Source organism: Pollicipes pollicipes, unplaced genomic scaffold (assembly GCF_011947565.3).
Source record: "Pollicipes pollicipes isolate AB1234 unplaced genomic scaffold, Ppol_2.1 Scaffold_3087;HRSCAF=3621_pilon_pilon_pilon, whole genome shotgun sequence".
Classification (NCBI taxonomy): Eukaryota; Metazoa; Arthropoda; class Thecostraca; order Pollicipedomorpha; family Pollicipedidae; genus Pollicipes; species Pollicipes pollicipes.
Genome location: NW_023596225.1, coordinates 17690467 through 17741026, shown reverse-complemented (window position 1 = coordinate 17741026; position 50560 = coordinate 17690467). Strand labels below are relative to the sequence as shown.

Below are 50560 nucleotides of genomic sequence, written 5' to 3'. Positions count from 1 at the left end.
GGGGGGGGGGGAGGAGGGCGGACCGGCCGGGGGGCGGTCCGGGGAATGTAGTCGGATGACATCACAGCAGTGGTGCACTGATACTGGAGAACGGCAGCTCGCCTGTCGCTTCCGGCGCCGGCTCCAGAGACACCCGGAAATGGGCCTCTAGCGCCCGAGGCGGTAGTGGCGCGTTTCCGACGGCCCGCCGCGATCTGGGCTGTGTTTGAGGATGCCGTCATGTTCACCGTCGGCGCTTAAGAGAATCTGCGGCCCGGGCTTTATGTAGATGGGGCTGCATAGCGTGGGAAGGTACACACCGGCACACTTGTCAGACAAAAACAGATGCAAAGAAAAATTCCGATTTGAAACCACTTTGTCGCATGCCTTGAGGCCTCCTTCACTCTGTCCTTAAGCGTATCCACATATGCATGTATGCAAGATACATACATATGCATATACATAAATGATATATATATATATATATATATATATATATTGTCTCTATATCTTTTATTATAACACCTTTTTCTTTATTTCATTTGTGTCACTACACAACTTCAATCACTCCCACTATTGACCTCCCCTCTTCTCTATTCTTCAGTGTGCCTAAACTTCTCACTTTTCCCCGTCTCGAACAAAACACCTCTCCAACAATTTATCTCCTCCCTCCCTCTCTTCGTCCACCCCCGCCTTTCCGGCCCGGCGGGACACTTGGTCGCTGACTCGCAGCCGTGACCCACAAATCATTGCATCATCGCAAGGCGGTATGCCGCTCACGAGCGCCCGGGGTGGGCGGCAGCGGCGGCGCGCCAGGCGGACACACAGGTGGCGTGTCATCCGCGCCAGCCCCGAGCCGGCTAATGACGGTGGTTCGGCCGCTCACAGCTGCCCTCCGGGCCGTGCTCGGCACCGAGCTGCGCATCAGCAGGCTCAGGAGTCGGGCCAGGCTGATGTGTTTGTTTGGGGACGGATTGATTCGGAGGTTCGCGCTCTTTGGCAGGCAGAGGTGGGAATATGAGGCCTGAGGCGTTCGCAGGCGTTTCTCTTGCTGTGGCGTTATGGTCATAAGAGCAAAACCAATTCAATTCATTCACCTTGCGCGAAATATAAAATCCAGTGCTGTTTTCATCCGCACCAAAAGAAGCGCGGCAGATTGTGAAAGCCGACATGGAGATAGAGCAAAACCAGTTTGCATGCGTTCACTTTGGGTTTAATCCCAGCTCCTGGCTAGGTGGTTGGTCGTTCTGCGGTGATTAGTGTGTGGAGTATAGATGACAAAAAGCCAAAGGGGACTGAATGCATGCTTAAAACTTAGAAGACACGTTGGAAAAACAAATACTTAAACACCATTTGTTTGGTAGACGGAGGACGGGAGCGGAACGGCCCGTTACGACCAGACCGCATCAGCGACGGAGCACGTCGATCGTGAGCGGCCGTCGTTCCCTACGTCCCCCCCCCCTCCCCGCGCTCCCCGCGCCACTCACCTCCGCCGTCCTGCTGTACCAGGTACGGGAAGCGCCACACGTTGCCCAGGCCGACGGAGAGCGACACGCAGCTCATCAGAACTGCCACTTGCTGCCCCAGGCAGCGCGCTCCGGCTGCGCCTTCACGTCCACGTCACCGTTGTCCTCGACGTTGAGCGGCGCAAACTCCACCTCGTGGTCCTCCATGGCGAAGGTGGTCTCTGAGCTCTTCTCCGGGCATGGCTGCAGCGGTTGAGCACCCGGGCGCAGGGCGACGAGCGGGCGCCTCTGGCAGCGGCGCGTTCGAAACTGGAGGACGCTCGGCACCGGCGGCCGCCGCGCAGGCGCCGTCCGTCGGCGCTGTCTTGGTAAAAAGGACACCAACCCCCTCCCCTCCCCCTACGCCCCCCAGCAGGCGCGGCGGCGGCACGCGCCTTGCGCTGAGATGAGGTGGGTGTTGTACGCCCGGGACGCGGCTGAATGGTGTCATTTAGTAGACAAGTGACTCCATTGGGCGCGTTGTAACACACGCCCCACGACATGAAGGGGTGAGATTGATATAAGGTTAAGTAGTGGTCTGTGTGTATAAGGGTATGCGTTCCAAGTGGGAGGTGTTGATCAGAGTATCAATGTTACATCAGCACGCATTCATTCTTTCATCGTCTCTTGTAATGTCTTATGTTCATGAACGTGGCCTGCTCCATATCCGGATTTTAATGGGCCGTCAGGACCGGGCCAGTAGGTCAGCCTAGACCGACCATGCAGTTTTCAGATCTAGTTCAAGGTCATACGGATCGCATGTCGTGTGACAGTAACCCGGCCAGAGTAGGTGCAGCGGCGCCGCCACCAATTTTTGATCCTATGGGTGGGAGGACGAAGCCGCAAATTCATCCCGACACTTATTTAAGAAATGAATGGAATCATCCGCATAATAGCTGACGTTTTCGTGAACGACCACTGCTATGCAAATTCCTCATGTGTCTTGCGCTGCACCATGGTAAGGAATCGCGGTGCGGAAACGGGGGGGGGGGGAGGGGGAGGGAAAGGCTGATTCCCACACCTCCTTGAGAATTTAACATGAGCTGTCATCTCCTCGCTCTCTCAACGTAGAAGGACGTCTGGCGCCCCGTACCGGCGAGAAAACCTTCTGTAGGATTTGCAGGGTGATATTTCAAGTATTTTTGTACGGCAGCTACACTATGGCTTGGACGCCCGGTTCCAGAGTGATTTGTTCGCTTGTGGAAAACTCAAAATAAAAGAGTAAACCTGGTCACATACTGTGGTGGCAATGAAAGCATTCCAACGACACACTGCTTGAAGATCAGAGTTCCTGTACGCCTTCCAGATCTGTACCACCGCTGGTTATGATGCGGTCCTAAGCGCACATGAGTTCTCTGTTCTCTGACATGATGCGTTTAGACTGGCAGGAGCGATCGCGGCATGACCTAGATCTATACGATCCAGGTGAAGGAGAGCACGTAACACACTGCTGCTGCGTTAATCCTCCTAAGCCTTGCCATTTATTAAAGGAACTGCTCCACATTTAAAGATATTAAAGTAATCATCAAGTATTATACAATAGGCTCACTTATTGGGATCCTTTCTACCTTTTGTACACTTTTAAATGGAAAGGAATGCTCAAGAAAAATTTCTCGTTTTAGTAAATATGCTCCTCAATACGTCATTGATCGCATCATGGCGCCTTACACAGCATTGATTGAGAACCAATTGACTGACGTTTTATCTGGAAATTGTGCTCACGAACTCCAGATAGGAACAACTCGGCAATTATATCTTTTTTGGTCTTGATTGCAGCTCGGACAATGGAATGGTGAATTCTAAATGATGTTTTTATAGTATAATGGATGCCTGGGTTGCCTGGGAACAGTCTCTCCAAAATAATCTCCACATCTTCGCGGACGTGTAGCTCAGAGACAGCGTGGCTTAAGTCTTAAGAAGGGCCAGAGCTGTGAACCGCACTGAATGGTCTTCAAGACGACTTTTTCAGTTCAATGCCCTATATGAATGTGAAGCACTCCCTTTAATACTCGCCTTCGCATTCCCTCTTAACTATTCCATCGTTAACTTCGGGTCTTGTTTTGTTTTCGCATGTGCTGTTTCTAAAACCTTTAGCTTTATTTCTAAGTTAAATCGCCTATAACTTTTGTACAGTCGTACGCTTCATTACAAATCATGCTCATGCAAGAGGCTCAGTTTGCTGATGTGATTCGAAGACGTCTCGTCTTTTGCAAATTTCCGTGAACAGAGTGAAGAAGTGGAAGAAGCATCAAGTGGTGATAACGTTTGTAATATTGACTGACGAGGAAGAAGACGTCGGTTGATTCTGAGCTTGGCGCTCTCCAACTAGCGCAAACCATCTCGTGCAGACCTTTTCAGGGTCACCCCGGCACGCGTGACGCAACGGAAACGTTATATGAACATTACCACCCACACTGGACACATAGTTCTCAACGCCATAGCGGGTATTAACATCGAGCCATTCGGACTTCAGCTGGCTGTGGGCCAAGGTGATGCGTTTCATGCAAGTTTGAGCACAAGTTACGTTTTATGCTTTATAGGATAGGAGCATTGATACGAGTTCTGACTGAAATAACGCTGCAATCGAATAAGTTAGGAATAACGCTATAACCGAGTATGTGAACGCAAGTGAACAATATAAAACCACGGACACAGGAACACCCACGAGAAAGGGCCAAAACTCGCGCGTAGAACGATATTTCATATCTTCAGTGTATCGATTAACACGACCGTCTTTCGACAATTTGAAGTACTATAAGTGAGTCCGTCCACCATGGTAGCGATTTCGCACGACCAGTCTGGCAGTCACTCTGACGTAAATAGATGTTCCATAACGCAATCAACGATGACGTATTGAGGGACATATTACTAAATAGTGATATTATGTGGTCTAAGGCAGCCTTTTACACTTAAGACCATGGAACTGATCTTAATTGCAATTATATACAAATGGTTACAACTGAGACATTCATCTTATCTGATGTTTGCCTCAGTATCTTCAATTGTGTGTAATATTCACCTTAAGGGAAGCAAGTTTTCAGTTCCTGTTGGGCGCTGACAGCGCATTCAGCTATGGCTCAAGTGGCAGACAGAGTCATGAAAAGACGACTGTAAGTTTGACAACTTCAGGGATGGGTATCCACACAGACGGGGGAAGCTTTATTCCCAAATGGCGAAGGCAAATGGCGCCTTCTTTTCCCTCTGATGGCGTTGCCCCGGACTTCTCCGCAGGGTTGGTATACGTAGCTTTTGCGTGACCTGGAATGGAATGTCAAAGTCAGAAAAGAGGGACGAAATTTAAGGTTATATAAGTAATGTGTTACGACGCAATGGGCTTTAAAACAAAACACATTTTAAGTCGTTTGCTTTCGTTTCAAGTATAGGTACCCGTACCCGACTGGTGGGGGACATTTGTGACTCCCACACAAATTTTCCAGCACACCATAGCAATGCAACAACACATTCTCATAAAATTTTTGGCTCTATTACCTAAGGCACGCGACCAAAATCTTTCTCACATTGGCCAAATGTCAAATTCCTTTCAAAACCCTGCGAATTTGAAATAAATTTCTGGGACATCACCAAGAACATCGCGTAAGCCATCTGGCTTGGGCGACATGCTCCCCTTGATCCCATTCTTGGCTACAGCCCAAAATTTCCTTGAATCTTTTTGCACACTGTTTGCAGTTGTAAACGTTATAGTACGCCATTTCATTGATGTAGGTTAAGTTAAGCGATAAAACTTAGAAATTAATAACTTGTTGCTTTCTTATTGAAATAACAGCTCATATTTGAGAAATACTTTGTAGTTAACTACTGAAATGGATAGTGGTCAAGTGTTTTGGGAACTGAAAGGTATAAAGCGTATGAAAAATGTATACGGTTGGCAATGATGCAGAGAACACATGCCCACGCACTCAAGAACAATCAAGTTGGTAGTTGCCAGTTAGGCAAACCACCGCCAAAATACTCTCTGAAAGCTATTCCATTACAAGCTGAAGATCAAAGAACACTCAATTATTTAACGCTATCAGTAAATGCACGTGTAATACAAAACGGGAACACTTGAGCAATTTTCACAAAGTCAGTCCATACCTTAACAGATTATAAACGTTCAAATTTTTAAACATTAACCTCAGACTAGCCTCGGCCGGTGCAGTGACCTGCTTGGAACTGCAAAATTGCCGTCGGGTACGAAATTGATGCATATCCGCCATTTGTTTGTGGTAAGCCTCTGAACCATTAGGGGACAGACTTCTGTCCCCGGCCGATCCCGGTTGAGACCGTGTTTTCATTTCAAATGAAAGCTTAACCACACAAGCTGCTGGAAGATGATAATTTAAAAACGTAACGATACTGGATTAAAACATAGTTATGACCGAAAACTGCAGCGAAATTGTCCTATAAATTGTCAGTCCTGGAGCAAAGTAATGGGTAAAAAAGGCATAAAGGCGCTTTCACGCAAGGCACCTATATGCACAATGTTTCAATGCACACAATGAATAGCAGAGATACGCAAAATTGCAGTCGTACTTGGGGAGCTGAGGATAGCCTGTTGAAGTAAGTATGCTGCAATTCGATATTAGTTTTCGCCTTTACCTCAAAAACTTAAACTTTCCATAGGATGCAAGCGAATGATGATTCAATTACTAGGTGAGAACAGCCAATCACTTAAATACAATTAGCTGTTTCCACAAATGATTATTGGGTTTAAAGAGCTTTGAAAAGCTTTTGTATGTTTTTGGGTAGTTTTGGTATAAACGTAGCACGTTGACAAGAAAATCGTTGTGTCCATGCAATATCTTTGACATCTGATATCTTCAACACATTTACCGCGCTCAGAATAAGTTAAAACTGTGAAACAAACCTCTTGACAACATTTGTTTGTTCAGCCCATACCAAAGGCTCGCTCAAATTCTAAGATAGAACCGGGCCTGGCAAAGATTGTGAATCGCTCGAATGTGTTGCAAACTGTCCGTTTCATTTTTGTTTACATTGCTGTCGTGTGGAGTTAAAACGAGCTTTGAACACCATTTTAGTCAAGGATCATTTATCGTGAACCATGGCGAGACAAGTAAGCTCTGTAAGTGCTGTTTGCCTATTTACAGGAACGCAACCACGATATAGGTGTCTATAGGTCGCGTCTGCGTTTGACATGACGTCTCTGAATCTTTTGAAAAAGTTTCGGAAATGTTCGGTGGGGGGGGAGCATTTGGAACCATGATTGCCCTTGCAAGGATGATCTTGCTTATAGTATCAAACCACAATTTTATCAGCAGAGACGTATTAACAGGCATGTTTGCGATATCTGCAAGACATTTCTAGCCGAGCCTGCGAGTTTTTTATTTCAAGCCTACAAGTTGTGGCATTAAGTTGTGGAGTCGATTTCACTGTTTATCTCTCGGTACATTAACCAGTGTGCCCATGAAAGACGCACAAAGCACATGAATATAGTCTCAGGCATATCTGAGGCACATATTTACCAAGTTCTTTAATGCATATCAAGAACTGACACAACCGCCAAGATAAACCCATTCATCGCACGCAGGTGCGTTGGCGAGCATGCTTGTCAAAACAGCATGTCAAGGCAAATGCTGTGCAGTATGTCGGAAACCTTGTGAGTGTTCGATGTCGAGCGCACGTCTGCTCACCCCAGTATGTACCAGCAGTGCGCTGGCCGGTAGCCAATCAAACACAGATATTCGGTGGGCCCCAATCACTTTACCTGTAAGCCCACGGCCCAAGACTGGAGAGGTTGACAACGTAAAAATTTATATTGTGCGCCTAAATACTTCAGTCTACGGCGATTTCACTCGGCTGTAAACATACATTTGCATGGAGATGCGTGAGTGATTAGTCGCATGATGAGATCCCATAGGATATATAAAAATAATTCGTCGAGAAAGTTTGCTGAACAAATATTCTGGCCACGTGGGAATCAAAACAAGGTTGGTTTTGTGAAAAATAAGTCTCTAGTATGGAGCAGGGACCATGCATGTTCAATTGCACAAAAACTGTGGTTTAAAATACAAATCGTGATGTTATAAGCAGGTCTGCCCGATCTACCAAGCTTGTCAATCATGCAATCCATTACGCAATTCATTTTGAGAACGCATTGAAGATAGTTATGCTTGCATTTCCAATCAACGCATCTTATCTGGACATCCACGTGCATAGTTAAATTAAACACATCACATAGCATGCTTTTTGAGCAGCATCGCTGATGGATCATTATGATCAACCAACGACTAGCAAAACTTAAGACCATCGGGTCGCACACAAATCACCTCAACAACGGCGAGTTAACAAGGAGGTCTTTAAGCCCGCACTTGAACCTGGCAGGTCGCTCGGGAAGCGTGCCTGGCGGATCACTTTAGAGCCGCGGGGTGTGGAGATGATTATTTTTGGCGCCGCCCCGGGAGACGGGCGGCCGGCGGTGCATTGCTGGGACGGGCCGGTGCCAGCGCCGCCCGGCGCCAGCGCTGGCCGGCGGCCGAAGCGTCGGCGGTGCCATGTGCCCCCGGCCGGCCGGGGGCGCTGCGGACGCCCGCCCGCCCACCCAGACCGGCTCGCGTCCCGCTCTGACGCGGGCGGCGCCGTCGGCATCGACTCGCCACGAGACGCCGGGCGTGGGGCAGGATTGTAAGGCTTGCTAGGAGCCGCTGCAGTCCCGGCCATAACGACAATCACAAGGTGATAGAACACACGCAGAGACAGTTCCAGATGAATACTTTTTAGTTACATCACTACTCAGCAAGGGCGCTTTGCTGCCACCAACATTCAAGATGACGAGCGCTGCAAACGAGCCAGATAAGTTTTACGGCGCAAAATGGAAAGATATAAAAACCTCAAATACAGTTCATAGGTTGGGCTATTCAAAGCTCAGCACACCTTTCCCACAACCTCACACCGACTAACTCTGCTGGCTCTTGGTTTGTGCTAAGGCCTTGCCGTGCTCCAAGACGTTACGCACGTGTGTCATGCAGGCTAGTCGCCCAATTTCCGCGCCTGGGTGCGCCCCTTATGGCCCCTTGTTTTGCGCGCCTGGGAGCGCCGTTGAGCACCTATGACAATTCGCAGCAGCAGGGCGAGATCGATATGCACAGGCGGCATGTGCTAATTGGTGCCCACTGCCGAGCTCTGCGATCAGGTCTGAGCGCCGCCTGAACTGGCGCGCCGGTCGCAGCGCAGTGCAACGCCCCGAAATCGCGCGAAGGGTGCCGTCTGACTCGGGCCGATTTCTGTCAAGAGAACGCCCACGGACCCTACCCTAAATGAAGAGGTGCTGGTGGCAGGAAACGCATGACTTCCCACAGGTGTGGAAAGTTCCGTCAGAGTGTGGCCGTTTGGGTCCCCCGGCTGGCTGAGCTAAGGTCGGCTGTTACGACGCCAGGCTGTTCGGACAGGCTGGGACGTCGGCCGCTTACGACGCCAGACTTTTCGGACAGGCTGGACGTGGACCGTTGCAACCCCAGGCTGTTTGGACAGCCTGTACGTCGGTCGTTACGACGTCAGGCTGTTCGGACAGGCTGGACGTCGGCCGTTACGACGCCAGGCTGTTTTGACAGGCTGGACGTGTACCGTTACAACCCCAGGCTGTTTGGAACAGTCTGCACGTCGGTCGTTACGACGTCGGGCTGTTCGGACAGGCTGGACGTTGGCCGTTACGACGCCAGACTTTTCGGACAGGCTGGACGTGGACCGTTACAACCCCAGGCTGTTTGGACGGTCTGTACGTCGGTCGTTACGACGTCGGGCTGTTCGGACAGGCTGGACGTCGGCCGTTACGACGCCAGGCTGTTTGGACAGGCCGGACGTGGACCGTTACAACTCCAGGCTGTTTGGACAGTCTGGACGTCGGTCGTTACGACGTCGGGCTGTTCGGACAGGCTGGAGGTCGGCCGTTACGACGCCAGACTCTTCGGACAGGCTGGACGTCGGCCGTTACGGCGCCAGGCTGTTCGGACAGGTTGGACTGTCACTGGGTGCACGACTCGGTGCAGATGTGCCACTATCCGGCATGAGTATCAACACTGCTGCCTGTCGGACGCGGATGGACCGGTCAGCGTGACTTTGGAGCTTACCGCTGCCATCGTTCTCGGCAGTGCACGGGTCAGTTCTTAGACTCCGCGGTATGGCTCCGCTGATGCGATACTTGCCTGAATTTTCCAAGCATGAGCCATCCAGTGAAAACCATCTTAAAGGTCTGAACCGCTGTCCACTTGAGCAGGCTGGAGCAGTCTGTGTCTGATCCGTTGCCCGCTGGAGCCGTTCGGAGCAGGCTGTGTCTAATGCGTTGTCCGCTGGGGCCGGTCGGAGCAGGCTGTGTCTAATCCGTTATCCGCTGGGGCAGGTTGGAGCAGTCTGTGCCTGATCCGTTATCCGCTGGGGCGGGTTGGAACAAGCTGTTTCTGACCATCGTTGGGTTGCTGAAGTACGTTGGTGGTGGGGTCGGCCCGACGTCTGACTCCCCCCGCCCAGCCCTGGCGACCTGACCCAACGTCTGACTCCTCTCGCCCAGCCCTGGCGACCCGACCCGACGTCTGACTCCTCTCGCCCAGCCCAGGCGACCCGACCGGACGTCTGACTCCTCCGCCCAGCCCTGGCGACCTCGCCATCGGTCGTCGCGGCGTCCACGTCGTTGTCGACCCTATTTCTGCCGTCGACGCCAACGCGGCCGGGCCCGCGTGACGGCGACGGCGGCGCCACGGCTGGCCGCGTGCTATGGGGTCGGCGCGGCACGTGGCGTCGTCGGCGTGTGACGCTGGTGGCGCCACCGGCCGCGGCCCCGTGCCAGGCGGGCGGGGCGGGGGAGGGGTCAGAGGCGTCGTTACCGCTGGCTCGCGGAGCCGAGGCGGCCGCGCCGCCGCCACGTCAGTGTTGTGGCTGGAGCTCACACAACTGCCGGCTGGTAACCGCGCAGCCAGGGGTGCAGTGGGCGCGTACCGGCAAATCATGAAAGAAAACGCCCTCTGTTGGAGGTTAAATTATATTAAATTTGGACTGTTCCGTCTTTACTGATACCTGGGGGCGACAAAATTGACAGTTCCCTTAGCTTTTGATTTAACCTTACCAAGCATGCAGCCTGCGAGCCTCATGCAATCCACGTATGGTCAAGAAAATAACGGACATTGGGTTGCTAAAGGGAGATCATGGCTCATCTAACATTATCTGCACTAAAGGCTAAACGCTGTTTTCAGGGACATGTTTGGCGCATGGATGCTGGTGACAGCTAGGTCAACTTAAAGAATTAATTTAAATAAGCTAGGTGAACGTAAATATCGTCTTCCCTGCAGACTGAATTGCTCAGTTTTGCAAGCACAAATTGGTGTTTACATCATGCCTCCCGGTTCATGCTTATGCTTGTGCTATAATAATGGTTGTTTGCCCAAACAAGTTGAGTCGCGTAGGTCATCGCGATAATAAAACATTCCTGCCTTTTCTGCTATATTAGCTCTTTCTCATGCAGTGGAAATGGGCGACTATTTTTCGCGTTTGGCAGATCTGCAGGCCTGACAGATTTATATGTTGCGCTGCGCCTGGCAGGCCGCACCACTCGCGCGCTCGGACAACTGCACCCATGTACCCCAGCTGAGCCACGTGACCCCGACCTGGTCTCGACGAGGCCCGACCATCCCTGGGGAGAGTATGAGGCAGACCAACTGCCTGTAAACCCGACGTCATCCAAATCGGAGCGTAGTGTTGCCAAGTGACCGGCATCTGGGGCGTGGCGTCCCTGTCCTAGCATGTGTTGGCAGCATGTATCCCGGCCAGCCACCGCCGGTCCTTGACCTAACAGTGTTAAGATTCCGGGAGCACATGGCCTCCAGTTATAACGTGAATCTCGTTTCTAATGTTTTCGCCAGGTTTTGTTTGGCATTGCGACCTATTCTGCATGATGGCGTTTGCATAGGCCGACTTCATATCAATAGTGCCCGAGGTCCATCCCCATTACATACCGTACGTTTCCACCCTAGTGGCTGCGAATATGAAATGTTATGCACAGGGCAAAGGATCAGCCCCACCATGCAAGTATCATCCAGCTGTATTTTGTGATAAGCGAGGAGGTGTCTGATCCACTGAATCGGCTTTTCATCCGCCGCCAACGCAGATCAGTGTCATGCTGCGCAGCGCGAGCGCCCGACTCACCTCGCCCGAACACTGCGTCACGAATGGTGGCCGCGGAGCCGTGTCCACGGTACGCGTGCGCCCGGTGTCAGCACGTACAAAGTCAGACGGACGGCGACGCCACAGATGGGTTAAGGTGGCAGGATCGAGCGAATGAAAGCGGGAGTCTGCCGTGAAAGTTAGGAAATGACGCTTATTATGCACGCGTAACTAGAAAAGCGGCGTGCGTGATCCCTTTCGTGCCGTTCTGCGTGCGTAGGTATGAAACACAATGGAGTGTTGTCCAATGTGCCTCCGATTGGTCTCATATCTCATGTTAATGATAACGCCGATCAACTTGTAAATCACCTATAATAATAACGGGCAAATGACATAATTATGATACTAATCACACTAACGGTTTACTCATGCCAAGATGCCCCGCAGCGACTGAAGGGACAGTAGGCAGCGACCCTGCTCTTCGACCTCCGCCTTTGTCCGCGCCAATCCGGGCTCATATCCTCCAGATTCGGCGCCGCGCTGATGGCCTGTCCCGCCGGGCGCCAGCGGTGTCAATGCGCCGTTGGCTGCAGCTGCAGCGGACCGCTGCGCCTCGCCGGGTGGCGGTCACCGGGGCGCGGCGCAGCGCGCGGATGGAGCGCAGCGTGCCGCGAGCCCGGGGGGCGAGGCGCATTATTCGCGTGCCGGGCGTCAGGCTGTGGCGGCAGACGACAGTCTTCAGAGAAGCAGCCGTAGGTCTCCGGCGCTGACGAGCTCCATGTGACCATTGCGGTGCGAACGCTGCCGATTAAGGCCACCAGCCGTGCGTGAAGTCGGCGGCGCGGCCGGGGAGACGCCCCATTTCTCCGGCCGGGGATCTCGCTGGGATGAGTTGCTAACTCACAACCCGACATAACTCAGCGAGAATCGCCATAATGTCACTGTCGGTTGGTTCTGCTCCCTGCCATGTGGTCGACATTTGAGATCCGCGTGTTGCTTAGTGAAGTCATCGCCATTTTAGCAGGGCATTTATAACCGGCGCATTTTGTGGCGTGCTTCGTGCTGCCGTGGCGACGCTATGCGTGAGACGGATTCCATGGTTCGAGGTGAGTCAGTATTAAGATCTTCCGGAAAGCTTGAACCAATAACCCACAAGCCGAAAATAGGTGCAATAATGGAACCACACCCGCGAGGCACGCAGCATATCGATCCCTATGCCACAACTCCTTTCTCACTTCGTGAACAGGAAGCGGCCACACGCGATGCGCAGCATAGGTCTAAAAGCATTGTTGGTCATGCCGTACGCGATCCCGAAAGCCAGTTGTGGAACTGCCGTTCACAACAAGCTTGAAGACACACCTAATTGGAAACTGGATCATACATAAGTGCGTAGTGCATCTTTTGTTTCGTCCCGTGTCCTCTGAGTGATGACATGGCCAGTTCGTGAAAGATGTTGCGTGTTCTTGTTCCTTCTGAGAAAACCAACCAGCATTTTCAAGTGGAAGACCAAGTGTTTATTTTTCGTTCCCTATTGCGAAATGGTGCTGGGTCGCGTGCAATGTGCTCGGGAAGTGGACGTCATGAAATATGAGGACACTGGAGATAACCTTCGGTGCAAGCTTCATCTGTATTTCACATCCCTGCATGTGCTTCGGGGATTTGCGGCATTGAACGGTCGTAGAGAAGCGCTTTGGGCGTCAACAAAAACGCATCCTTATGCGTGAATTCCAGCATGAAACATTACACTCCCAACGATTCCTAAAACTGCATAGGTATATTGAGAAGATTGAAAAAATGTCGAGCTGAATTTGGAAAACTTGATCGGGCCACCATGTCAGTTACAGTCCATGCAGCCAGGCCTCACGAATTCCCTGGCCGCGTGGAGCACACTTGGCCAGAGGTATATGTCGCAGTGCCACAATGCGTTTAGGTGACTACCATGAGATGTGACGTGTGATCATATGACCACCAGCCACACAGCTACAAATGGAACCTCCAAAGAACCTCGCATTCTTTTTCCGTTTGCTTCGTTAATGATCAGCTTGGCTACCGCTCCTGGCAGGCACACGTTTGTCGGGTAAAAATAGACACTGTGATATATATGGAAGCTGAGATATGGCACCCTTCCCGTGCTGTTCGAACAAACCCACAAACGCCTTTTCCCTTGTGTATTGGCGTCACATTTGTCAAAATCATCTGTACGTTGTCAGACACATTTCTACAAAACATTTAGTCCGATACAGCTCGCGAACAGGGAACGCGGCGTGTGGGTTTTAGTCGCATCGGCGGCGCGGGCACCAAAACTACCAGGGGCTTTGTTTACTGGTGTCAGCTGCATCAAGCCAATGTGTTTTCACAGGGCACACGAGTACTCACTACGCAGTAGCTACGCTCAAACGAAACAAGCTTCTGGAGGTGAAATACGCTCCAGCACTCTTAAAACTTGACGGCTTTCTGTGCACATACGCATTGTGCGCGCATTGCACATTGAGCCCGGTGAATGTGGTGGCCAAAATATATTTGCGGTTTACACGTTGCTTTAAAAAACCAAATGTTGTCAGGCTGTTTGGAAGCAATAATACGGACCAGTAGTGCGGGATCCCCACGCCATGTCTTTCGCCATCGTGGCTGGTAGTTGCACACGTCATTTTTGGTTCAGCTGGCGCCAGCAAGTATTTACGAAGACCATCTCTGCAATGCATTTGTTGAGATCACGCGATCACCACAACTGGTATTGACATCTCTTGGCCTAAAATTACGAAATAATTTCAGCAGCATGCTAGTGCCTAAATGCTATGACGCGGACAGCCAGGAAAAAATCGGGAAGCATACTACCAGTTGCGTGGATGAAACGTCCTGCAGTATAATACTTTTGACAACAAGCATTTCAAAATATACTACAAAGACAAACTACCACAGAGGTTGGTCACATAAATGTCGGTGCGCAATAAAGAACCCACCACTTGTTAAGCAGCTACGCGCCTTAAAAATCAACAACAAAAAGGAGAATATTCATATAAATAGTACAACATGATCAACAAAGCTCTGAACGCATTTTAAAAATGCTCACACGACTGAACATGCTGATCACTTGGGCCATGAATTAATATACGTTCATGCAATGTACCTAACCTATGCACTTTACATGCACCATGACGTGATTCTAGAATTAAAAACTTTCAGACGTACAGACGACAAACGTCCAAGTAATATACGTCATAACAAGCTTAGCTAAGGAAACTCCTTGATTTCACACTCAGAAACTCCTTGGTTTCAGCTGCTCTCAGAATTTCATGTTCTTATCCGCGAAGGATGTGAGTTTGTGACCAAGTCATGCACACAGCCATACCAAAGCGGTGGCTCTAGGCCACAGGGGCGGGCTTGCTCTTAACGAGACCAGCGAGGGCATGTTGCAAAACATATATCTAGCTCTACGACGAAATGGAAGTCACTATATTTAACACCATTCGCCCATGTACCACATAGAAAATTCAGGATACAAAAGCTCCGAGCACTTAGTAGAGCCTACATTTCGACGAGGACTGTTTCCCATGGGGTTTAATACGTGCCCAACCAACAAACACAAAACGGGACGTAAACGAGCAAACTCATATTGCTATCAATATCTTCTCACTCAGCAAAGAGTCATACTGCTGTCATTTTGTTTGGGTACTGATCATGGACTGACAAAGAAGATTCCGATGGTGCCTGAAAGATAAACGCCATTTAAATGTTGAATATCCTACAAACAAGACAAGTTTTGTCAGTGGTACCAAATGAATATAAAAACGTGTAGACTCATCGAGGAAGCTCCCTTTTGCATCGACGGGCCCTGACAGTGTTCAGTTTCTAATACCACCCCAAAGCCTTTAATCGGAACGACCTGAGGCATTTCAGGGTGGAAATGCTTGGTACGCCATTTCCAAATTAATATTAAAAGCACGTTCGTAAAATAAAAGAATGTAATGAAGACAGATCATCAGATGTGATGAAGACACCCAGATCTTCAGGTTTTGCGAAGTTTTTCGAACGCGAGCAAGATATCATTTTTGGGTCTAACTGACTGATAAGCAATGCTTAAGCTCCTGGTCATCTTTCTAGCCGGTTGACTCGCGTACCGCTCGAGCAGCTGTACGTTTAAACGAACAATAGAAGCGGGAAACAAACAATTCTCATGACATGAGCTTGCGGAGATTTCCCGAAGAATGCCGGCGGGCGCCTCCGTAGATGCCCAGCCCACAGATATCACAACCGCTGACTAGAATCAGCGACCGTGCCGCCACAGAGCATCGGGTACATGCACAGTACACACAGTTCTATCACAGCTCACGCACCAGTACGAGAACAGAACGCACCTACAACCGGAACAGGTCGCCAGCGAGTCCACCGCAGCGACACCCGCGCGTGTGGCGTGTGCTTCCGGCGCCGCGGCCCTCCGGGGGAAAATAGGACTACGAGCTCGGCGCTAGTTGGTCTGCTGCTTTGGCAGCAGCTGTCAGTCGTCGGCCAGTTCAAAGTGGAATTTGGCCCTCAGAGGCTGAGTGAGTTCGAGCTGCGACACGGAGGTCACAGTGTTCAGATTGCTGTAGCCAGACTCCTCGATCGTCTCCAGGTCGTTCTGCAAAACAGGAGCGGTTATTAGCAGCACATCTGGAGTATAAATTGTCTGCACCTGCTAGGTAGCGGGAAGCGACGGTGCCGAACAGGCTCGTGACCGGAATGAGTGCAGGGTGTGTCCGGAATGGGTGTAGGGTGTGAGGAGGAATTTAGGTTTTGCATGAAAGGCAAGTGAGATCTCGAAATTTGTGGACAGGTCTTTGAATGGGGAAAGTCAGACTCCCCTGTCTTCCCGCCAGACATATGGTGGACCGAGGCGACATTTGTGAGCCGTACGCTTAAGTTCTTATGCGCTGATATCTCCCATGACAGCCGCAATCATCAATAGTTAGACATGATGCACTGAACATCCAACAGGGTCAGTCAATTCGGAAACAGATGGCCAACGTCTTTTACCGCACCATCTGTGCTGCAATGTATGTTGGTAGCCCCGACACCTATGCCGTGACGTAATCTTTCGCAGGACATGCACGGGTGGGCATTATGTGATCAAGCATGAGATGGTCAAGTTACAGATTCAGCAGTTGCCAAAATGAGTAGGTCAATAAGTTAATTCAGATTAGACTTTTCTAATGTTCCATACTTCATCATTTGCTCACGGCAACTTCCAAAAATATCCTTGCTCGTAAACCTGATCGACTGAATTCCTTTAAACGGTAGGAAATTGCTCGAAATGACACTAAACGTCACGGTGCGAACTGACTCTGTTAACCGCTGTCGATGCCCAGTGCCTCTACCAGCCAGCTGTGACGGTCCCTGGGTGACGATCCGTAACCAGCTCCAGTAACCACTCATTAAACGTATGCGGCCCGATAGCTCCCAGGTAGGAGCGCCTGCCTTCCGATTGCCCACCCGCGGCGGGTCGGGCTTGACTCGCTTTAGGCTTAAGGTGTCACTGTTTTCCCGGCTGCGATGACCTGTGGCTGGTGTCAGCGGCCGTGCCACACGTTAGGGGACGTTAGAGGGCAGAGGGATCAAGCGTCGCCGCAGATTCAGCTTTCGTCGCAAAATTCTGCGTTGATTCGGAATTTCACGGTCGGTGGAGGGGCTGAGGGCTTCCACAACAAGCACTGCATAGCATGGGCTCTCGTCACAGACATCCAACCGATCAAAAGGTTTAGACTAAACCTGGATGACAAAATTAGAACTCGCAGTAAACCTACCGAGTGACCGCCTCCGGAAAGCATCGTTACCTATCACCCACTTCCGCTAATCGCTGAGGCTAATCGTTCAGCTCCGATAACCAAAGGCTAGCTGACCAGCCCAGGTGAATGCGACCAGCGCTGCCGACATCGTCTGTGTCATGGTCCCGTCTTACTCACGTCGCAGTGCATCTTGGACTCCCGCGCGATCATCGGCAGGGTGGAGGAGGCGGTGCCGACCCGACGCAGCTCCGCTTCAGACACCTCGTCGTCCGTCGTCAGCAGCTTGCCCTGGCACTTGCGCACGAAGAGGACGACGAAGGGGCGGCAGGATGCCGGCAATGGCCAGCAGGGCAGCAACAGCGAGCGCGAAGTCCGGGTACTCCCGCGTCACGGTCTCCCCCTGTCGGCGCGGCGACGGCCGTTCAGGAGGGGCACGAGCGCGCGGGGTCAGGGGGAGGAGGAGGGCCTGGGCACAGGAGCCTGCAGTTACAGACACGGGCCCGGCAGACGCGACAGCGCAATGTTGTGGAAGGCCAGCGCCATTTTACCCACCCGAGGCAAAAATCCCCTGCGAGCGATTGGGTGAAATGAATCGGACAAATGGATCAGTACTGCAAAACGCTGACAGCAGCACGTAGAAGACTCAAAGACAGTGGGGGTTTAAGCCAACATTTTCTCTGTGATCTTTGTCACTGTTGACCCTGGTGTCCTCAGATAGGGTCATGCATTTATTTTTAGTTTCTTGGCGCCAAAGGCTCGTCGCCTCGATTTATTCCCGAATTTTGAATGTTTTTCGAAGTCAGTTATAGGTTTACAAATAGTACGGCTAAATTTTGACGCACGAGCGCCGACTGTCAGGTTCCACCCCAGGAGGGCACAGCCATGGCCAGTGATCCGCACGGCCTAAACCACGGGATGTGTATTGGCAGCTCATACAAGTGAAGACTTAGCTCCAGCATGCTCGATTGCAAATAAATGAGGGAACAGTAGGCAGCAGCTCCATCACCAACCCATGCCGGCAGTTGACGCAGCGTAGCGGAATCAGAGTCTCACCAGATGGCGGTCCCAGGCTGGGTAGGTGGGTCGGTTCATGAACCGGAAGACGACTGAAGCTACCAGGACGGTGGCCATGACCAGGGGAGAGATGTAGTTCCAGCAGAGCTTCCAGAACAGGCCCGGCCTCTCGCCCGTCATCTCCTCAATGTCAAGCGCAAACCTGACCGACAGGCAGCACGGTGACAGACTGACACCGTGACAGAATGGGCTGCCACTGACATTCTTGGCGATGAGCAGCCAGACGCGTGATGTGGGGATGCATGGAGCTGGAATACCTGACAGCCAGGGGACGCTGTGACATGGTGCTTTGACATCATGAGTGCGGCATAGCAATGAGATGCAGTGGTCGGACATTGTAACGCGATAATCTGACATGACCTGACACCGTGGACAAACCCTTGGGTGGAGGATTGCCCCGATTTGGAGGAATTTTCCTCCTTCCCCACTCGTCACTCCCTTGAGTTTGTTTTTATTCCTCCAATATTTGATTAACATCATCCAAAGGTTATCAGAACAATACAAATAAAGGTTTTCGAGATAATCTGACCTTTTCGTCCACATATTAATTTTGATGAGACCCTCCTGTCAGCAGCTACTGTATTGTTCGACAACACCTGATACAAAGTATTAGTTCAGATGCGATCATGACTCGGGCGCGTGTCCTCATCAGTAATGCAACTTTTCGCGTAACGTCCAAGGCCGGATATTACACGCTGCCCGGAATATAGTGTAGAAAATGACACAGTGACACCACCTCCGACGACGATAAAAGACAGAATGATCATTCTGCCCATTAGCAGATGTTGCCACATAATGAGCCGACAATGCGACGGAGCGGGCAGAAATTTCGAGTCGCTGCGCAGTGATGAAGTGACGTTGATTCGACTTTCACAACACAAACAGCTGATAACGTTACACAGTCAGCTGAGGTGCAGCCGTAAGGCGGTAGTTTTGACTTGTAACACAGTGAGCTGACATTGTTACAGTGAGCTTACGTTGTGCGCACTGAGCTGCACTGGGGCGGCAGACACGCACAATTTTGGAGCTCTCCCAACCGGACAACTACGCAGGGTAGTTTACGTGTCCTGATTCTAGCAGTAGGCACTCATTAACTGAAGTGTTCGAGCAGTGTGAATGTTGCCAGAGCTGTACACAGGCCCCACTCAGTAGCATTCATTTGCAACAGATCGTGTCTGTTATTTATCGGCCACAGCAGGGGCTGAAAACCAAAGACGTCGGGCTCAGCTGTCTACGTTGAACAGCACAGGTGGCGGGCAGACGTTGTGAGCGTCGTAGTCAGTACAAAGGCTTTCCTCATCAAGCTCGCCATTTGTGTGGCTTTTCGTCTGCACCGGTCAGGGAGGCACCGGCCGAGAAGCCATGCAGGAGTCAGCCTGATCCTGCCGTTAAAACCCCGTGCCCGGTCGTGTTTGGGGTGATGGTGTTGGAGGGGAGGGGAGAGGGCAGGACAATCGTGGCATTTTAGTTCGATCGCACTCAAAATCGTGGCAATTGTTTGTTGTAGTCAATTTCTTACATTTGACACTGTTGAGGCAAAACTTTAAAAACCGAACACAAAGAAACGTCCAGACAAAGAGCTCCATACTGACAAAACATCAGTTTGCTCACTTTTTGTAGCCGTAGACGTAACAGACAGCTAGCATCTCCATGAGGGCGATAAAGACCAGACCCATGGTGCCGGCAAACGAGTCGAACAGCTTAAGCCAGTACTCGCCGGCTCCAGTGGTGAAGATGAGCCCGATCAGAAAGCAGGTCACGCAGATGACACCTGGAAGCACGGAGGCCAAACTCTGTCAGCTGAGCGTAAACAACGGGGAGGCAAGTTTCAACAACATTCGCGAGCGTGATTGTCGTGAACGTGGCCTACAGGTCTGGGCCAGGCTGGTCCTCATGACCGCCGATTTACGGGGGCGGTGAGGGTTAAATTTGTCTAAACTAATGTAACGACTGTCGTGCGGGCGAGGGTAATAGGCCACCTGCACTCCAGCCAAAGGCAGCGCTCATGTTAAACAACCAGCCTTCGGAGCCGCCGACAGCTGCTCACCGCTCAGCACCGACTTGGAGATGTTCCTGAAGAGCTTGATGTCGAACACGGTGGTGATGACGCCTTCCATAGTTCCGAACTGGGAGCCGAGGCCCAGGGAGATGAGCATGAGGAAGAAGCAGATGGCCCAGAACGGCGCTCCCGGCAGCTCCACGATGGCTTGGGTGAAGACGATGAACGCCAGCCCCGTGCCCTCGGCCGCCTGAGGGGAGGTCAGAGGTCAGCCGGTGACGCCGGCATCGAGCCAGCGTGCTGGCTGGATTCGTCTGGTTATTGATGGGAGCTTCAGCAGAGCACATAAAATATAGAGCAATTCCACCGGAAGGGACGGCGCCCGGACGATGGCCGCCGGCCCGTCATGGACAGAGGCCTGCCGTGGCTGACTTGGCGCCGCGGCTGGAGTTGACAGTCAGCGTTATGTAATACGAGGAGATGGGGGTGTGTGCCTTACGGTCCAAGTGACCTCGCTTTGATTGCTTGGCAAGAGGCGGCTTTGGTCGGAGCTCCAGAAAGCTGAGTCAAGCGCGGTTTGTATCTGTGTTCTGTCCCATATCACACCATGAGATGAACATTGCGTTGTTTTCAGAACCGAGGAAGCTGCTCCATACCTAATCCACGTCCGGCACTTCTTACTGAGCCCAACGGAAGCAATACATATATATATATATATATATATATATATATATATATATATATATACCCAAGGAGAAAGGCACGGCCATGGGTGTAGTTTTCTATTCAGCTGGGTGGGGGTGGGGGTTGATCCGACCCCTCAAACTTAAAGAAGAAAGAAAGCAAAGCCGGGGTAGCCCCGCCTTTTTCATCTTTCCACTGTTTACCAAAATTTGTAAGGAACTTTATTCATGGGCGCGGTGTTTTAAGCTGGCTGGCCAGCCGCCGATAACCACGTGGCCATCACTGTACTCAATAGAGTTCAACAGTTGAGTCCGCTTGAAGGCCGTCGGGCCTTGACAGGCGCATGCTTGACACCACCCCATGGGTGCACGTCCTCAGCCAGCTATCCATAAATGTTTGTAAATGCTTCGATTGAGTTCACGGAATGGCATGCCGTCTGCGCTCCAGCGTCAGCATTGCGTCGCCGTTCCGCGCGGGACACGCAGCCACGTGGCTCTGGTACGAGCGCACGGAGGGTGACGTGCAGGCGCCGCCCCTGGCTGCCGAGCCGCCGGATTCGTCCGTCTCCCGGTCATCCGAGCTGGTGGGGTTTGTTGCAGCTGGCCGAGGTCAAACGGCGGCGAAATCGGAGCCGCCGGTCGGCTCCGGTTACACCAAATGCCCAGCATCCCCGGCAACGGCGTCTAGATCCTCTAAATATTTGGCGCCCGGTTGGATGACGACCAGGGCTGGGCCTTGCCCACAGTCGGCGGCGGCCTCTATGTTTACCCGGCCTCGCCGCCCCCGGAGACCGCCCCTCCCTCTCACCCCCGCCACCGTCACTGCCACCGGCGGTCACCGGGGAGGTTCAAGTTCAGGGCTCTGACTGCCTTCCACCGCCGCCAGGTTTGGTCGGACGGCAGATCGCCCGGGGCCTCTGTCCCCATAGCGTTCAACGACTAACGAACGCCACCAGGAAGCGGCGGCAGGAAATAAAATCCCGTTTTGCCTTGGCGACATGGTGAATGGCCAAAAGACGGGGTGTAAAAGGTGGAACATGGCGGGCAGGGATGGCAGCCCCCCCCCCCCTCTCTCTGCGTTCCCCCAGACAGTGTAGAACATTGGTCCTGCTGCAGTAGTCAGGTGTGGTAATGGGGAGGATTGCCTTCCCATGTCTTACCCACCTGGTTCAGCTGGTTCTCGAGGCTGCAGTTGTGCTGAGGAATTACCTCTGAGAGGTTGTGGGCCAGCTCGTGCCTGTAACACAGACATGAGCCTGATGAGGATGCCGCATCGTCCATCGATGTAGGGTAAAAAGATGACAAGTTAACTGGTTGCGGCAGGTTATGTCGGCTGGAAACAATGGGTGTTAAATTCAAACAAAAAGGCGAGAACGTTTACCACCGAGCAAAAAACGCACTAGCTTTCCAAGGTGGATGCGTCCAATCCGCGAAGGCTTTCGGCGGAGACACAACGGTCAGAGAACGCTTTGCACGGTCTCAGTTGGCTGAGTTGTTATCGCTCTCTGATGTCAAGACATGTTCTTTTTATAAACCTTGGCTCTGAAATCGCGAAGATTTCCAAAGTACATATACGTATTCATGACCAATGGATTACAACTCGCTATTAATAGAATGGAGCCCTACCACGTACTGCTAGTTAGTTCCCGTTACAGCGCTAGCTTTCGTATTGAGTAGGTGGCACCATTTTCATTACGTCCGGATGACTCAAAACTTACAGTTGATCAGAGATCACTTCGGCAAAAGTTAATTATCCGTTCAAATTTTGCGGATTATTCCTCCTCAACGAACGACAGGTGACCCTAATATTGATACTAATGAGGACCAAATGACAACTACGCGAGACAGCTCAGGGCTGTGTGTTCCTATCGAATCAAGCCAGGTCTATGATCCCACCAGTCTAAGTGCAGACAAGAAGCGGCGAGCCACAAATCAAGGTTCACTCACAGATGAATGCACTTCTCGTGGTTGACGACGGCCTTGAAACCGAGCACGGAGAAGATGACGATGGAGGCGAAGACGGACGTCGTACAGTTGGTGATGGACACGACGAGCGCGTCCTTGCGGCAGTTGTTCTTCGGCGGGTTGTACGAGGCGTAGGCGATCAGCGAGCCGAAGCCGAGGCCCAGCGAGTAGAAGATCTGGGTGGCGGCGTCCATCCACACGGTAGGGTCCTTCAGACGGTCCAGCTGGGGGGGGGGGGGGGGGGGGCAGCATGCCTGAGTGAGGTCACGGTTCAGCGGTCGGTGCAGACGGCTGGCGGGCAGTAAGCTTCTGCCCGCCAAATGTCAATCAGAGACCGAGCGAGATGTATGCAGACATCATCTGCACGAATGACTACCGTCTGTGTAGTGTGAGCGACCAGGAGTGTGACAAGAGCCAGAGACGGGCCGGAGGCGTAAATAACCAAAGAGGATAGACCGACTGCTAGGCCAACATTATCGAGCCTATTAATCGAAGATGAGTGGCCATCAAATGGGAAGTGGTCCCCAAATTATTGAGTGCTAGTCCTGGGCATTGTGGAGACGGTTTACGAGTTGAAATGTCAGTGATTCAAAGCAGTGAACGAGCCTTCTAGTGAGCGACCACCCCGAACCATAGCCAACATTTCAGTCAGGACGGACTGGGCGGTGTCTAGTTGGTAGTCAGTCTCGAACAGCAGGTGTGTGGGGGGGGGGGGGGGGGAGGGCAGACCATGACCAGACAGGTTTACATCACGGAGCAGACAGGTTCGGTCTACTCGGGGTAGTTAATGGGTCACGTGGTCACGTTAATGGTCCCTGGGTCATGCCCAGTGGACCAGCCACGCCTGTTTGTTCTGCAATTTGCCGGTCCGCGGCTAACTGAGTGCCGGCCGGGCCGAGCGTCGCACGTGGCCGGCGCCGACGCGGCCTCCGCAGCACCTCCTGCACGACCCCCTCTGGCAGGAGGACTCATAATCGCCCGCTCCCCGTCCATCGATCCCAGGCACGACCTGGCACCGCGCCAGCCAGACAAGTGCGACACAGCCGCCGGCTATATTGACGGCCTGGTGACGTCAGTCGAGCCTGGCGTCCCATTGGTCCACCGGAGGGTGTGCTGGAGGAGGGGCGCCGCTATTTCGGCGCCTCCCACGTAGGTCGTATTAACGGGGACGGCTTGTGCGCAGTAGAACTTCGTCGCCGTCTCGTGACTCGTAAGCTCTTAATCAGTTCCGGCGCTGGTGCGTGGTGCGTCTTTTTCGGCCATAGTTACCAGAAAACCATTGCGAAGGATTATTTCATATTTTACTGCGGTGGTAGCATTGTGCAATCGCTGCTGGTTAGATAACGGTCATCGACGGATGTGCACGCAGGCTATCGTAGCGGTGAGCGATAACCAATATCATGTAAGCTACAACCACTACGTCATGATAGTGCCCCTTCTATCGCACACAGCAGCTGGAAAATGGAACACGCTGCATTTCAGCAGAGATTTTATCCATGCATGCCTTTTGGCGAGGCATAGCATAACATTCTGGTATGCTCTTATGCTGACGGTAAACAAACGCTGTCTGCGAAAAGGCCTCAAAAAGGGGGAGCTCCGAGCATTTCGTTGATCTCGAGGGAGTCATAACGCACGTTCAGCGTGCGATGTAATGTTGCTCCGAAGCCTGGCCCTCTACCCAGGTCTGCAAGTCGCGAATGAGAAAAGAGCGGTCATGACGCCCCAGGGATCGTTGCATTCTAGCTGTTGTGAACGTTCTGGGAGCCGATCCTATCTGGAGCGTAGGGGCGGCGCGGCGCAGTAGACGGTCAATACACTGTTCTCCGAACAACGTCCAGGGTTCACTCTCATGAAGGTACCGCCTGTATTGGTGCCGTCGGAGTCTTGTCTGAGGGTGGCGGAAATCAAATGGTAAAACTGCATTCGCAGACAGTTCGAATCTGTTTACTTGGTTTGGCAACACCCCCGCGAAACGTCTGCAGAAACCGATGGTGACAGGGACCACACTCCTCCAGAGACTCAGGATCCCTGTTTACAATGCAAAGCTATTGACAATAGTGGCGCCTCTGGTTGTAAATAAATCTCGCGCTATTGGCAGCAAAAACGCGGTCCCATCCGACAGATGGCAGCACCCTGTGAGCGAAGGAGGCCGGCCAGGTGCCGCCACATTCTGGAGCCCAATCTGCCGCTAAACGCTGTTCTTTTTTCATTTGGGTGATGTTCATGTCCAGTTCACAGGAGTGTACCAAATCTCATTGAACCAAACAGTCCCCAAGCTTGGATACAGGCGTTATTCCTACGATCTACTAAATATTCGATCAAAACCTGTGCAACTACCGGACAGGAGCACAAGGCAATCTATCCAGGAAACAAAAACAGCTGAGTAATCTAACACAACCAGGCAACAGAAGCAAGATAGAAGCTTCTACTTGCGCGGACCTGAATGGGCTATAAGATTCGTCACCTACAGTTGCTGCTCTCCCTTCAAGTAAACATCGATCGCCAGATTCAAAGAACCCTACCTGCACGTGAAGCGTTACACCTGCACGCTAAGCGTAAAGCCTGCACGTTAAGCGCAGGGTACCGCCTGCTGTTTTAATTACCTTCGGGTAGAGCATGTGCTTCAGTCCGACGCCGGCTCCCTCCAACGTTACGGCCCGGAAGAAGAAAATGGTCAGCATCAGGTACGGGAACGTCGCTGTGAAGTAAACCACCTGCGGACAGACACCGGGCTCAGTCGAGTTTAGTCAGCGAATAGTCACCGGTGAAGTCACAGGCATCCCGTCGTCAATCTGTTATTAATTGCCGCATTTTAATTGTATGAACTGAATGGCATACCAGTATGTAGAGACCGGCGATCACCGGCTCAGATATGCCTGATGATGGCCGTTCATAAAGCACAGCAATCAAAAACAGGTGAAATACTACTGCTGTAAACATACACATCGCGTGTATAGCGCTTCCTTGACTACAAGCAAGCAATAATATCATCTGCACTCACGTGGTAATAGAAGGCAGCACACCTTCAAGTTCTCGTCCCCCAGCAACTCTAAGCCCCTGATGGCCGGGGCACCTCTTCGCCCTCCCCCGTCCAATCCCTCTGACAACATCGTCGCCGACTTCGGGCCCACCTTGCCGGACGACTTGATGCCCTTGCGGATGCAGATGTAGACGACCGTCCAGGCCAGCAGCAGGCAGAGGGCCATCCACCACTTGATGCCCTGCGGCTGCTCGATGGCGGGCGACGCGTCCAGCGTGTTTCGGTACCAGAAGAAGGCGGTCTCCGAGGACTGGGCGCACTCGAGGTTCACCGTGCCGTTCGGGCCGTCCTGAGGGCAGCTGGACCACGGCAGCTTGGCCTGCGAGCGAGCACATTGGACAGGTCAGTAGGGACTGCCGCCGTAGGAAACTGGACTTTCAAGGGTGTCCTGCGAATGGAAACAGTGGATAATTGTAGGGGCTCTTGACCGCGACCGCGACAGCTTGGCTCGCGAGCCAGGACAGCGGAGAGGTCTGTCCATGGCTGGTCGTATCGTGTACGGATGTGTTAGAGACAGACCTAGTTACTCCGCAGAGAACCAAAGCCGGTGAGGGGCCATAACGGTTTCTCAATGCGTTCCTTTCTAAGCACGGTCATAAAACTTATATAACGTTTCGCACATTTCGGTGGAGAACATGTCTCCCCCTCCCTACATGTGGCGGAGGCCGACCTCAGGGCCAAGCGCACCGGGTCATGGCGCCAGAACTGCGCCGATTGGGAGCACAGACAGTGAAGAGATTGGAAATAAATTATGAGAGACGCCGTGGAACTCGTTACAGACTGAACAGACGACGTGCTTAGCATGTTTAACTATTCGAACGTGACGAATGCACCGCGAATGAAACGGCTGAATAGAACGGCACTGGGTTTGCTTTTCCTAATAAACCACACGAACCACTCTGCGCTGGCAAGATATGCAGTTTGCACGGGCGGGTTGCACTGAAGTAAGAGCTGCAACACACGCCATACATTGCACAGACCGGACAAACTAGACAGGCTGAGCAGACTAGACTAGGCATAGTAGAAGCACCCACTGCTGTTGAATGAGCGGATAGGCCGCGGCTGGCACAGCAGCCCTAACGTGTCAGGGAATCGTCAGAATGGGGATGCGGACCCGGACACCGTGTCTTGCCGATGGAGCCAAGAACGACAGATTGCGTCAGCGGGCACTGATCTACGCTGGTGCAGCGTAGATCTGCTGATGCAGGTCTGATCTACGCTGGTGCAGCAGCGGCAGCACGTATTCCGATTATCTGTTAAGGCAGGCAGAACTGAAAACGGTACCGTATAGGAGCATCTGCGGGCCGATGGATGGCCTGTTGGAAGTCGTTTTTGCGAAGTAAGCTCCATGTTGTGCCAGCACCGGCCGGACGAATGCAGAGCACAGTGGAGCGATCGAATTTCTTTTGAACGCGTGGCAGCAGCAAACTATTAAAACGTATTTTCAGGACAGTTATTTACAAATGTTGTTTTTGTGGCGCGTAGCAGAAGGAATCTGTTTGACTTGGCATTTATTTTGGCTTGTGTTTATGCATTTTCCTGCACAGCGAGCGTTAACAACCCCTGTAAGACAACGCCTGGGGTTTCTCACAGCCTGGATTTTGCATCATCAGTTATGTCTTACGTTTCAAAGACGTGTCAGTGGAATGTCACAATAAAATAGCGGTTCTGCGCAGCATTCGAAAATATTAACTCCTCGAACTTGATTTTCGAAGGCACCGAAACACAGCTACTGACGCTTTTTGCACGTCGCCGAAAGTCCAAAATGATGCCAGCATTTGATGTGAACACTGCGCGAGTCTCGAAGCGGCTTAATTTGCACCGCTCCACGGGTACCGGATCCACAGAAACCGGATCCTGGTACCACGGAAACCGGATCCTAACATCACCCAGCCCGGGAATCATTTCCAAGTCCGCCACGATCGTCTCCGCCTCGCTGCACGTGCGACGTGGCTGCGGTCAATACCGGCTGCCCGGCGCCGCCAGCGAGCCAGCGCAGCCCTCCGCCGCGAGCGAGCCTGCACTCCCGGCGCGACCGCGCCGCATCGGTTCGAACCACGCGCCGCCGCCGTCGATCCGGATTTCGCGGCGGCCCCCCCGTCGTCTGCGACGCAGTTCCATGGTTGACCCGCCCCGGCGGCGGCCCTTCTTGCGCGGCGGCGGGAGCGACCCGGGCGGCAAGGTCGCCGGCGGCGGCTGACAATCGATCGTCGACACCGACGGCTGCGCAGCCGCAGTCGACGGCGGCGACCACGCCCGGTCGCGGCCGGTTCGGACCGGCTCGAGGCAGGCGGGTTTGGATCCGAGCGGAGGGGGAGGGCGGGGGGGGGAGGGGTTGGAACGCGAGGGACGCTGGTACCGGTGGCCAATGAGGCACCGATCCAGGGGCGACGCGCGGGGCACAGGCTGTACGGATGCTGTGACGTTTGGCTGATCTGTCCAGGCGGCTCACGACTCGTGTTTCTTTCTCGCGTGTTCATTCCCCAGTGGCCAAGCCCAGTATGTATGGGCAACAACAACCGTTAGTCGTGACCTAGGCAAACTTCCGTGGACTTAGTAAACCTTTTTGACCATGTCTCTAATTTGCGTCACGCGACGGTAGCTCTGCCAACTGCAGTAGTAATAGATGACCCAACTGTGGACCCGCACAACCGACGGCTGACGTAAATGGTTCATGAATCTGACCAACCGTGAGTTGCGACTTAAACTGTCACCGACAGTGGTGATGTGAGGGCATACAAGAGGAAAAAATGAAACCTTATGTTCACAGCAAGAGTTGTGAGGCAGTGAAGCTCTGTTTGAACCGCGAACCACACGATCTACTCACGGTGAACGAGTTGAAGAGATAGTAGAAGCACCAGCTGATGATCACGTTGTAGTATAGGCCGACAAGGAAGGACACGACCGTAGACGAGAGACCAATCCCACCTGTGAATGATAGAAATTAGCTCTGAAGCGTTCGGCATGTAAAACAAAGTGAAGAGGGTAGTATTGCCACGAGGTTCACTGAAGGTCAAACGCGCATGGAGTGCGGGAGCCCTGTCCTTTCTGAGACATCATGCTTGTTCATGCATTCGCTCACTCATTCAGTTAACTGTTCACCTTCTCTTCTTATTATGAAGCAAATGCGCACACACACATGCATCGCAAGGAAGTATGCCTTCGTTGATTCATGGACCTTTACACTCAAACACGACCGAAACATATTGATATATATATATATATATATATATATATACGTGTGTGTGTGTGTGTGTGTGTGTGTGTGTGTGTGTGTGTGTGTGTGTGTGTGTGTGTGTGTGTGTGTGTGTGTGTGTGTGTGTGTGTGTGTGTGTGTGTGTGTGTGTGTGTGTGTGTGTGTGTGTGTGTGTGTGTGTGTGTGTGTGTGTGTGTGTGTGTGTGTGTGTGTGTGTGTGTGTGTGTGTGTGTGTGTGTGTGTGTGTGTGTGTGTGTTCTGTTCACGGAGGGACCAATCCAGGGACGGTGTCAGCCATGGGTTCCCGGTACAGGAGCACCTGGACCAGGTCGGCACGGAGTTCACAGCATCGACCGGGGCCTGCCCAGGACGCCTGACACCTCGCGGCCATCCGCCCTGGAGCTGAGACCTGAGTGCCACTCCGACGGCGGTGGCTACTTAGAACGCGCCGCGTCGCCGGGGGGTTCCGGCCTGAGCAGGGCCGGCGGTCGATGGCAGACCGTTAGCAGGCGCCAGGCCTGCTCCCCCCCCCCCCCCCCCCACATACAGCCGCCCAGACGGAGGCGGCGCCGGGGGTGACGTTGGCAGAGGTGAAAAAGCTTCTGATGTGCAGGATATGATTGGTGACAAAAACGAGCACCTTTGCGAGGTATTTGGTGACGCAATTGGGAACATGGAGACAAATCATAGCAAATATCCCAGCCAGAGGAAACTTAAATATTGGCATTGGTCTGTACTCGCTAACGCTTGCAGCGTGAGTTTGTGTAGAGCATGTGTCGAAACATTGAAGTTGCGCTGTATGAGTAAGTTGGGTCCCAAAAGGTTGCCAAGTATAGTAGCTTTGACCAGGATAACTTTAGCAGATGACCGGAACATACTGCAAACCATATTACACCGGTGCTGATGTCAGAGATCAGTGGCGACACTGTGCTTTTGCAATGACAGTGTTTTCGACAGATTTTTCAGCTAAGATTCGCTTTTCATACTCAACAGTATAACATGTGAAAATATTAGGCTTATTTCTCGTGAGAGCTGTGGCCGACCCCAGCACCTTTAGTGCAATCAAAACAGTTTCACCCCAGATTTCAACCATTTTCGCTTCAGAGTTAAGAACAGGGGCATAGGTTTCAAAATTGGTTCGAGGGGGGCTTAACTCTAAGAACTGATGAGTGATGAAACGTGATGACTTCAAAATGGTTAATGAAGATAGGAAAGTCCATTTTCTTACCACCCACGTCCTCGTCGGATCACGGTATTAGTGGCTTTGTTCGAAATTGCTCCTTCGTTGGCCAACGAGTCAGCAGGTTTGCTCCCGTGATTGAAACTGACGTCACTCAATCCCCAGCGCTGATTCAGGTCGTGAATTTGTCACACAACACCAGTGTCACCAGCCTCCATTTTAGCAGAACGGGTAAGGATCTGACCGTGAGGCACGCCTGCAGCAACTGCTGACGTGATCCTGATGTTCGGCTTGCAGTGAGGCGGGTCTCGCGACTTCGTTCGTGGTCCGAGGCTAGTAGACTGTGCACAACCTCCAGCGTTTTCAAATTACAATTAGGTCTCCAAAGTACGATTAGCTTAGCATGCCCCCCCCCCCCCCCACACACACACACCGGTTTTCGAACGATACCGCTCCGGCATGTCATGCAATCGCGTACAAACCTTCAGTAACCCTCGGGCACTCATTGCCCGTGTTTTGACACCAAAAACGCGTCCCTGGCAACCCTGCTTTCTAAGTAGCTGCTGGCTTATAGGAACGCTGTACGGTGATCCACAGCTGGTGCGGGTAACGGGCGGCACTCGGCAATGTGCGTTACGCCGTTACGTCAGCGGATGCCTACATCACAGGTATGTGGGTGGAAATACAGTTATTTCAATTTCGTGTCACTTCTGCGCATGATCTGATAAATGAGGGTCTGCCAAGTTTTAAAATTTCGTTTTGCAGGAAAATTTGGCCTTTTGACCAGGCCTAGCAGGTTCGATTATTTACATATTATGGTTGTGAGGCCGCTGGCCAAGCATGTTCTCGCTCTTCCTCGTACATCTGACGTCTTGTATTTGAACCGAGGCAACGTGCTCATCAGCCCTCAACCCGCTGCGTCGGTTACTCATGCCCTAGAACCTACACAATAACCACCGGGGCTTTTGGCATGGCCGGCAACTGCTTCTTCAGCGCGAATCTTCCAAAGCATAGGTAGGTATGATGTTTGTGACTCATTGCATTTCATTCATCTCTGATTTATGTGGTTTATCGTATGTATATCTTCTTGCGACGGTTTCTGATAGATTCGGCTCCATGTGACAATTTAAGCTCTTCCAAGTTTTGTCGGTGACAGAACAGTTCATTTTTCACCGCTGGGGGTTGGCACGACAGCAGAGGTCGGACTTTGTACGTCGGAGGTGTTTAGTTTCATACCGCTCGTGTCGGACCGGCCCGAAGTAGCGACCCTTAACACGTCGGTGGTTTCCGTCGCTAATGGTGGGCTTTGACAGGAAGTCAGAAAATTTAAATATTTTGCCTACTGGTTGGTATACGTCTCTGTTGCCGATGTGGTTGCGCTCACGGGAGCTGATTGCAGAATAGTGTGTCATGACGTCATGTAGAAAATTGCGATTTGAATTAGCCGAAACACATGCGTAACACCTACGTTACATGTTACATTCCTCACAATACCCGGCACACTCTTACAACAGAAAACTGGGCGCCACTACAAATTGATTAACAGTTTCCTAAAAAAATAAATCGCTATTATAATCACATAAATAGGTAGTCTTTGGTGAACAAGCTCCCTTAAATCCGCGAAATCTCCCCTTGTCAGCTTTGCATAGCTCCGCGCGCTTCTATTCCCGCCATAGAATGGGGTGCTTTCTGGGCATGCAAATGAGATGGTTTGAAATTAGCTACGAGATGGGCACGGTTTAACCTACTAGTCTGTATCAATAGACAGGAAGTTATGGCATGTAATAAGCTCAGGACGCCCCGCTGGACGTCCCCTGTTGTTCATCCGGCATGAAACCAACAGTGTATTTTATCCTGTTGTGGGCCGTAGGTTATGACGGCAATGGTTTCAAACCACGCCGTTCAAATGGGTTTGATGCAAACATTCTTTTCAATAGCTTTACCAGAGCGCACATTTTCGATAACTTTCGATACAATCAGCTAATACCCAGCTTCGCTATAGAAATTCACCAACCTGCGTGAACTGTTACTACGTCCGGCATCTAAACCTGGGCCAGGTAAATATTTACGGACACTGTGATCAGCCGCACCTGGCCCAGCTTGGCAGCCCAGACCCTCACCGATCAGGGGGTGTATGGAGCTCCACATCCGGGCGAGCCCTTCCCAGCTCGGCAGCCCAGACCCTCACCGATCAGGGGGTGTATGGAGCTCCACATCCGGGCGAGCCCTTCCCAGCTCGGCAGCCCAGACCCTCACCGATCAGGGGGTGTATGGAGCTCCACATCCGGGCGAGCCCTTCCCAGCTCGGCAGCCCAGACCCTCACCGATCAGGGGGCGTATGGAGCTCCACACCCGAGCGAGCCCTTCTCACCCCGGCAGCCCAGACCCCCAACCGATCAGCGGGTGTATGGAGTTCCACACCCCAAGCGAGCCCTTCCCACCCCGGCAGCCCAGACCCCCAACCGATCAGCGGGTGTATGGAGTTCCACACCCCGAGCGAGCCCTTCTCACCTCGGCAGCCCAGACCCTCACCGATGAGCGGGTGTATGGAGTTCCACACCCCAAGCGAGCCCTTCCCAGCTCGGCGGCCCAGACCCCCACCGATCAGGGGCTGTATGGAGTTCTACACTCCAAGCGAGCCCTTCCCACCCCGGCAGCCCAAACCCTCACCGATCAGCGGGTGTATGGAGTTCCACACCCCGAGAGAGCCCTTCCGGAGCCGCTGTCCGATGGCCAGCTCCATGTAGAACAGCGGGATGCCCTCCACCAGCAGCATCACGAAGTACGGGATCAGGAACGCACCTGAAGCGGAGGACAACAGCCGTGAGCCGGGACCGTTCGCAGCATTCGGCGAGCGCTCAGTATGCGCACGGCAAGTTACAGGTTGCAAGCAGCTGGCTGGTTGTTGTCAGAATACACAGCTGGCATGTTTGTATGTCAACAGAATAGAGCAATTGTGCACAAATCAAAGTTTTGGATGACCAAATAAATCCACGCACAGGGTAGGTTCTGCACGTCGCTCCTCTGGTAGGTAGCAGTTGAAATGCTATAGTGAGCGACGTGTTTTTTCTGCAGTTGCATTAAGTTGCTATGGCGAAGAGATCTTCCACTTAAAAAACAGTTATTACCTTTATGAAAGACGTGAAAAGCACCGACAAATGAAAGACTCACAAGAGCTGGAAGATGCAGTTGTACACACCAACTGTGGACAACCGGCTGATAAAACGTTGAGGAAACAACCTCAGACATGACAGGGGAAACAAACAACCACCATGAAAACGGACGCAGCTGTGCATCGTTGCCGGCCCGGCAGCCAGCCGCTCTCCGACCACTCCCCGCCCGTCAGGCATGTGCTTATTGCGAGGGTGACTTCCGGGCGTCGTTTCCGGCGCGACGCCCCCCGGCCGGCGGCCGGCGGCCGGCGCCGCGTGTCTGGGCAGGGGGCCAAGTAAGCACAGACACCGGCCGGCGTGCGCCGCGCCGCCACCTGCCACCGCGCCCGCACGCGGCCCCAGAGACGCCGGCGAGCACCTCAAGCTGCCGCCCCACCGCTTCCAACCAGAGGTGGCCGGGCCCGTGCCGATGCCCTTCCCGCCACCTGCCACCAGAGAGAGGTTCAAGAGCTCCGCCTGCCGACAGCCACATTGAATCCAAGAACGGAGCGATGCGTTTAAACGAACGGCCCTTGGCGTGCCGCGCGTAAGGACGGCGTCAATCCTGGCCACCCTCTCTGGATGGCGATGAGGTAAATGCTGCTCTGGTGTGCTTTTGTTATGCAAGCAACAGATGCCGGTGCTTTGTCGCTTCCCTCAAGAAGTTCCGATAGGCAAAAGTTGGAGAATGGCTTGAGTCCAAGTTGGGGGTGGGGGAAAAAGAAGCCCTCCCCTCGCCGGCGGAATAGGAGGCTACACTGTTGCTTGCAGCCGTTTAGAATTGGAGCAGTGCCAAAGTTTTTAGCGCTTTTTTATCTCTCACATCCGTTATCTGCTATCCTCTGGCAAACAGTGAGATAAAGGACGTGGCTATCAAAAAACGGCGTGCTGAGACCGAGCGTTCGGCATTTTGTGTTCACGACGAGAATCTTTACGTTCTGTAACCAACAGAAAATGACAAAATGACAAAAAAGAATAGCTTCTATATCAATTCAATGACGTCTTACTGAGGTAACCTTGCTGAGACGCAGCGAATCCTCCACAAATCATCCACCCACATGCCAAATCAAATGCGACATTCAGTTGTGGGTCTCGCCAGGCTCCTATTCATCCTCCCACGCGCCTGCCAAAAGGTCATCGTTCGCCTGGCAGCGCGGGGGCCGCTCGATCGGCGCCGCGCGCGGCGTCCCTCTGCGGCGCGCCCAGCCCGGCTCATCGCCGCCGCCGCCCAGCATCGATCTCGTGGCAGAACACGTGCGGCCCGGCCTGGCCGCGCGTCGCCCACGACGGAAAATTCCGCCGCTGGCGCCGTTTCCGCCGACCACCCCCGCCCGATGGGATGCGTGCGGCGCGCGCAACGCCGCGGCAAATATAGCTCCGGTGCTGCCCGTCGGGCACCGGCTGCCTTGGCCGCCGGCGCCCTGACCTCGTGACGTGGGGCTTCCGTCAGAGGGGCGGAGCCGTGACGCCGCGGCTGGGTGACGCGCCGCGCGTGGGTGGCCGCTGATGCGGCGCCGTAGAGCCGGGGCGGTTGCAAAATCAGGCACATGACACGCTGGACGTAAGGCGTGGATCTGGGGCACGTCTGCGGGCGTTTTGCGCGCTCGATTTCGTTTCTATATTCGTGCTAAGGAAAAGGTTGACGACGGAGGCATCTAGCGCTGTCCCTAAGATGTTGTCTAGCGTTCATCCGACCACGTTTTCCGTACGTCAATCTCTCGACAGGGCTCAGACGATCGACTGTTTCCATGGTAACAGTGTTTCCATGGTCGTTGAGGAAAGCTGCCGGGATTGCGTGAGCCTAGCTTAGTACACAGAACGGTGCACTGAAATAGCAAACATAGTCCGGGTGAAAATGGCGCCAGTTTGAGTCACTTTCTCTGGACCGGTCTCAAAAGCTAGTTTTAAAAGTACGCCACTGGTTCATGGGCAAAACGGCTACGTTTAGTTGGTTGATCAGCATCATGTTCCAGTCTGTCGATGATGTTCAGTGGAAACGGCGAGAAGAATGTCTCGACAAAATACAACAAAAATAATGACCTACGTCGTGTCTGAATGTGTATGGTTGCCTCGAGGTCATCTAGATCGCACTGATCAGTTCAATAACTAAGTATATATATATATATATATATATATATATATATATATATATATATATATATATATATATGTATATATATACATATATATATATATATATATATATATATATATATATATCGTATGACATGCTTTAGATAACGTTTGCGAGATATATTTAGTTACACAACATTATTGGGACAATTTCGTAGCATCGAAACAAAGATGCGTCTATCTAAAATACGAAAGTTGTTGATTTATATAGAGTTGTAATATGTGCTACTTCATAAACAAATTTCAGGTGGAAATCCTTCAAGCTAGCAGCTCACGTTTCATCCTCGCGTTTCCTCAGTTTCCCGGACGAGCATTGTTACATTTTTTACAACATGCATTTTAAAAACTATTTTCTTCCCACGTCGAATGCAAAGGTGAAGCCGCTGAGTCCTGGGATTCTCCCGGAACTGAATCAAATGATGAATCAATTGTTTTGGAAAGAGCACATTTCTGTCCAATGTTTCTGTCTCAATGTGCCTTCACTGATCTACTGAAAGGCAGAATGGGGGCATTTTACGTCCTGTGACAATCTGTAAACAGATGCAGACAAAGTTGCAACTCCTCCAACATTCTTAAAATGACTACGCAAATCTAACTATGCGATCAACCACGCATAGTCATGTTGAGCAATACCAGACAGACTTCAACTGCTCAGCATACATAGATGCACCATGCCGGTAACAACAGTCGACAGAAATGGTGGAGCGTTGTATGTTCACGCTGGCTTAAGTTAATGCGAAGATAGTCTGTCAGATATCCAAAGGTGAACTGCCAGACATCCCCATTCTACCTATAGTAGCAGGCGTCTTTCATCTCTTCCTGGCCGCGAGACAGAACAGAGACAGTCACCATCTGGAGGCTCCGTTTCGAGAGAACGGCGGTGTTGAAGCAAAAAGCATTTGCGTTCGACCAGGAAGAGGAAGAGCAAGCGTAGGTAGCAGAATACGACAGAGCGACAGCCCGAGCCTTAAGTTATCACCGGTGCCCTGCAAAATCTCTCGTCTGTTCCTTTGGACCCGAAAGTGTCCAAAGCGATCATGTCATCCTGGGCACGCAGCTGTGAGCTGGCGACACAGGTCTGGAAGGTCTACGCAATAGCCCACTTCATGACACCCCGCCTCACTCCGCCCGGGTCGCGCTGGCTGGCACGCGCCGCGGCGGCTGGCGGGCGGTCACGAGCGGCTGGGCTGGGCTTGGAGCGCGGGACGCCGACGACGGCGCCCCATAGGTTTCAGGAACAAGTATTACAGCGAAACGGAGGCTCGTGGGACAGAAAGCGAGCCAAGACAGATGCAGCCATTCATTCCGCTTCTACCGTTTTGTTGATGGAGGCAGGTAAGGCAACGTTGTGCAGGATACGTATCTATCCTTCCCTTTTTGCAGATGCAGGCAAGAATCGGCGCCACCCAATCTCACAAGATATGGGAAGCGACAACCGTATCCAATGCACCTACCTCCACCGTTCTGCTGACAGAGGTAGGGGAAGCGCCAGACATTGCCGAGACCGACGGCGTATCCAATGACGGAGAGCATGAACTGCAGCTTGTTGTCCCAGCTGGCGCGCTGCTTCTGCACGGTGACCTGGCCGGTGGTGCCCCCGGCGTCCGTGATCTGGATCGGGTCAAACTCGGCGTTGCCCACGCCCGAGGCGTCCGACCCCAGCGACGAGTTGGACTCAGAGGGCCTCATCATCGGAGAGAATGGCAGCAGGCGGGTGCAGTGCAGGCAGAGGGCGTGCCCTAGCGCGGCGGTAGCTCCTGTCGTCTGTCGTCTGTCTTCAGAAGCTCAGGTGTTCCTCGGGGCAAGCGTCTGTAGCGGGCACGAGCTGCCTCCGCGGACGATGTTAGCGTACTATGCTGTTGATATCACGCTGCGCCGAGCCTGGCTCGGGCATGCGTATAGCCGGCCTCCTCCGGTTCTGGAAAATCGATGACGGCGCCGTCGATGACGGCGCGCACTGGCGGCGGGCGCATGAAGGGCGAGGGTCGGGCTATTTTGGGAGGCATCAGGTGTGTCTGAACGCAACCAGTCCGTCCAGGGGGACACTGCCAAGTGCCGGCTGGACCCAGTGTTTTTCCGTCCGGGCAGACACCGCTGAGCCTCAGCTGGTCTCGGTGTTTTTCCGACCGGAATATCCTGGGCAATCAGAACATTACGTCCGAACGGATGATTAAGTGTTGCCTATTCATTCATAGTTATTTTTATGTTCGTTTCATTCTGCTCTATTCCATTTATGTCTTTCGCTTTATCGTTTATCATTTCATTTTATCTCATTTTCAATGTTTCGTACGCGCTCCATCGCGTTCACGGATGTACCGGTAACTCACGTGCGGTCACGCTTCGTCCTCTGCTGGTAACTCACGTGCGGTCACGCCCCGTCCTCTGCTGGTAACTCACGTGTGGTCACCCCCGCCCTCTGCTGGTAACTCACGTGCGGTCACCCCCCGTCCTCTGCTGGTAACTCACGTGCGGTCATGCCCCGTCCTCTGCTGGTAACTCACGTGCGGTCACGCCCCATCCTCTGCTGGTAACTCACGTGCGGTCACGCCCCATCCTCTGCTGGCAACTCACGTGCGGTCACGCCCCCGTCCTCTGCTGGTAACTCACGTGCGGTCACGCCCCATCCTCTGCTGGTAACTCACGTGCGGTCACGCCCCATCCTCTGCTGGTGACTCACGTGCGGTCACGCCTCGTCCATTGCTGGTAACTCACGTGCGGTCACGCCCCATCCTCTGCTGGTAACTCACGTGCGGTCACGCCCCATCCTCTGCTGGTGACTCACGTGCGGTCACGCCCCATCCTCTGCTGGTAACTCACGTGCGGTCACGCCCCATCCTCTGCTGGTAACTCACGTGCGGTCACGCCCCATCCTCTGCTGGTAACTCACGTGCGGTCACGCCCCATCCTCTGCTGGTGACTCACGTGCGGTCACGCCCCATCCTCTGCTGGTAACTCACGTGCGGTCACGCCCCATCCTCTGCTGGTAACTCACGTGCGGTCACGCCCGTCCTCTGCTGGTAACTCACGTGCGGTCACGCCCCATCCTCTGCTGGTGACTCACGTGCGGTCACGCTCCGTCCCCTGCTGGTAACTCACGTGCGGTCACGCCTCGTCCCCTGCTGGTAACTCACGTGCGGCCACGCCTCATCCCTTGCTGGTAACTCACGTGCGGTCACGCCCCGTCCTCTGCTGGTAAGTGTAGCCACGCTCATACAGCATGTGTGCGGACTAACGCGGTTTCAGATCAAACCTGACCTGGTGCCGCATATGGCGTCAGACGCCTGTTTGTGTCCACGCATTTGCTCCCAATGCAGCTAGCGAAAGTCCAGAAGACGCCTAAAGAGGCAATCGAACGGAATGCTATTTCACGTGCTCGGGAAAAGTGCCAGAAGTGAAGTGAAGGATGTCCATTTAGGCCGCGGAATTTTCCCGTCCCATTGTTGAGGAAGTGTGAGATGTCTTCGCGAGATGAACCATTCCTGATATCTGGTGAGTCGTAGCTATATTAGGCACAAGAATGCACAACATTTTATTCAATGCTGATGACGTTTTTTAACCGCACGAACAGCTTTGAATTTTCCCATACGCGCCACTGTGACTGCTGTACTGCAAACCGCTGCAAAATGCACAATTGTACACAGGCACCCACGCTTAATGACCCATGGACGCCTTTACTTCAATGAGCACATAAAAGTAAAGGCGCTTAAGTGTAATCGTGAGGTAGTGAGGTGGTACAGCTCATTCCAGTAACTTATCATTCATTTTCGTTGGTTTTAAATGTAACATCCGCGGACTCATGTAGGCTCAGTTTGCGAAAATGAACATAACACAAATGGACGAAGAAGCCGCCCAAAATTTGAACAACGCATTGCTCCGACTTAACCACAACTCTGAAACCAACCTCATACACCCCATAGTAGATGAAACGCCAGTCAAGGTCCACCCCACGTTCTCACCCACGTTACGCCATTTATAGATTCCCGTTGATTAAATGGACCAGCCATACTGTTCGTTGACACTATTCCACTCGTCGATCCCTACAGCTGTATTTCTGTCCCTCGGAGCTTCAAGCACGGTCTGACGCGTAAGATGACGTGTCTGAGGGGTGAGCTGTGGCTGGTCACGTGTGTATGTGGTCTCTCGTGTCAGGCCATTTGTCTGAGTGGTGAGCTGCGTCAAGTCACGTCTATGAGCGGTGACCCGTGTCAGGTCACGTGCCTGATCGGTCTGATGTGTTGGATCATGGGTCTGAGTGGTATTCTGAACTGTCAGATGACATTTCTGACTTCCGGTCCGGTCCCAAGACAAGCCTAGAAGGCCCAGGACAAGCCGAAAGGCTAACGGGGACGCTTCTTCCCTAACGTTGCGTTGTCGTTGATCTTAAGCAGTGCTGAGCATTTGTTCAAAACTGAATTACTAGACGTCCGTTGAAGGTTCACAGCTAAATAGTTGCATCAGAATAATAACTCATTAACTTTAATTACTCAAAAGCGCCTTGATCCATCACTAATTTGGTCTGACGCTCATTAATATGCCTTTTGTAAGGAGTTGCAAATTCTTCTTAATCTTAAAGTTTTGAAAAAAACAGCAAACAATTCATTCTTTTTCGCGAATAAATAATCTCTTTTCAGAGCAGGCCCTCGGCGCTGCTTTTGTAACACATGTGTGCATTTCAAAGGCACTTGTTCTTAGGCGAGTGAAATAGTACTTCTTTCCACCACTAATAAGTATTCTACAGCTGGAACTACGACCAACATTCATTGGGAATTACCGGTGACGCAGTCCAGTCTCACCTAACTAAGTGCGAATTTGGGGTTGCAACACAGAGCAGTGTTTGTTTTGGACACGATCAAGGCAGTACTTGGCAGCTCCCACCCCACCCCCTCGCCACCACCTGAATCACAGTGGGACACTGACGCGGTGCGGGCTCTTGCGTAACTGCTCACGTGACTACTACATACTATATATGAGGAACTATTTCTCGAAACAGCCGTTTTCACGATGGATTAATATGCTGAAAAGCTGTTGCAATGTTTCTAAAAAGCGTTTCGGAAGTTCTAGTATGTACTAAATATTTTAGGAAGGAAATGATTGTCCACGTAATATCGTTGATATCGAGTAGCTAAGTCACGTTGGTTGAACTCAGAATAAGTTCATTATATCAAACGAAACACTTAATACACGCTTCTTTCTCCAGTCCATGCTTTTAGCTTACCCTCACTCTAGCATAATACCCCGATTGGCAACGGCGGAGATCTGGTATTGGGCGTTGTATGCTGGTCACGCCATTGCTGCTTACTTTGGTGTCGTGTGGAGTAAGGCTTGCTTTGAACATTCCCGCATTGTTGTCATGTTTTGATATGCTAGCTCTGTAAATTCTGCATACTTATGAACAGGAACGCGGCCAGGGTATAGGAGCCTCTTTTGTCGCGTCTATGCCACACATTTCACCGAATCTTTTTTAAATGTTCAGAAATATTTCAGCAGGAAGAGACATGGCTTCTTAAATGCTGGTATAAGCGTGATTTTGTTGACAGCTAGGAAACCGCAATTTCAACACATACGCCCAAACAAGCATGAAAGTTGTCAAATTTCTGCACAGCATATCTAGCCGAAAATCCATCATGTATCGCCTGTATCGTTAAGAAATAAACGTAGAGCAATTCTTTAAGTTTTGAGAAATCTCGTACCGTAATCCTTCGTGAAAATGGCTAATCTTCCATTTCCAAATTGTCGCACTTTTGCTATGGGCAGGACACCTTATTGTTTCGTACTTTCGGCAAACTTCAGAATTGGCATGCGACCTGCTTTGGTGGTAAATCACTTCTTTGCATGAACGCCATTTAATCCGACAGCGTGCAGCGATCATCCCTTAATGACAATTGCTGGATATGCGCTGTGAGACGCATGAAACGGCACGTGTGTAATGCCCGTTTATAGCTTACTAGTAGGCTTATGTGTGTGCCGAACACACGGACGCCTATTGTGACGACCAAGTGCGTTGGAGGCTTCGACCAGAACAGCTACCAGTTGCGCAACCCTCGTCGTACTCACGTGGTTGACCGGCAAGCCTAGTGTATGGGCGTAGGCGCTCCCCCAGCGTTAGGCCTCTAGACAGCCTGACGGAGACCTCGTCAGCTCTGGAGGAGTCGCCGGAGAGGTGGCGGAACGGGCGGCGCCGGGAATCGCTCCGGCGCCGGTAGGCGCTGAGCTGCAGGGGTGTCGATCTTGTAAAAGATTGGGGGGTAGTGGTCAACTGGTGTTTATATCATTTATCATAAAGTTCTTAATTTAAGCATCACAGAAATCATGCATGAGTGAATCCAATTGGGGGGGGGGGGGCAGGATGCACGTGCCCCCTTTTGATCAGAACGAAAAAGCGCCCCTTTACAGGCCATCTTGGGGCGCCGAGAGCGTACCTCTACGCCAGCCATGGACGGTGGCACGTATATTTGTTTGTGGGATGGGGACGGGCTTAGCTATGAAGAACTTTAGCCATGGCCGCACTCCAGAACTTTTCAGCCTAACCTCTCGAACCTTTGCGTGTCTCAGGAGGCTACGTGTATGGAGTTTGTTGTTTCGCTTATTAGCTAGGATGCTGTATTTTTTTACTATTACGGCGAGCAAAAGCAATTTTTTATGACGATGAGAACGGGCGCTCTAGTGTTGGAAGGTGCAATGCTATATGAGACGAAGATGCGCTTTTTATGGGCCGGTAAACATCCCACTACATCCACGAACCCAGCTACCGGGTTTGCGGGCCAAGTCGCTTGGCTAAATTACAAAGCCTTCACAATTTTCCATTTTACCTTGGTTTGAGGTCACATCGCCACCATGTAAATAACGTTTCTTGGGTTGTTTTATATGAAATATCTGTTATGTTAAAACTGGTTTATTCAAGATACGATTTTAGTATGACGTGCAGGCGGCGCACGGGAATTTTGGGCCGCCATACCACATTTTTTAAAGCCAGTCTTACGTAATGTCATCAACTGTTCATTCTGACTAATACTTGTATGGCATTGAGGCTGGAAGCAAACTGCTTCAATTAAATACATCGCGATGCGGTATAATAATAATGAAGACGAGTTTGTTGTAATTATGGTGTCGAAAGTATGTGTGCTATGAATGGGACCGCCATATGCATGCTTCTTGTTAGATGCATTGCTGCCCACCAGCGCAGGAAAATTCGGCTTCGGAAGCAATTGCAGACCAATCTACGAAATAAGTTGGACAAGTGCATAGTGGCATCATTGCATGTCGTTCACGGTGATATACTTCCCCATGCAACATGAAAGTTTTGTTTAAATCCGAATAGATGAATTTCCTCAAATGGCGCAAGAGCACAATTTAACAATTTAAAGCACACGGGCTACAATACTTCAGATGAAAGAGAAACCTTGCCCCAATATTGCGCCGAAAAGTGTAGTGGGCATCGAAAACAATACGACTGTTCCTTTTCACAAAAAGTGTTGGATAGGGGCCCGGGCGAAACGGGCCGGTTGGGCCGTCATTGTGATACGGGGGTGGTGGGTTTGGAGGGCTAGCAGCCAGTCATTTTCTGCTCGGATTCTGATGCAACATGCGGTCCAGAAAACTTCCGTTTTTGATGTTAGCCCTCATTTTGTAGCCGGACTGGACCCGTGGCATGAATTAGATATGCGGCACAAGAATCGCATTTTTGTCGCATGATCTCATGAAAATGTACAACAAAAAATCGGGCCTCGAATGTAACAATTAGGGGTTACGAGCTCACTAGGGGTAGCATGCAAAATGCTGCTTGGCATAAAAGAGTCTCCACGAGAACGACAAACCAGTGGCATTAATGAGATATGTAGGTTAGTGGAAAAGTGCTTTGGTCGGTGTTTAACGGACACCACCAACAGGCCCGTCAGACATAAAATGATTGCCGCAAAAGCATTTACTCTCATCTGCGGAAAGTCGCCTATGCGTGGTCAAATTACGGCAATGGACCCTAGCTGGCGACACCACTACACGGAAGGTCCACAATGCCAGACGTTATTAGCTCTCACATATCCATTTAGAGACTGAATATAGATCAATCACCATCATCCATGAATTCTTCAACATGCCACCTCCGTGAGCCAAGCATCCGTCTTTATCAACGAGGTCCGGCGGGCCTGATAGAACTCAGATTACTATAAATCGTGGTCAGCACTGCGTTACACCCTTGTTTGTTTCTAGAGTAAACGGTACGCAAAACATATCGGTTTTGGCGATGGACGTTTGTTCAAAGCTCATTTTGCACTCTCGGGTTTTGGGATAGGTAACCAGAAGCCATTTGTCAAGCTTTGTTTTAGTGTACTTTAAAGGAAGCGTGAACTGTTCCATCCGTGTACTACATTTATAGCATACACGTAGTGCGATCGTGTTTGCACTAAATGTATTCTATGAATATTACTACTTGCATATAATATATTTGCCATTGATGTACTGTGGATGAAGATCTCATAACGGTTGCGAGAAAAAGCTTACGTTTGAAATGAAAAGAACTCGTCTTTTCTATAACTGGTCAATCGGTTAGGTGCGGGAACCAAAAGCATGGTTTTTGGTGATTTTTGGGAGACCTTAGGGACCGTCTTAGGGACATCAGGAACCACCTTACATAGAGCCCTTGGGGACCATCGCCGCAATCGAGCTCTCTAATTTGCCAACCTCTGTGTGATCCATTGCCACAACAGAGCAGAAGTAGGAAAAAACATTCAAAATATTCCGAAATTTTAACAGGCACGTTGTGCTGTCACCACAACATCATTATCATATCACAAGGTCATTGTCATAAGACTTCAAGTGGTTGGGTCAAATAGGGCATGCATATTTTGAAAATTGGCCACAATAATGAAATGGCTTATGCCATTTTACTGACATGAAATGGATATATGCTAGCACGTGCGAGGCTGTCATTTCCAAGATTTGAATCCCTTTGGAAAACGAACGCTTGAATGTCAAAACATAATATTTGGTGGCTAGGTGGAACCATGTAAGGTGATTATTTGTGGTGAGTTTCAAAGCAATCAGAGGAGTCCGCGAATGTGCAATATCGATCTAACGTGACGATTGTGGTCATGCGAGACTTAATGCGAAAAGGTTACCTCTTTCGTATAAAGCAACGTGCTAAGTGTGTATATCTCGTGGTGTTTTTAGCGATTTTGTCGAATGAGATAACTAAAATCGTAAGAAAATCTTATTCAATTCGTGTAGGGTTAGCGGCCCGTTGATTAAAAATATTTACAGGGTCCCACCGACAGAAATTCCTGGATCCGTCTCTGTAGTCCTGGCCACCAAACAATATCCAAAGAGGATAGCCCGTCTGTGATGGTCAACTTTTTCCCACACTTTTGTACCAGCCTTCACTTTGAGGAAACCAACATTGTAGAGGCCTACTCTACTCTCAATTGGTACTACTCAACACCGGGGAGGGGGGGGGGGGGGTAGGGCCCTCACAAGAGAATGCAAACCGATACTGATGCTGCTGATTGCTCCAAGTTGTTGACGGCATGAGCACGATTGGTATCATGAAGCGCGTCGGCTGCTTGAGCCATTTTGCCGACACAGGCACAACTGCCTATCGCCCTGGCACTGCTGACATCTGACGTCGAGAGCTAACGGCGGTATGAGAGCCATTTACCGCTCTGACGATCTTGTCAGCTGGTGTCGAGGTCTGGCGGGGCCAGAGGTGCTGCTTAGTGCTTACTGCTCTGACGCTGTCGTCAGATAATGTCGAGAGCAGACAGAAAACCTTGTGTTGTGCCTGCCACTCCGATGCTGTTGTTAGTTTAAGTCGACGGTCGGTGTGACCAGCTGTCGGGACCGGTGGTGCTACTGGCAGTGTGGTCCACTCACCGGTCCACGTCCCATGCACAGAGCCACAGGAGACAACTAATTCGCAAGCAGTGCCGTCTGCCGGTTGGTAGCCACCGCCACCTGTCGTCGGAGACGGGCAGCATCACTGCGTCGCCTGGTCGCATGAGGCAGCCGTAATGACCCGCGCCCCGGCTGTGTTGTATACGTCATGCACAGCAGTCCTGAGCGCGAGAGATGGTGCCGTCCGCGGAATAAAATTGCACTCGAACTTATCAGTCAGGAGACTGAGCTAGCCGTTAATGCAGCACAGGCTCAACCGGTTTTAAGCAGAAGGCACGTAGCCAATAGGTATGTGTGCAAGACAAAATATATGCTGTGTTCAGGCATATGTCAAATAAAACCTTGGAAACCTTTTCTGTTTTGATACACTCAGAAATGCAATGTCAGCACCGGCAATACCTTCATGTGTTTTTCATCAAATGCAGCAGCTAATTCACACGGCCGCTTGCGAAAAGGATAGAGACTAGTAGAAACATAGCTATATTCTTCGGTCTCACTTTGCCGGATCACTGTAGCCTGTAGCTTGGGCCAGGCTGATACAGAAGTACTTTGTCGAAGTAATTTTTTAGCACAGTCTTACAGAAATCTATTAAATCATTCATTACTTTAGGAAAATAAATGCCATAAAATTCAAGACATGGCACGAATTTGGTTGAGTGTACATTTTATTCGTTTAATGGAGTTTAGTTTGTAGAGTTCATCCAGTTTCACTACACTGTATTCCTTAATGTCAAAAGCCAGATGTTTCGATGCGTCGTTTCAATATTTGAACCGAGTTGAATGCGCGGCTGTGCTTGGCGCCCAACTATTTTATTTGTTGGCAAAGTGACAGAACAGCACATGACTGATGGCCGATGAGGCAGTATCCTCTGTGGCCGATTAGGCGTCGTCGTATATGGCTGAAAAGGCGGTTTCCTCCATGCTGGCACTGGACTGTACCACTTTTAGATCGTTTCAACCAAGCGGAGCGTCAGCAAGAGGCAATGTACCTACGCGAGTGCCTCTGTGATGTGCAGGGGTTCGCGGTGAATCCTCCACAGTGAAGACTTGACATCAGGCTTCTGCAAAAGCCATCGACATGCAGGGACATGGTCAGCCCTACATCGTCCATATTACCCAGCATTTTATTAGACAGTCGTTGAAGCTAGCCAACTAGATAAAACTGGCCAATTAGCGTGTCTACCATTCTACAAATGCCTCGAGCACGATTTGCGATAAATACAGCCAGAAAACGCCGAACACCGCCAGAAAACACCGAACGGTGGGTAAAACGTAATAGTGGCGTCGGCTAAGGAGACTGAGCATCACTGGCGTTGCATCTCCATTACGTACAATTAAATGTTGCATCAAATTCGACCTCGTCGGGATCAGCCACAGGCAATGAGACATGAAGCAAAACGTTTTGTGTTCCGCCAGTTGTTGCGCATGCTTCTTCGTGGGCACATGCATTGCCTTTTCCTGTTCAGTTGTGTGACAGACATCTTCAAAGGTCCTTCAGATCATTGCTGTTGTGGGGGGTTTTCCCCCTCGGAGGTTCAGTTGTCAAAACCCTTGCCTTTCATTTCACCCACTCGAGGCGTGAAAGGTTCGAGTCACTTAAGGCGCTCGCTATTTGCGCTTGACTGGGATGGCCCGCGGTCGGTGACGTCAGATGGCGGGGCGGGGCGTGCCGAGCAGTGCGGTACGTTAAACTTTCGCCACTGAATCCTGCCGCTGACCAGGAAATTCATGATTGTGTGGTGAGGTTATGGACTCTCACATCAAGCAATGCTTAGCGTGGACTCTGAGCCCAGAAATGCATTGATTCAAAAGACTCGGACTAAATCTTTGAAAAAGCAATATAGAACCATGGTACAACAGAAAGCAACGTTTCCACTTTCCTTTGCTGCCTTTATGATCAGTTAGGTGTGGAGCGGAATGAAAGCAATCTGAAATATTGTTTTCATTTTATATATATATATATATATATATATATATATATATATATGCATGTAATGATATCTATGGTCAATATATCATTTAAATTTCATAACCCATTATTGTATTTATATTTCAGATAGTTATTCATGTGTGGTCAACGTAGTAAAAACACTCATCAGCACACCAACCGTGTGAAATCGAAAAAAATATGTCGCAATGGCCAGCCAAGAAAGGTACGGCTCTTCAGGCTGGCCGAAGAGACGCGAGTCGAATGCGTTAATGGTGCTTGTTTTGCTGACATAAATTGCCTGCCGGCCATGGCTTGCCATAATGTTTTCGCCCTGTCGCCAAGGCCCGCCATGGATGAGCGTATCAACACGTCACTGTGTGGTGGTCCGTATCATCGTTTACACCATTATATTACACGATCCATATGGTACAAATAAAAATTCAGCATCTGGTAACCTCCAATGCTTTTCCAAATTTCACGCATGCTGTGTTAAACAAAAACCAAAATATGCATAAAGCATATGTGAAATTATGAGTAATAAGGGTGTTTTAGGTTGCACTTTTGCCCCCCAGATACGGTTCATACAAAACCAGACACTTCTCCTGTTGTTTAAAAAAACAGGTGTTTTATGGTGAGTTCCAAATTCAGTGATCGTTTCCTTCCTCCGTGATCAAGATCGCTTCCAATTTTGCCCAATGAACAACTCAGAGTAGAATCATACCAGTCAGTCCTGCGGCCGGAACATTGTTCTCCAGCTACGTCATATGTCGCGCACTTTCCTAACATCACAAAACATTAATTTGCTGGGCGAGTGGGCCGGGCACTCTGGCTGACTGATGCCCGATCGCGGTGCACCTTCCTCCACCCGGCGCCGTTGGAGGTCAGCAGCCGGGACCCGCCCGCGCCCCTCGTACGTCGTCCTCCAGCGGTCGGTCGCCGTTTTCCTGCGTTCCTTCAGCTAACGCCAGCTCGCTGGCGAGCCAGTTCGCGGAATACATCGCCGCGCCGCGCCGCCGTGCCGTCGCCGCCGCCCGGCACGCCGAGAGCTCACGACGGGCGACGGCTGCCCGCCGTGCACCAGCTCGTTTTCCCCGAAGAACGCCAGAAAACTCCGACGGCGGCGGCATCCTCGTTTTCCGCCTCGGAGCGGTGCTCATTGGCCGGGCCGCCGTCGCCGCCGCCGCAGCCCCGCGCGCTGGCCGCTTCGGAAAAGTGCGGTGGGAATGTGGGCGGCCAGCGCGGGTCGTCGGCACCCGCGCCGGGCCTGGACGGCCCCCGGCACCGGGCCCGGACATCCCCCGGCTCATGTCGGTCGCGCTCCTGCAGCCACGCATGGCTGGCGGGACACGACGGGCTCACCCGGCGGCCAGCCCGGCCGCGCTGCGCCGCTCTTTCCTGCAGGGTCACCGGCTCCGGCGCCACCGAAAAAGCCCGGACTTGTGGTCCGTGCGTGGGGCCGCCAGGTGACATCATGCTAGGGGGGGGGGGACTGGGTGTTGACTGATTGGTAAATAACTGCTGAGGTCATGGAGTGCTAACGGGTGTCGTCCGCCTCGCTTGCGGCTGGTGGCTGCTGGCAGGAGGATCGCGAATTTCGCCACATGTTGTGATATCACGGCGATTATAGGTTGGCCGCCACCGTCTTTATTTATTTCAGCTGTCGCGCATTGGCCGACTCGCACTCGCGACAGTCTGAACGTTGTGATGAAGGTTCAGAAACGCAAGAATGTCCACCTTATTGTGAGCGGTGCCAAACGTCGTCCATCCGTGATGCATGTGACATGTATGCATGCCCAACCATTTCCAACCACCAGTGCAACTAACCTTTCGTGAAGTGAAATGACGCCGGCATGCGATGCAATACAAAGACGGGTGGCTTTACGAACATCTCCAGATCTTGAACATAGGTTAAGGTTTGGAGACCGAATCAATTTATGCCATCTTTTTGTGGGAGCCAAGTCATGGTCGTCAAGATGGTACGTCAGCTTTGGCTTGTGTGCAAACCCGCTCCGTCATTATGACTGCATTTAACTTTTTTGTTGACCATTTCGCGTGCCTGTCAATCGATCGAACATGTGGTTGACAAACGCGACAGGCTCTCTCGTCGCCTTGCATGATTCTCCAAGTTTAAGACTTCCAGCATGCCATTTGCTTTACACGCAGGTGAAGACTGAAGGGCGCAATAACGGCCACTATTGTGATCGTGGCATACACACACACACCACACACACACACACACACACACACAACACACACACACCACACACCACACACACACACACACACCACACCACACACACACACACACACACACACACACACCACACACACACACACACACCCACACACACCACACACACACACACACACCACACACCACACCCACACACACACACACACACCACACACACGCACCACACACACCACACACACACACACACACCACACACACACACACACACCCACACACACACACAACACATATTATATATATTATATATAAATATATATATATATATATATAATAATATATATCTAATATACATATAATAAGTCGCAAATCATCACATCGTAGCAACAACTGGCACCGGGAGACACCATGCTAATCTGGAGAAAATGTCGCGATGTTCTATGCCTTGAACTCACAAGCAAAACTCGGTGAACTCGGTGCGCCAAATCTCTTGCGCGCTCACCACACACACACCACACACACACACACACACACCACACACACACACACACACACACACACACACACACACACACCACACACACACACCACACACAACACACACACACACACACACACACACACATATATATATATATTATATATATATTATATATATATATATATATTTATATATCTAATTGTGTGTGTGTGTGTTGGTGTGAGAGAGAGAGAGAGGAGAGAGAGAGAGAGAGAGAGAGAGAGAGGAGAGAGAGAGAGAGAGAGAGAGAGGAGGGAGA

At 51.5% G+C, this 50560-nt stretch overlaps 1 protein-coding gene across 1 annotated transcript; it reads right to left on the bottom strand.

Annotated features, from left to right (window-relative positions):
* Positions 1-14926: 14926 nt before the first annotated feature.
* On the bottom strand, positions 14927-37618 carry LOC119090476 (sodium- and chloride-dependent transporter XTRP3-like). Its single transcript, XM_037213291.1, is given in 13 exon segments — positions 14927-16209; positions 17531-17668; positions 17670-17753; positions 18407-18569; positions 20039-20198; positions 20475-20676; positions 22274-22346; positions 23057-23298; positions 25678-25788; positions 26206-26433; positions 28942-29042; positions 33161-33292; positions 37230-37618. Coding segments are annotated over 13 exon segments (1995 nt in total). The 5' UTR covers positions 37468-37618; the 3' UTR covers positions 14927-16086.
* Between the last annotated feature and the right edge of the window lie 12942 nt (positions 37619-50560).